General features: G+C 40.1%; 3 protein-coding genes and 1 non-coding gene across 4 annotated transcripts; 3 read left to right on the top strand and 1 right to left on the bottom strand.

Moving 5' to 3' along the window:
• The first annotated feature begins 112 nt into the window (after positions 1-112).
• LOC139317963 (plasma membrane calcium-transporting ATPase 1-like) lies at positions 113-3,418 on the top strand. Its single transcript, XM_070945166.1, has one exon. The coding sequence runs from the start codon at positions 113-115 to the stop codon at positions 3,416-3,418; it is 3,306 nt and encodes a 1,101-aa protein (XP_070801267.1).
• Positions 3,419-17,337: 13,919 nt separating this feature from the next.
• On the top strand, positions 17,338-17,419 carry TRNAS-UGA (transfer RNA serine (anticodon UGA)). Its single transcript has one exon. It is a non-coding gene; the product is annotated as a tRNA-Ser (tRNA).
• Positions 17,420-28,728: 11,309 nt separating this feature from the next.
• DNAJC12 (DnaJ heat shock protein family (Hsp40) member C12) lies at positions 28,729-43,353 on the bottom strand. Its single transcript, XM_070945715.1, has 5 exons — positions 43,198-43,353; positions 40,285-40,363; positions 35,302-35,441; positions 32,049-32,247; positions 28,729-31,894 (listed from the first exon to the last, which is right to left on the bottom strand). Exons 1-5 carry the CDS (start codon positions 43,273-43,275, stop codon positions 31,809-31,811), a joined length of 582 nt encoding a protein of 193 aa, XP_070801816.1. The 5' UTR covers positions 43,276-43,353; the 3' UTR covers positions 28,729-31,808.
• Positions 43,354-49,627: 6,274 nt separating this feature from the next.
• Positions 49,628-70,871, top strand: SIRT1 (sirtuin 1). Its single transcript, XM_070945561.1, has 9 exons — positions 49,628-50,150; positions 52,274-52,390; positions 55,235-55,476; positions 56,655-56,807; positions 58,184-58,331; positions 61,102-61,181; positions 64,620-64,806; positions 65,041-65,616; positions 68,818-70,871. The coding sequence occupies exons 1-9, from the start codon at positions 49,628-49,630 to the stop codon at positions 69,162-69,164; spliced, it is 2,373 nt and encodes a 790-aa protein (XP_070801662.1). The 3' UTR covers positions 69,165-70,871.
• The last annotated feature ends 1,218 nt before the right edge of the window (positions 70,872-72,089 follow it).

Here is a 72,089-nt window from a genome sequence, read left to right as displayed (position 1 = left end):
AAATACTGGTAGTGCTTTTACATAAATGCAAGGAATGTGTTTCTAAGCTTCAATTTATAAATGCTATTAACTTTCTCTGGGTTATCCTTGTAAATTTCAGGAAGGCACAGTGATGGTGACTCCAGCCCACAATACGTCAGTTGACTTCTATATCACCACCTCGGAGCTGAAAAATCTGATGCAATTTCGAAAGAAAGAAGCAGTGAACAAAATAAGAGAATTATACGGCGACATCTTTGAAATCTGTAATCGTCTGAAAACATCTCCTACAAATGGAATATCTTCATCAGAAGTAGAGCTTAGGAAATCTGTGTTTGGACAGAACTTTATACCCCCGAAAAAGCCCCTAACATTCCTTGAACTGATATGGGAAGCACTGCAGGATATGACATTATGTATCTTGGAAGTTGCAGCCCTGATATCATTAGGACTATCGTTTTATCATCCTTCAGGGATAAATCTTGCAGTATGTCGTTTGGAAGAATTTGAAGGAGAAGAAGAAGAAAGCAACACCGAATGGATTGAAGGTGCTGCTATTCTTCTATCGGTTATTTGTGTGGTGCTGGTAACGGCTTTCAATGACTGGAGCAAGGAAAAACAGTTCAGGGGGCTGCAGCGTCGCATTGAAAAGGAACAAAAAGTTACTGTTGTCAGGAATGGGGATGTAACGCAGGTCCCAGTAGTTGAATTAGTGGTTGGGGATGTCATGCAGATCAAATACGGGGATCTTCTACCAGCTGATGGCCTGCTTCTCCAAGGCTATGATTTGAAACTAGATGAAAGCTCCCTCACCGGGGAATCTGATCAAGTCAAGAAAACTTTAAGACAGGATCCTATGTTGCTGTCAGGTACCCACGTAATGGAGGGCTCTGGAAAAATGGTTGTTACAGCTGTTGGTATTAACTCACAAACTGGCATTATCCTCACTTTACTTGGAGTTGGAGAGCATGAGAAACCAAATGAGGCCAACAAGAATGGTTCCCCTAAGAAGAAAGAAGAGAAAATAGTTGAAGACCAGGAAACACAGGCATCTGAGGAAAGCCCAAAAGCTACTGGGCACAAAAAAGAAAAATCTGTCCTCCAGGGGAAACTTACCAGATTAGCCGTGCAAATTGGCAAAGCTGGGCTGGCAATGTCTGTAATCACCGTCACTGTTCTTATAGCCTCTTTTTTCATTCGAACATTTGTGATAGAGAAGCGTGTTTGGGCTGTTGAGTGTACGCCTGTGTATGTACAATATATAGTGAAATTCTTTATCATTGGCGTGACAATTTTGGTTGTAGCCGTGCCTGAGGGCCTCCCACTTGCAGTAACCATCTCCCTTGCCTATTCTGTGAAGCAAATGATGAGAGATAATAATTTGGTCCGGCATCTGGATGCCTGCGAAACTATGGGCAACGCAACAGCCATTTGCTCAGATAAAACCGGGACCTTAACAATGAATAGAATGACAGTGGTTCAGATTTTTATTGGGGGTAAACATTATAAAATTGTTCCTGCCCCTGTTTTAATTCATCCAGCCTTGTTGGCTTATCTGCTGAAGGGTGTTTCTGTTAACTGTGCCTATACATCCAAGATCCTGGCTCCTGAAGTAGAAGGAGGCTTGCCCCGTCATATTGGCAATAAAACTGAATGTGCTTTACTGGGCTTACTTATAGAATTAAGTCTGAATTATGAGGCCATGAGGACTAAAATCCCAGAAGAAACATTGTATAAAGTGTATACCTTCAATTCTGACAGGAAATCTATGAGCACAGTTTTGAAAAATGCTGGTGGTGGTTATCAGCTCTTCAGCAAAGGTGCTTCTGAAATACTTCTTCAAAAATGCACCAAAATATTGAACTCTGCTGCAGAGCGTGAACCTTTTTCCAGAAAGGATAGGGAAAATGTGATTAAAAATGTGATTGCCCCGATGGCTTCCGAAGGACTCCGAACCATCTGTATTGCTTTCAAAGATTTTCCAGGTGGCCCTGATTCAAGCGAACCAGTATGGGACGACGAGGACACTATTATTAAGGATTTAACCTGCATTGCAATTGTGGGCATTGAAGATCCAGTCAGACCCGAAGTTCCAGACGCAATCAGGAAGTGTCAGAACGCTGGCATCGTTGTCCGTATGGTCACTGGGGACAATATTAACACAGCACGGGCAATCGCAGCCAAATGTGGGATTCTGCGGCCCGGGGAGACCTTTCTGTGTTTAGAGGGGAATGAGTTTAATAGATTAATTCGTAATCAGAATGGGGAGATCAAACAAGAATTGATAGACAGGATCTGGCCTACCCTAGCCGTGCTTGCAAGATCCTCCCCAGCCGATAAGTATAACTTGGTGGAAGGGATCATCAACAGCAACATCACAGAGCAAAGACAAGTGGTAGCAGTCACTGGGGATGGTACTAATGACGGGCCGGCATTAAAAAAGGCTGATGTTGGCTTTGCCATGGGAATTGCTGGAACAGATGTAGCTAAGGAAGCTTCTGATATTATTCTTACCGATGACAATTTTTCGAGTATTGTCAAAGCAGTGATGTGGGGTAGAAACGTGTATGATAGCATTTCCAAATTTCTTCAGTTTCAACTTACGGTCAATGTAGTAGCTGTGATAGTTGCTTTTACGGGTGCTTGCATCACCCAGAATTCCCCTCTGAAGGCAGTTCAGATGTTGTGGGTTAATCTCATTATGGATACCTTTGCTTCCCTTGCTTTAGCCACAGAAAAGCCAACCGAAGCGTTGCTGAAACGGAAGCCTTACGGTAGAAATAAGCCACTCATCTCCCGTATAATGATGAAAAATATTTTCTTACATGCCATTTATCAGCTTGTGGTGGTCTTTTCACTACTGTTTGTAGGAGATCAATTATTTGATATTGAAAATGGGCGAGCCTCAACACTGCAGTCCCCACCCACCCAACATTACACTCTTATATTTAACATATTTGTAATGATGCAAATTTTTAATGAAATCAATGCCCGAAAGATTCACGGAGAACGGAATGTTTTTTCAGGAATATTCAAAAATAGCATTTTTTGCGGTGTCACTCTTGGAACCTTGATTGTACAAGTTATAATCGTTCAGTTTGGAGGGAAGCCCTTTAGTTGCACATCACTTACCGTAGAGCAATGGATGTGGTCCATCTTTTTTGGCCTGGGGTCTTTGATATGGGGACAATTCATCATTTGTATCCCTACCAGATATATGTGGTTCCTGAAAGAAGTTGGAGAGCAGCCACTCAAAGAGGAGATAACAGGACAAGAAGTAACTGAAGTGATTGACTTTGGCGAACAGGAATTGCGTCACAGCCAAATTTTGTGGTGCAGGGGCTTAAGCAGAATACAGGCTCAATGCAGAGTAGTGAATGCCTTTCGCTATCCTGCATATAAAAGTCCACACTCGGCAATGAGCAGTAAAACTATCTGACCAGACACTAAAACAGATTCTGAAATGGTGGTTTTATTCTTGGTGAATGTTGATATTCAAAGAGAATGTGCACGTTAGCTCCATTAAGAAATGGGTGGGGAAATGGGGCTTCACAGCAGTCGGTGAAGGAGACACATTTTTGAAGCTATCTAGCAAAATAGAAGTTTCTGGTCTGAACTTAATTCCAAGTAAATGGGAGAAAGCATAAGAAATCAGTACAGCAATACAATTAACACTTTCTTTATGTAGGGGTCTAATCATTATGTTAGCAGACTTGTCCTGGATTTTGAGACATTAATTTCTTTTTGCAGAAAAGATGCCTTCAGAGAAAAGAGGAGTGATGAAGCCAAAAATCCATGTCTTTAATTTTTTTATATTTATATATTTATTAATTGAAAGATGATATGCTTATAAATGATAGATGTTAAACAGTGCATATAACAGCATTTATCTTTGCTCCTGTTTATGCCTATAATTTGTGTCAATTGACTGAGTCGCCCAGGCCCTTCATCTGGGCCACCTTCCCAAGCACTTTCCTTCTTTCCTAAGGCCGCAGGCTGTGAATCTAAGGAAGCAGGATAGATGCGGCTACAAGCAGGCTGAATGTACTTTTATTTTGTTGTTGGCAGTTCCTTATGAGCAAAAAGTATATGAACAATAATAAAAAAAAAATGCTTCAAACTATTTTTGCTTTGGTTGGTTAATTAACAATCAGAAAAACCAAAATAGTTATTTTTTACAAAAAGAGGAGAGAGTCCTATAAACTAGTAATGTAATCATCTTTGCCAACCTATGTATTATGGATAATTTTTCCTCTAAGAATATCTTCCAGAAATATATAGATGGTCAAAGGTGATTAATGTGATAACTTCCTAGTAGGGGTGTCTGGGGATGGAGAGGGTGACAAGATATTAGACTTGTTTCCCTCTTGTAATTGGGGCATAAAATATACAAAAGTTCAACTATCAGCTATGCCCATGATGGCAAACCTATGGCACGCACATTTCCGGCCCGCACATGCGCACCAGCCAGCTGGTTTTTGCAGGCACTGGAGTGTCTGAAAACAGCTTGAAAACGGCCCCCCAAATGGCCAAAAAAACAGGCCATTTGTTGGGCCATTTTCAGAGCTGTTTCCTGGCCTTTTTTGGGTTGTTTTTGGGCCATTCTTGGGCCATTTTCTGGATTGTTTTTAGGCTGTTTTTGGGCTGTTTTCAGGCCATTTTTCAGGCTATTTTCAGGCAGTTTTTTGGGTTAAAATGGCCAAAAAATGGCCAGAAAACCACCTGAAAACCGCCTGAAAAACAGCCAAAAAATGGCCAAAAAGAGGCATGTGCATGCCAACCAGCTGGTCTTTGGGTTTCCGGTGCTCCAGTGTGCGCACCTGCACACACCTGCACACGTGTTCTGGTTTGGGCACAGGGTGTCAAAAAGGTTCGCCATCATGCATTTTAGAAGGTCTGAGGTAACTTAGAAAGTTGAGGATATATAATGTTTCCGGGACTGGGTGGTACTTCAACGTTCAAAAGAGAAAAGACACTTTGGAGAGCACGGGGAATGAATGTTGCAACTGGCTACAACTTCAAATGTGTCATATACCCTACACACAGAATAACAGAGTTGGAAGGGATCTTCGAGATCTTCTAGTCCAACCCCTTTCTCAAGCAAGAGGCTCTATGCCAGGGGTGTCAAACTCAGGATCCAGCCTGCGGGGTGCTTAGATCTGGTCTGCAGGGCTGCCCTGAAAACAGTGAAGGACCGGCCCGCAGTGTCTCTGCCAGCAAAAACGAAGCTTGGGAAGGATGCGTGCAGTCTTCCCGGGCTCCATTTTTGCTGGCAGAGGGTTGCAGGAGGCCGTCGCAGCTGAAAATGGAGATTTAGAGTCTGTTTTCGCTGGCAGAGCATTTGGGCCACCACAGGTGCCCCCGACACGAGTCCAATAGTTTTAACTCCCACCCACCCACCCCCAAAATTTCTGGTTTGGTCATTCAAAAGTTATTTGACTAGCCTGAAGGAAAGTGTGATCTGCAAATGACCTATTCAAATCTGCGAAAAACAAAACAGAAGTTGAGACGTTCTATCGTTTTTCCACTATTCTAATCTATCTAAACAACAGAGCATTTTGCTTTATTAGCCCAGTTTGGATAGACATGTTTTGTATGTGAAGCTTAGCTGTCCATGAGCTTTACGTTCAATCAGGCTTGCATGCCAGAATTCCTGGCTAAAAAATGTCCTGTCCCATATAAAGGAGCCACCAATTTGATTTTTAAAAAATTCCTGTTCTCTAGCTTGTCCAGAAAGGTTCTCTCTCTTCTCAAATACCAATGCTGTACCATCTTAGGACTATAGAGAGAAAACCATTATGACCCAGTATTGCACAAGACATTATTATAGAGCAGGAGTGGGCAACTATGATCCCTTTACGGCCTGTGTGGACTTCAACTCCCAGAATTCCTGAGCCAGCCATGCATGGCTCAGGGATTCTGGAAGCTAAAATCCACAGATTGTAAAGTTACCATAGTTACGCACCCCTGTGATAGGACAACATTAATTTAAAAAACTCACACTGGGCAAATTTTTTTTAGAAAAATTACTTTTCACCAAGCCAGAAAGAGAAGGATACAAACTCACAATGAACTCCTTTCTTCATCCATAACTGAAATCAATGAAGAGGAAGGGCAGCCAGCTGTAAGCTCTCGCTCTCTCCCCCGTGATTTTGGTTATTCCAAGGAGCCCTTTAGAATAGAATAACAGAGTTGGAAGTGACCTTGGAGGTCTTCTAGTCCAACCCCCTGCCCAGGCAGGAAACCCTACACAACTTCAGACAAATGCTTATCCAACATCTTCTTAAAAATTTCCAGTGTTGGAGCATTCACAACTTCTGGAGGCAAGTTGTTCCACTGATTAATTGTTCTCACTGTCAGGAAATTTCTCCTTAGTTCTAGGTTGCTTCTCTCCTTGATTAGTTTCCACCTGTTGCTTCTTGTCCTGCCCTCAGGTGCTTTGGAACATAAGTTAACCCCCTCTTCTTTGTGGCAGCCCCTGAGATATTGGAACACTGCTATCATGTCTCCCCTAGTCTTTCTTTTCATTAAACTAGACATATCCAGTTCCTGCAACAGGTCTTTGTATGTTTTATCCTCGAGTCCCCTAATCATCTTTGTTGCTCTTCTTTGCACTCTTTCTGGAGTCTCCACATCTTTTTTACATCGTGGCGACCAAAACTGAATGCAGTATTCCAAGTGTGGCCTTACCAATGCCTTATAAAGTGGTATTAACCTTCACATTTAGAGGTATCAGAGATCAAATCTCCTTAATGTATCAGATTTCAGCCAAGCCAGGGTGACCAGAAAGCAGATAGAGGCCTTCCAGGAGCTGAGGTTATCCCCTCAATAGATTGCCTCCTCAGATATCGGAAAGAAAAGTCTACCTTCCTCTTTCTCACCCAACTATTTTCAATGGCATCCATTGGAAGCTATGACATCACATGTATCAAAACATCTTCTTGTAGATGATACAATTAGCATCGGTCATATCATGACACAAATGACAAACAGCACCTATTTTGCACAGTGACATCTTGATGCTTATGATGGCATTCTTGTCCCCATAGACCGCCATGCTTGTTCATTCTGGCTTCTTCTCTAAAAATTGCCATGCAGAGTGTTGCACACCAATGAACAAACCCAAGGGCAATTCACTGCTTTCTCTCAATACTGCTTAAATGCTATTTCCTAAATTTACTTATTATTTATTATTTATTTATTTATTTTTATATGCCGCCCTTCTTTGGAGACTCAGGGCGGCTTACAATGCGTTAAGCAATAGCCTTCATACTTTTGTATATTTTATACAAAGTCAGCTTATTGCCCCCACAAACCGGGTCCTCATTTTACCCACCTTAGAAAGGATGGAAGGCTGAGTCGACCTTGAGCCTGGTGAGAATTGAACTCGCAGTAATTGCAGGCAGCTGGATGTTAAATGTTGCCTTAGAAAGAGACATTAGCCTCCTACGCCACTCAGGCTCTTAAATCATGTCCTAAATCATGTGAAAAATGAAGAAGAACTAAAGAGCCTCTTGATGCAGGGGAAGAAGGAGAGTGCAAAAGTTGGCTTGAAACTCAATATTAAGAAAACTAAGTTCATGGCATCTGGCCCTCTCAATTCCTGGCAAATAGATGGGGAAGAAATGGAGGTAGTGACAGATTTTATTTTCCTGGGCTCCAAGATCACCGCAGATGGGGACTGCAGCCAAGAAATTAAACGACGCTTGCTCCTGGGGAGGAAAGCTATGGCAAATCTGGACAGCATACTAAAAAGCAGAGACATCACTCTGCCAACAAAAGTGCGTATAGTCAAGGCTATGGTTTTCCCAATTGCAATGTATGGCTGTGAAAGTTGGACCATAAGGAAGGCTGCGCGCCAAAGAATTGAGGCCTTTGAACTATGGTGCTAGAGAAGACTTCTGCAAGTCCCTTGGACCAGAGGTGCGTTTCAGCTGGTTCTGACCAGTTCTGGAGAACCGGTAGCGGAAATTTTGAGTAGTTCAGAGAACTGGTTCTGACTGGCCCCACCCCCATTCTATTCTCTGCCTCCCAAATCCCAGCTGATCAGGAGGAAATGGGGATTTTGCAGTAACCTTCCCCTGGATTGGGGATGGAATGGAGATTTTACAGTATCCTTCCCCTGCCATGCCCACCAAGCCACGCCCACCAAGCCACACCCACAGAACCGGTAGTAAAAAAATTTGAAACCCACCACTGCCTTGGATTGCAAGGCGAGCAAATCGGCCAGTCCTAGAGGAGATCAACTCTGACTGCTCTTTAGAAGGCCAGATCCTGAAGATGAAACTCAAATACTTTGGCCACCTAATGAGAAGGAAGGACTCACTGGAGAAGAGCCTAATGCTGGGAACGATGGAGGGCAAAAGAAGAAGGGGACGGCAGAGAATGAGGTGGCTGGATGGAGTCACTGAAGCAGTCGGCATGAGCTTAAATGGACTCCAGAGGATGGTAGAGGACAGGAAGGCCTGGAGGAACGTTGTCCATGGGGTCGCGATGGGTCGGACACGACTTTGCAACTAACAACAACAACAAAATCATGTCCTATTTTTAACTACCCTATTAGGCCACCTGTCTCTGTAACCCACATTTTGTCTACAGTAAATCAAGAAAGCAGTTATAAAAATTGGCACAGTTTCCAGTCTAAAGGAAAAGAGAAGTGTGACTAATTAACTCAGAAAAAATTCAATTAAGGCATCTTGGGATGTAGGAGGGAGGGAAGGAGAGAGATGCTTTAAAGATGCTTTTCAAACTTGGCAACAGTCAGAATATGGCTTCAAGAAGCCAAGAGTATTTATTTATCTCCCTCATAGAATGACATATGGTTAAAAACATCTAGATGGTAGTCATGATGCATTTTTATGTGTTTTAAGAACTGGCTGGGGAATTCTGGGAGTTGAAGTCCACACATCTTAAAGTTGGCAACTTTGAAAACTCCACTTTAATACAGACCTCAGCATCATTTTTATTTCCAAGTATAAAACTTAGGCGTTTGCTTTGATGTGGGTACATCCATTCCAAAAAGGAATCAAGAAAAGCTGGAATTTAGTGAGGATCATTCCCATCAATCAGAACAAAGTAAAGTTGTGTGATCAGTCAGGCATTTTATAGTAGTAATTTTGTATATATAGATATATATATAGAGATATAATTTTAATTAAACTTTATCAAAATATAAAACACAAGTGAAAATAAAGATAGTGAGAAAGTAGAGGAGGGGGAAAGGGGGGAAGAGAGAAATGTAGGGGACAGGGGGAAAAGAAAAAAAGCATTAGTTTCCAACTCTTTTCAGTATAGTGAAATAAAGGTAATAACAGCAGAGCCTCAATTTTTTAATTTTGCGTAACATATACGAGCCATGTCTACAACAACTTATCTAATCAACAAATCCCAAAATCAGAAATTCATTTTTTTTAATGTTTCAAGTACAAAATCTGGAAATGGTTTGCAAGAAGAAACTAAATTTGATGTTTCTTTGATTAAAGCCATCAATTTGGCCATCTCTGCTATTTCTCTCCACATTCTTCCAATGTGGGAATTAGTATAGAGCAGAGGTCTGCAACCTTAAACACTCAAAGAGCCATTTGGACCTGTTTCCCACAGAAAAGAAAACACCGGGAGCCACAAAACCCTTCCCGTGCCTGACTATTTATTGAGTGGCCACAAAACTAGCATATGTAGTTGAATTAAGCGTTCTGTTTTCTTCTGAAACTTTTCTTTTCTTGGATTTATCCATGGTTGGCCTACCAGGGGTTGAAAAGCTCAATAAATCGTGTATCGGTGGGTGTCACATTGGTGGTTGTGATGCATATTTTGAGTGACAGGAAGCTGCAGCAGAGGGGTGAAAGAGCCACATGCGGCTCCAGAGCCGCAAGTTGCTGATCCCTGGTGTAGAGCAATGATTTTGGGAATGGACAGAAGCCATCCCATTTCCCTTAGTCAGCCACTTCAAAGAATGACCGTTCCCCAAAATGGGAACCACCAGGAAAATATCATATTTTTTCCTCCAGGTAGTCCTCGACTTACGACCACAACTGAGCCCAAAATTTCTGTTGCTAAGCAAGACAGTTGAGTCTTGCCCCATTTTATCACCTTTCTTATCACAGTTGCTAAGTGAATCACTACAGTTAGCAAGTTAGTATCATGGTTGTTTTATGATTTATATTGTGCTCTTTTTTTCCTAGTATGATTTGATTGCTTATTAGTGTCCTATCACTATCATTAAGTGTTGTATCTTATGATTCTTAATGAATGTATCTTTTATTTTTATGTACACTTAGAGTGTATGCACCAAAGACAAATTCCTTGTGTGGCCAATCACACTTGGCCAATAAAGAATTCTATTCTATTCTATTCTATTCTACTCAACTATACTATACTATACTCTATGCTATTCTATTCTAGTCTACTCTACTCTACTCTACGCTACGCTACGCTATGCTATGCTACTCTACTCTATTCTATTCTTTTCTATTCTATTCTATTCTATTCTATTCTATTCTATTCTATTCTATTCTACTCTACGCTACACTACTCTATTCTACTCTACTCTACTCGACGCTATTCTACTCTACTCTACTCTATGCTATGCTATTCTACTCTATTCTATTCTACTCTACTCTACTCTGCTCTACTCTACCCTACCCTACCCTACCCTACCCTACCCTACCCTACCCTACCCTACCCTACCCTATCCTATCCTATCCTATCCTATCCTATTCTAATCTGGCTTCCCCATTGACTTTTCTTGTCAAAAGGTCACAAAAGGGAATCACATAATCGGAGACACTACAACTGTCATAAGTATGAGCCGGTTGCCAAGCATCAGAATTTTGATCACATGACCATGGGGATGCTGCAGTGGTCGTAAGTGTGAAAAACAGTCCTAGATAACATTTTCCAGTGCTGTTGTAACTTTGAACAGTTACTAACTAAGTGGTTGTAAGTCGAGATGACCTGTACAGGTATTTCTCAATGTACAACCACAAGTGAGCCCAAAATTTATGTTGCTAAGTGAGAAATTTGTAATGTTGAGTCTTCGCCCCATTTTGGGACTTTTCTTGGCACATTTGTTAAGTGAATTACTGCAGTTGTTAAATTAGTAACATGATTGTTAAGTAAAGCTGGTTTCCCATTGACTTCGCTTGTCAGAAGGCCGCAAAAGACGGACGCTGCAACCGTCATAAATGTGAATCAGTTGTCAGCATCCAAATATAAATCATGTGACCATGGGAATGCTGCAACATTCATAAAGTGTGAAAAATGGTCACAAGTCCATTTTTTTCAGTGCTGTTGTAACTCCCAACAGTCACTAAATTGTTGTAAGTCAAGGACTACCGTACCTATATAGCTAAATTTCCAGCAATGCAGCTTTCGAGAAATTTTCCTGCAATTTTGACAAAGACCTCTTGATGGCACTGTGACACTGAATAATAATGGGGGTTTTAAAATCCAACTCATTTCTGTCATACAATATCACTGGAAGAACATGTAAAATGATCTTATCATATTTTATCAAGTCCTTATACATCTCTAAACGGAATACAATCTTTAAAATCAATAGAATTATGTGTTGGTAAGCGTTCTACTAGAAAGAAATAATAAAAAACCTACAGGGAATTTTTTAATTGTCTCCAAGCACAGCAGGGAGTTTAGTTTTTAATATGTAAACTTCGTATGTTGTATAATGGTCACAAAATGTATTTTAGAACTTGTATTTGGCTGATGTTGTCCAAATTTGGAAGCTCAGCAAGATCAGACCTGGTTACCTCTAACATTCTAAATCAGGAGTGGGTAACTATGGCAACTTTACCACCTCTGGACTTCAACTCCCAGAATTCCTCAGCCACCATGGCTCAAGAATCCTGGGAGTTGAAGTCCACTGGTTGTAAAGTTGCTCAGAGTTGCCCCCCCCCTCCTCCGGTTCTAAATGGTGCAGTTGGGTCTTCATGTAATGTGCCCAAAGTAGGATAGTTTGAGCTGGTCATTTGTGCTTCAAGTAACAACTCTGGGTTGATTTGTTTGATGATCCATAGGTTTGTTTTCTTGGCTGTCCATGGTATTTTTAGGAGTCTTCTCCAACATCAACGTTCAAAAATATCAGTATTCTTTCTATCTTCAAAATCCAACTTTTATTTCATAGATGTCACAGGTAAATACCATGGTTTACAAGATTCTCATCTTTGTAGCTGTAGACACGTCATGCCATCTGAATATTTTTCCAAAGTTTTCATGGTTACGGTAGCAAATGCCTGACTAGGTGGCTCAAGTGGCTAAAACACTGAGCTTGTCCATTAGAAAGGTTGGCAGTTTGGTGGTTTGAATCCCTAGTACAGGTCTCCTGTGTGAGCAGGGGGTTGGACTAGATGACCTCCAAGGTCCCTTCCAGCTCTTGTTACTGTTAAATGTTAATATTGAGACATTACATTGAGATAATATTGAGAGCCATTTTGAGCTAGTGTTTAAGACAGCAGGCTAGATGCCAGGAGACTGTGAGTGTGTCTTGTCTTAGCCAAGAAAATCAGCTGAGGGATCTTGAGTTGTTTATAAAAAAAAAAAATAAAGGCAGTAAAGAAATAAATGCTCCTTTATTGACAATAGTTGAACTTAAAAAGATACTTCAGTATCTTCATTGTCTGCTCCTATACCTGTTGTCATTCGTTATACCTGTTTATATTGAATCTTAACTTTTATTACTTGCAGATCCTTCACATTTTGGCTATCAGAGTATTCATCAGCACAGTGCAGATTATCGATGTTTCTTCATCCAGTTTTAAAACCATGGTCATCTACTTCCAAACCAGCTTTCTTTCATATATATTCAGCATACGGGTTCCATAAATAAGGGGAGAGTGTATATAGCTTTCTCACATTCCTTTGCCAGCCTGGAGTAGGACAACAATGAAATTTTCTGGGATTCCCATTTTTCTAAGCACTGCTCAAGAAGATTAACACAATCAAAGGACTTTCTGCAATCGATGTGGGATATTCTTTGACTTTTTCAATTATCCAGCATACATCAGCAATAATGTCTTGTGTTCATCAAAGATCAAGTTTGGCAGTTTCACCAAACATCTGTATTTACTTTTCTGTTTCTAATGGACTGTAAATCTATCAGCTTTTTGCCTCAGTAATTTCAGCTATCCATTCTTGTTTCTTTGAGAAATACAGTTATCTGTATTAGGCCACCCAACATTTTTGGAGAGTTACTACCTAAATGCTTGGGATTATTCAACCGTTATATGCAAAATAAAGGTACTGCCTCTGTAGATTGTTTCATTTGCATGGCCAATGCAGCTGTTATTCATAATTTGAGTTAACCCTTCTTATAATACTCTTAACAGTGTCTAAAGCATGACTTAACTTGAACTGACTTGAGAAAAATCCAACTGTGTCTTCAAATATAATACTAAATCAGGATTTTAAGCCATGGTTTGTTGAATAAATCATGTTAGCTAGACTTCATGGACCACATTTGCAAACCAAGTCTGGAGTCCCTACTGCAATATAGCTGGACAGATTTGAGCTGAGATAACAACAAATGAGAGTTATGATCTAGATATCTGGCATCTCCAAGTCTTAGCCTAGCTAGCAGCCATCTGTTGTGGCTCCGTTGCCTGAGCCTGGGCTATCGACAGATGCAGACTCTGAGAGTGAGGGAGAGGAGTTGGCAAGGCCGCCCTCTCCAGGACCCTCCTCTCTGGCAATGCCTCCGGAGGACACCGAAGGCCAAACGATAGGCTCAGAACCAAGCACGTCCCCGCAGCCACAGGTGGACAGCGACGAAGGAGATAAGTGCTGGCTGGACCCGCGACAGAGGCACAGGGAGAAGCGTGCACAGCAGAGGGGAAGGCGTGCCAGAGATTAGCTGAGTCACTGGACCACACCCCACAAGGTATAAATGTGGGTGTGGTGGCCGGTTCAGTTTGTGACGAGCAAAAACTGGAAATACTTCATGATCTCTGCGTTACTGGACTTTGCCTGCTTTATCGGACTGCATTTGGATTAATCCTTGTATTGTTGACACTCTGCCTGTTTTATCGGAATGCTTGCAGTCTAATCTTTGTTTTGTGTGAGTAAAGTCTGAATTGGCAGCTAGCCACTGGGTTGCTGCCAGCTTTATCTTCAAAGAGTTTTGTTGTGTGGCTTATAACTCCAGGCCGTCTGTGGGGGTGCATGTGTGGTACGGGGACAGAACACCATCCAGCAGACTAGTACTGATAAAGGTAGTCATACACAAAGATGCAAACTATGCAGTAGGTAAACCATGTGATTCATACTGTCCTCAGTTTTCTGTGGGTAAATAAGCTTGTTCTGAATTGACAAAATACATCCATATTAATATGCTACTTTAAAATCCAGTCTGAGCATCTGTCCACCAAGTAAATGTGCTATGAGCTTCTATTGCAATCAAAGTGACTTCTGGATCAGTCACTCATTGGTCAGTTTGTGCACTGGTCCATAACTCATAATGGGTTAGCGCCAGGAGTGGGTTCTACTTACCTTTACTACAGATTCGCAACGGGATCATGCGTGCGCGCTCATTTTGCTTGTGCATGCGCCTTGTTTCACATGCGCAGAAGCTCCTGCACATGCACAGATCACTTCTGATGATGAAAGGGTCAGTGGGCAGAGCCTCCCGCCGGTTTTACTACTGGTTCTATAGAACCGGTCCAAACCGGGGGCAACCCACCACTGGTTAGCACTTTTGTCAATATATAGCATGTACTGATCTCATAAACTATCAAACATGCTTTTTCTTCTATTTCAATAGTTTTTAAAGCCTTACTACACTCTTCTACAATCAACAACTATTACCTTTTCTCCAGATTTTTTTCTATAATCACCTGTTTGGGTGCTTTTCCCCTAAACTGTCAAAAAGAGAAATTAGGATTGAATGCATAGTTGGTCTCAGACACTGAAAGCTTGCATTAATGTTTCTAGTTAGTAAATTAAAATCTGGCAAGGAATAACAGGATAGTTGCAAAATAAATATGCCGTTAGAATAGAAAAATGCCTTTCCATCCCTAAAACATTAGAAATCCTTTAAGTGGTAAAGGAGTTATATAAATGCGTCAATATTTTCCCACAAGATGATTACCATGCTAGGAAATGGGCTTTATTTCCAGAAACTGAAAATGATGAGTCAAGCATGCATATAATTTTCTAATATGTCCTTTGAAACATGGGCATTTTAACAGGAATAATTCCTTGTTTCCTCAGATTGTAAACAACATTGTCCTCATTTTTTCCAAGTAACTACATTTAATTTTAATTTTTTTCAGGCATTTGACCACTTAAGTTTCAAAGCATTTGACCATTTAAATTATTCCCATGATTAGTATGTGATCTAATAGATTTTATGTTTCCCATCAGGAGTCCTACCACATACTCTTTGTGAAGCTTCACTTTCTAAATCTAAATGATGTAATTGTGACTATAAGTATACATACCTGCCTAGGAGTGATGTAAACATGGAGAAATAATTTAATATTATCTCTGGGTTGAGAGAGATGATTGATACACATGGAGACCATTTATTTGTGAAGAGAATTTAAGATGTTTAAAGAATGTGAAATAATTTTAACAAATAAAAAAGAGCTTGACTATGGCATCAGATTCAAAAAAGTCATTTCCCCAGTCTGAGGGGGAAATAGTCTATCACTTAAGTGAGGAAAAATGATACAAACTCAGATTACCAACATAAGAGGCCTCTAGTTTATGAGTTTATTCATACAAGAAGTTTAACTAAAAATTAACTGTTTTTTAAAATCTGCATAATATAAACTAGATGCATTTCCATGGGATGCTAAAAACTAGATCAAGTTTAGCATAATAGTGCGTGTAATAGCATCAGGTCTGCAACTGATCTGGGAAAGTGTGTTACAGAGCAGGGATTTCCAACCTTGGCAACTTGAAGCTTGGCGGACTTCAGCTCCCAGAATTCCCCTAGCCAGCTCCAGGCTTAAAGTTGCCAAGGTTGGAGACCCTTGTGGTGGGGGTGGGGGTGAGGGGCTACCTGATCCCTAATTTGAGCCTACGAACAAGTTTGAGGATGATGATGATGGGCAGAGACTGACCTGGGCACTTAGATGTGCCCCTTGGAAGCCATGCTTTGCATTGGGCTTTGCAGCAACATGCTAATGCATCATGTCCAAGGCCTCCCAACACAAAAGTGACTCCCCCCAAAAAACCCTTTCATAGCAGCTCTGCAACCTAGGATTGCTTTGGGGTAGCGCACTTTAGGGCAGGGGTCTCCAACCTTGGCAACTTTAAGCCTGGAGGACTTCAACACCCAGAATTCCCCAGCCTCCTTTGCTGGAGGACTTCAACTCCCAGAATTCCCCAGCCTCCTTTGCTGGAGGACTTCAACTCCTTTGCTGGAAGACTTCAACTCCCAGAATTCTCCAGCCAGCTTTGCTGGAGGACTTCAACCCCCAGAATTCCCCAGCCAGTTTTGCTGGAGGACTTCAACTCCCAGAATTCCCCAGCCAGCTTTGCTGGAGGACTTCAACTCCTTTGCGGGAGGACTTCAACTCTCAGAATTCCCAAGGCAGCTTTGCTGGAGGACTTCAACTCCTTTGCTGGAGGACTTCAACTCCCAGAATCCCCCAGCCAGCTTTGCTGGAGGACTTCAACTCCCAGAATCCCCCAGCCAGCTTTGCTGGAGGATTTCAACTCCCAGAATTCCCCAGGCAGCTTTGCTGGAGGACTTCAACTCCTTTGTTGGAGGACTTCAACTCCCAGAATTCCCCAGCCTCCTTTGCTGGAGGACTTCAACTCCCAAAATTCCCCAGCTTCCTTTGCTGGAGGACTTCAACTCCTTTGCTGGAGGACTTCAACTCCCAAAATTCCCCAGCCTCCTTTGCTGGAGGACTTCAACTCCTTTGTTGGAGGATTTCAACTCCCAGAATTCTGGGAGTTGAAGTCCTCCAGGCTTAAAGTTGCCAAGGTTGGAGACTTCCGCTTTAGGGTAAGTTCTTCAGCCACTAGAGGGGGCTGCATTCACAGGCACGGAAGCCGAGAGCCCGGACTTGCTTGAGAATCAATGCATTTTGGAGGACTCTTAACTGCAACGGAGGAAACTACGGACTCCCTGCAATAGCGGGGGTTACAGAATAAACAACAACTCCTCAAAGGCCAGCCCGCCCCGACGCAACAAGTCGAGCGGACTCCGGGGAGCCCTTTACACACAAAAGCAGAGTTCCCCCCCCCGTTAGGTTGCTTCGGATTTCGATTGGACAGGCGGAGACAGCCTGCGTTTTGATTGGTCGGTTCCGGTATGACTGGCAGGTAGAAAAGAACGTTTGGTATCGTTTCCGGTCTCGCTAAATGCTTTTGCTAGGAAGCTGCTCCCGTGCAGCAGCGATGGCCGAGTGGTTAAGGCGTTGGACTTGAAATCCAATGGGGTCTCCCCGCGCAGGTTCGAACCCTGCTCGCTGCGGTATGCGGGTTTCTATTTTTTTCTAAGCGTAAACTCAACACACATTTAGGCACAGACGTTTCGCTCGGCTCAGGCTCCTTTCGTTCCCTTGTGCGCCCTCACTTAAAGGTTAAAATAAAAAAAAAGAAGCAAAGAGCGGTGCTCGCACCTACGCGGTTTCCCTATAAACCTGCCTTTGCAGCCATCGCCTTTTTTTTTTTTTTTTGCAGCATCGCCCTATCTTTGATGGACGAGCCCGCCTTTTGGAGGGCAGGTTTCTGTGAGGTGGGCATTACCCGAAGGCAGCAATAGAACAGAACAAACAGAACAGAACAGATTAACAGAGTTGGAAGGGACCTTGTAGGTCATCTAGTCTAACCCCCAGCCCAAGCAGGAGACCCTACAGCATTTCTGTCAGATGGGAGCCCAGTCTCTTCTTGAAAGCTTCCAGTGATGAAGCTCCCACAACTTCTGAAGGCAACTTCTGTTCCATGGGTTGATTGCTCTCACTGACAGAAACTTTATCCTTATTTCTGGGTTGAATCTCTCCTTGTTCAGTTTCCACCCATTATTCCTTGTCTTCAGGTGCTTTGGAAAAATAGCTTGACCCCCTTCCTCTCTGTGGCAGCCCCTCAAACATTGGAAGACTGCTATCATGTCTCCCCTGGTCCTTCTCTTCACTAGACTAGCCATGCCTAGTTCCTGTAACTGTTCTTCCTATGTTTTAGTCTCCTGTCCCCTAATCCTCCTTGTTGCTCTTCTCTGCACTTTTTCAGGAGTCTCAACATCTTTTTTTATAGTGTGGTGACCAAAACTGGATGCAGTACTCTAGGTGTGGTCTTACTAAGGCTTTATAAAGTGGTATTAGTACCTCACTCGAGATGGGGGCATTCTTAAATATTCACTTATCTTGAGAAAAGGTTGCCAGGTGTCCACTATTTGAGCGGACAGTCCGCTTTTTTCACATTATGTTCACTATTTTTTTTTCACAAAATAGTGGACATTTTTTTTATTCAAAAGCTTTATGATTGTATATTTTTTAATATTTCTCAGCGTTGTACTGAAATTAAAGAATCATTCCTTAAACACAAAGAATTGATCAAAGCTGCGCAGTCAATAAAAAATACACACGACAGCAAAGTAAAATGTAATTTAATATTTTACATATTATTATAATATATTTGATGTTTTGAATTTTAAGTAAAGTTTTGAAGTGATTATTTTAATACGTGTTAAAATGTTTGTAAGAAAATATATAATTTAATTGTAAAAATTTTTTTTATTTTTTTACTACTTAACCCCCCCCTCCCCCCCGCTTGTCCGCTATTTTTTGGAAGCAGACCTGGCAACCCTAAAAAGGAACCACCGCCTTTGGCACTCAGAATTCTTCCTCCGGAAAAACAGGCATATATCTCCAGGTCTATAAAGGCCCCCAAAATGCATCCGCTCCTGGGATGATGCTTTATTATTATTTTTTTGCACTTCGCTTCTTTCCCAACACCCCACCCCATCCCCCTACCACCCCCCTGCTGCCCCAAGCGGGCCAGATCTTAGCTTTGGTATAGGGCAGTGATGGCTAAACTTTTTGCCATCGCGTGCCAAAAGCTGGGGGAGTGCGAGGTAGTCACGCATGTGCGTGCCCTGCCCCCCCATGCATGCGCACGCGATCCCTTGCTCCACCCCCCACACTTTTGGCATGTGACAGCATGGTGGGCACGGTAGGCCCGTTTTTTGCCCTCCCCAGGCTCCAGAGGCTTTCTAGGAGCCTGGGGAGGACGAAAACAGCCTTCCCCCACCTCACCAGAGGCCGGAAACAGCCCGTTTGCCAACTTCCAGTGGGCCCAGAAGGCCCAAAAATCAGCTGGCCAGCGCGCACGTACATGCTGGAGCTGAGCATGGGCAACGCTCGTGTGCCCAACAATATGGCTCCGCGTGCCACCTGTGGCACGCGTGCCATAGGTTCGCCATCACGGATATAGGGTATAGACAGTGGTGGGATTCAAATAATTTAACAACCGGTTCTCTGCCCTAATGATTTCTTCCAACAACCAGTTCACCAAACTGCTCAGAAAGTTAACAACTGGTTCTCCCAAAGTGGTGCGAACTGAATCCCACCACTGGGTATAAGTTCTCCTTCTTGAGCAGGGGGCTGGACTAGAAGACCTCCAATGTCCCTTCCAGCTCTGTTAGTCTGTTAAAGAGTATGTTTTCTTCTCAGTTGTACTTCTAATCATTTTCTGCAGAAGAATGATGGAAAAGCTGTACCAGAAGAGTCCAGGCGAAGTGCTTTCCAGCTGTAGTCCCCAATTCTGCTTCATGACAATTACATGAGTTACATCGACACATCTGGAAGACATTTCATTGCCTAAGATTGGTTTGTTTAGTCCAAGATTTGTTCCCAAGATGACCAACCAGCTGCCTGTAATATCTGTCATCTATAAATGCAGAAGTTCCCTTCCATTTGCTTTCTTTTTCTGTTAATTTACTACAACGCATGGTGTTTCATTTGTTTGTTTGTTTGAATTAATTGAATTGGTATCCTTTCTGCTTCCTCAGTTATCAAGGCAACGTTCAGCAATAAAAGAAAATAATATATAAATTAAAACAACAATAACTGAAATTAAACATTGGAGTTAATAATACTTGATGTAAAAGATGTGGTTTTATAGTACCATTTTCCTAAACTTTGAGAGAGATATAAATCTCCAAGGAAGCACATTCCATAGCCTGGAAGCAGGGGTGAAATCCAGCAGGTACTGACAGGTTCTGGAGAACCGGTAGCGGAAATTTTGAGTAGTTCAGAGAACCGGCAAATACCACCTCTGGCTGGCCCCAGAGTGGGGTGGGAATGGAGATTTTGCAGTATCCTTCCCTTGCCACGCCCACCAAGCCATGCCCACAGAACTGGTAGTAAAAAAATTTGAATTCCACCACTGCCCCTGATCCTTCTTTTCCATAGACAAGACTGACCTAGTTCCCTCAATTGATTTAACCTCCTGACAGGGAAGGATACTGCAAAATCTTCATTCCCACCCCACTCCAGGGGAAGTATACTGCAAAATCCCCATTCCCTCCCCACTCCTGGGGGAAGGGTATTGCTAAAAATCCATTCCCAACCCACTCTGGGGCCAGCCAGAGGTGGTATTTGCTGGTTCTCTGAACTACTCAAAATTTCCGCTACCGGTTCTCCAGAACCTGTCCGAACCTGTTGAATAAGCACCCCTGATCAGGCCCACTCACGATTTCCGCTACTGGTTCAAGAGAACCCATCTGAACCGGCTGAATATCACCTCTGGATTGTATGAAATCTGCCTTGAGAAGGGGTTGGACGGGAAGACCTCTGAGATACTTCCAGTCCTATGATTCTATGTTCTACTTCTATCTATCCAGCGGGTTGTTTGTAGTCAGTGCAAATCAAGACACAGGAGCCCTTCGTTTTGTGCCAGTCACCAGCCTACCTGCCACTTTTTTGCCCAGATTGCACTTTTTGGAGGCTTCTCAAGAGAAGCCCCTCCACAATGCCATTGTAGAAAGCAAGGTTAACTGCAACAAAGGCATAATTAACTGTTGCTAAACTTGGGTAGTTGAGGAAATGCCTGTGTTGGTCCACTATCCATAATTGAGGAAAGACATTCATTGTCATTGCCATCACTGCAGATCCTGTGATAACTGATCATTATAAAAAGGTATCCCAAATGATGAGTGTACTTCACAACCCCATCCAAAATAACACTCATCTCATCTCCTGCTTATTTGGAATTAATTGCAGTGTATATTACTTCATCCAGCGTATTACGCAGATTAAAACAGCCCTGAGGTTCTGCAAAGTGGCTTGCTTTCTTAAGAAACATTAAACTTATTTCTGCCAAAAGTTTTTGATCAGTTGAAGTGCAGTTGTCATCATCTGCATTGCTCTGGCAAGCACCCTGACACACATTTATTTATTTATTTATTTGTTGGTTCGATTTATATGCCGCCCTTCTCCGGAGACTCAGGGTGGCTTACAATGCGTTAAGCAATAGCCTTCATACTTTTGTATATACCTGTTTAGTAGGGCTTTCGGCCCCCCCTATGTTGTGGCTCCGTTATCTGAGCCTGTGTCATCAGCAGGAGAGGACTCCGAGAGTGAAGGAGAGGAATTGGCAAGGCCTCCCTCTTCAGGACCCTCCTCTCTGGCAATGCCTTCGGTGTCCGCCAGTGGTGGCCAGTCAAACCTTGTGACGAACAAAGCTGAAAGCTTCCACACCATTCTGCATTGCCAGACTTTTGGCTATAAGACTTTACTGGATTATCTCTGGACTTGATTTGACTCTGTAATTATTGAGCTGTTTCTTTTGATGTATCAGAAGTGGGGAGAAGTTATCTCTCCTCTTTGTAAATAATAAACTCTTGGCAGGCAGGTTGTTGCCAAGTTCCGTTATCATAAGGAAAAGGATTTTGCTGGCTGGTTTGGTCTTTAACTCTTGAACGACTGTTGGTGTGTGTGCATGTGGTTGGGGACAGAACACCCTAAGCAGTGTTCTTTTTTATACAAAGTCAGCTTATTGCCCCCACAATCCAGGTCCTCATTTTACCTACCTCGGAAGGATGGAAGGCTGAGTCAACCTTGAGCCTGGTGAGATTTGAACTTGCAGTAATTGCAGGCAGCTGGCAGCTAAGTGCTACTTAAACAGCACTAAGTCCACTTCGCCACCAAGGCTCCATATACATGTACATATACATCAAGTATATGAAGCTTTAATACATTTTCTTGTCTTGGTACATATACAAGGCAGTTCTTTTATTTAAGCGATCCTTAAATTTAGACCAATTGCTCCCTTTTGACAGCAATAAAAAAATTGCATAACTTTGGTGACATGGGTTCATTAAATGCTTACGTGCAGTACAGACCTATTTGTAAAAATTAAGCAATATTTATGGACTTTGTGGCATCATGATTTAATTAAAAAGGCTTCCACATCATCAAAGCATGTGCTATTAATTTTAATGTTCCGAAACTGACATTTATTAAAGCAAGTACAACAGGTCATTATATCTTAATAAAAAACACAATATTCCATAGTTTTGATGCATTCAGTTCATTTTGGAATTTTTACCAGCATTTAATATTTATGCCAGGAAATAATACCCCATTTTTTTTTCATTGTTTAAACTTTGGATAGTCCAGTAAAAACTTTACAACACGCAATGTCTTTATAGCAATTGCACAGCATATTCAATTGCATTATTCCTACAATATCACCCTATTTTTCATCTTCATATACAGGATTCCTTTGCTTTATGCAAGGATTATATTCCCCTCAAAACCCCACATAAAGTGAATTTAAATAAAGTGAGACAATGAATCAGTAAAAAAAAATGTATGGATTACAAAATTTGACAGCATGGCGAACATTGTGTCAAATTTTTTAACTCAGTAAATTTTAGAGGCTTATTCTTAAGTATGACACTATTCAAACATGTTTTATCCTAGCCTTGTGTACTCGCCATCTTTATATAGCTAGATTGCTAATGTGTGCGGTTATTGTGACAGAGAGGTAGACTGCCTTGCTGTATTTCAAAAGTTAGTAGCAGTCTTTGTGATGCTCCACACAGTAGATACAGCCAAGTTAAAAGCTCTTCCTCAGATACATTCAACTTTGTTAGACAGCTAGTTTGGTGTAGTACTGGGGTGTCAAACTCAAGGCCCACAGGCCAGATCCAGCCCACAGGGTTGCCCTGGAAACAGTGAAGGACTGACCCACGGTGCCTCCGCCAGCGAAAATGGAGCACAGGCCCTCCCAAGCTCCGTTTTCACTGGCAGAAGGTTACAGGAGGCCATCCCGGCCGGAAACGGAGCTCATCAGCCTTGTTGTGACTCCGACCCCGAGCCTGTCTTAACAGAGGGAGAGGACTCAGAAGGTGAAGGAGAGGATTTGGCAAGGCCTCCCTCTCCAGGACCCTCCTCTCTGGCAATGCCTCAGGTTTCCTCCAAAGGCCAAGAGATATGCCAGGAGCAAGGCACTTCGGAGCAGCCGCAGATAGAGAGCGAGGGGGATGAGTTTTGGCTGGATCCCAGACATCATTGGAAGGATAAGCACGTGCAGCAGAGAAAGAGGTGTGGGCAGGCCAGAGATTGAGCTGAGTCACTGGACCACACCCCACAAGGGATAAAAGGGGATGTGTCGGCTATTCAGGCCTTGTGACGGACAAATTGAAAAGCTCGGAAGTCATATTGTGTTTCTAGAACCCTGTTAGAATCTCTTTTTGGATTTCTTCGGACTGGACTTTGACAATTCTTTGCTTTGTGGAATTAATTTGGTATATCGGACTGAGGAGAAAAAACCTCCCTTAGTGAGTAAAATCTCTTGGCAGGCAGTTCATGGTTCGCTGCCAAGTCTGTTATCTTAAAGAAATTCCTGACTGTTTGATTCATTAACTCCTAGCTGTCTGTGTGTGTGTGTGCGTGCGTGCGACAGGGACAGAACAAGCCTGTTTGTGGTGGCAGAGTACTCCAGCCACCACAGGCGCCCCCAACATGAGTGATGCCAAGCTGGCCACGCCTACCCTGGCCATGCCAACTCCCCCGAGGTCAAACACAACCCTGATGCATCCCTCAATGAAATTGAGTTTGACACCCCTGGTGTAGTAGCTAAATCACCAGGCTAGGAAACAGAAGACTATGAATTCTACCCCTGCCTTAGGCACTAAATCAACTTGGGTGACCTTGGGCCAGTCCCTCTCTCTCAGCCCTAGAAAGAAAGCAGTGACAAACCACTTCTGAAATTTTGCCAAAAAAACCTGTGGGGACTTGTCCAAACATTCACCAGGAGTCAGCAATCATTCAAAGCCACAACAACAACAACATGTCCCACTTTGTTTCTAGGGTTGGGTAAAGGCTTAATACATTGGTGGCCATTTTGAATCCTTGGTAGCAGTACTGTCAGCGTTCCAGAAAACGCTGGCGCTATTGCAAGCGTGGAAGTGAGTGAGAGACCAGAAGCACAAATGGAACAATCACACAACACAATGGTAAATGAGTGAAGTAAATAAAGTCTAAATAAATAAATTACTATTATTATTAAATGAAAAGTAAATTAAAAATAAGTAAAATAAATAAAAAGGTAAATAAAGTAAATGAATAAATAAAGTAAATGAGTGAGGGGCAAGAAGAAGACAATACACTGTTGACTAAGCACTTTTGTATAATAATGGAAAAAATGTACAAATTAAAAAAAAAAATTAAAAGGAAGTGGTTTGTACCTGATGGCCTAAAAGGCAGTGTTTCTCAACCTTAGCAACTTTAAGATGAGTAGACGTCAACTCCTGAAATGGGAGGGATTGGGAAGTTAGTCCACTCCACTTAAAATTGTTACAGCTAAGAAGCAAGCCTGGAGGCTAAGGATAGAAACACAAACGTGCTCTTGGAGCATTGAGCAGCAATCCAGTTTTGCAGCAAAAGAACGGTTCAACTCTGTTTACGGCGGCAGGAAGAAAAGAAGGCATGAGAAGGCATGCTGCTTTTTATCGTCAGGCCTTCTCTTTCCTGGACCACTACATTTTTTTGGAGTTCAGTCGCAAATAATATGCACAACTAGTCTTGAATTCCATAGATCAGCCTGTCTCTGTCTGTTGTGGGCCGTTCGCGGCCTGTGCAGCTGGTGGCTGATTCGGGCAGCGAGGAGGTGGGTGTGGTGCTGTGCCAGCAGCCTATGCAGCTGGTACTCGAGTCAGACAATGAGGCTGGAGAAGATGTGGTGCCAGAGGCAGGGTTTCAGCCAGGGCCTTCAAAACATCCAGAAGCTCCTTTAAGTGAAGAAGACGAAGAAGAGGAGCTTCTTCTTCTTCACGGGCGCGCAAAACTGCCAAAAGGCAGGAGTGACTCCTCAGGAGGAGGTCTCCTCGAGAGTAAGGCTTGGGGCTAATTGGCCACTCCCTTAGCCTATTTAAGGAGGAACGCCGACTGAAGCAATTTGTAAGGAACAACTTCATTCATTCTCCTTCGTGCCTTGATCTTAGTTCTCTGCAAATTGCTTCTGGGCTTTCTGCCAACCATAGTAAGATTAAGATTATTTATTCTTTGGATTCTTGTAGGCTGTTAAGAAAGTTAATTAACAGCCTTTGTTTGAAAAAAAAATGATTTAATTTAGTAAACTAAGGTTTGTACAGACTTTGTGTGTGCTGCGTTCTTTGGGGTTCGTAGCTGGGGCAGAACACTGCCTCTCTACAAGCTCTCTTCCCTCACCCAGGAATAACACCTTTTAAATCTAGCCCTTGGAGCATGACAAATAGACAGCCAACTGCTGAGGTAGCTGGAAGTGAAGGAAATTGAAGAAGAGTACAAAGTGACTACCAAAACATCAATAGCTCCCCCCGCCCCAATGTGCAGCCTCAGCAGCGTGTCTGATAGCAATTAATCAAACAGATGCCAAGAAACTAATAACGGCAGCTGATGGATATCACAGGATCCGAATCTGAAAATATAAAATGCCTGCTCTCGTGAAGACAGATTTATCGCTTGCTTTGCAATTATATCCGTTTATTACATTGCTTTCACTGGCGAGCACATCGGATCACACAGTGCAGCCGCTCATTTCTTATGAATTTAGCCAAGGATGAAGACTGCCTCAGGAAATTAAAAAAAGGAAAAAAAAAAAGAAAGAAACCAATAACGTTATTCATCAACTTGCCGAACGCAGATCCTATTGTCCTGGGTCTGGGGATAAAAGACAGCGATACTGTTTAGTCATAAGAGCAAGGTAAGCATTTTGAATGACAGCTTGATTGCCCTGCAAAAAGTATTTCCACATAGGACAGATGGATTATCATTGGGATATGGGATACCATATTGGGTTGCCAAAAATCTGGAAGGCTGCAAATCCTTGAGAGTTAGCCAGATAGGGCCTCAGCCTGGTCGGTTTTAATTTGGAATGTGAAATTACAATCTCTTCTTCAACTCGGATGAATTATAAATTCACCTAGAGAAAGAACCAATCAGAAAATGGCTTTCCAGAATTCCAGTGACATGGTCCAATGCAGTAGTGGGTTTCTACCGGTTCGCCCTGGTTTAGGTGAACCGGTAGCGGCGGCGGCGGGAGGCTCCGCCCACTTGCCCGAACGTCATTACGGATGCTCTGCACATACGCAAAAGGTTTTAAGCATGTGCAGAAGTGCCATGCACGAGAAAAGCGAGCACGCACACATGCACGCTCACAGTTCCGAACCAGTAGCGAAGGTAAGTGAATGGCTGATTAGTTCTGTTACATCCACAAGAACTTGTTTGGTTCCAGCTCAGTTCCACAGGAACTGCCAGGAGGTGAGCTACAGTATGAAGCAGATCGTTTGCACCCCTGAAGATTCTGGCAAAATATCAGGATGCCAGATAATTAGACCATGGCACAATAGCCTGGAAGATCACCACCATTTAATATAATCCTATGGTAACATCCATAGAATTGCAGACTTGATACAGATTCAAAACCTGTTAAGGATCAGAGCACGGAATAGAATAATTAACATCTGAAAACATAAGGTTGTGCATGATGTCAGGTCAGAGAACTGGTGTTGCCACGGCTCCCAAAAGATGGATGCAAATGCATTTTCTGATCCACTACCTGATTGTTTGAAAGAGTGGTATCCATTAAATCTGGGACCTGCTATTTGTAGTTGACTGCAGAACTGTGCTAGAATTTTATAGGGCCTGAACTAACAATGATGATGCGGTATGTGTCTGCTCTCTACAAGATCCCATGTATATATGGACCTGGTGAACAAAATTGCAGAATTAGGAACTTCATCCACAGGAATTGGATGGGAGAGACTTGATTTGCCATAACTCAAGGCAAATTATCCCCATCAAGTGTCTCGGGAGATGGTGGGTATCACAAAAGTTAAGATGGCAGACCATCTTGACTTTTTTGACTGACCTCCTGCTTCTAGGTGCTTTGAATTTTAGACACTTTTGCAACTCCAGTTTCTTTTTACATTGCAAAGTAGATTATCATGCCTACAAGAATTGTCTTCCCTGAGTTTCTTATTTCAATTGGTGCTATGTATGAACTCTAAATGTTTTGCCACTGAGTTATTCGTTAGACCTATTTTTGATGAATGCCTGCCCACTGAATAGGATTTACATCTATTGCAATCAGAGATGTGCTAGCTAAGAGCTAGGGAAAGGTAGACTCCCTGCTCTCCTCCCCAAAAATCAAGATGGAATGGACCTTGGAGATCTTCTAGTCCAAGCTCTTCATTAAAGTTTGTTCCAAAATTCTCAATTACATAGAAAATGATTTTATTTCATCCACCAATTATTTTTCTTTGACTGCAAGAATGCCCTTCATGAACTCTGGCTGGGATTTTTTATGAACATGCATGTTTCTTGGAAGCAATACAAACGTCAACAGCCAGTCTTCTTCCATATTTTTTTTTATAATATTCCAAGTGAAGGTATTTAATTTCCCATTCAAATACTAACCCTATCCAACCCAGCTTAGTTTCTGAGATGGGCGAGGTAGATGCGGCCACCTGCTAGGAAGAAATAGACTCAAAGTCTCCCAGAGAGCAACACAGAGTTGCAGTTTGTCAGCAGAAGAAAAAAAAAAAAAAAGAGGCCCAGAAACTTGTGAATGAGATTTCACAGAACCTAGGGCTGTAGAACAACTAAGTTTACGTAGGTAAAACCTGTCTAGAAAGAATATGCATATATATATATATATATATATATATATATATATATATATATATATATATACACACATATATACATATCAATTTTCTTACTTCTTCGTAGGGTTTATGTGTGTTTTTCTTCTAGCCAGGTTTTCCCTACGTAGCCAAGGTTTTTTTGTAGCTCCAGCTCAGTAGAATCTCATCTACTCGGTTCTGGGCTTTTTTCTTTTCTAACACCTAGCAAGCTCTCACTGCTAGATGGGAGACCTAAATAGATCCATTTCTAGCTCGTTAGCTGTCATCAGTAGGCCACACCCATCTCCTCCCTGTAAAGGCACAGTATCAATTTTCTTACTTCTTCGTAGGGTTTATGTGTGTTTTTCTTCTAGCCAGGTTTTCCCTACGTAGCCAAGGTTTTTTTGTAGCTCCAGCTCAGTAGAATCTCATCTACTCGGTTCTGGGCTTTTTTCTTTTCTAACACCTAGCAAGCTCTCACTGCTAGGTGGGAGACCTAAATAGATCCATTTCTAGCTCGTTAGCTGTCATTATATATAAAAGGATCTTATTTTGATAAATGATGCTAAGAAATACAGGCAGGCTTAAAGATGAAACGAGCTCCCAGTGTCAGAGTTCCAAGTAACACCCCCAACAAAAGAAAACTCCGAGGCTTGGATTTCCTCAGTTACTTTTTATTAGAGATGTCATATTGGCACATCTGGGAAAAGCCGAATCTAAAAGTTTCCAGGTTTTCCCCACCCAAGTGAAAGTTCAAGTCCCTGCCCAGCACCCATATGTCCATCACATGGTCCAATCATCCACAATCCAAACTGGAGACACCTCCCGATCATCCGACTCCAGGTGCCAGGGCAATGCGTCCTTTACTCTGAGCAAGGAATGTTATTTTGACTACAGACTACATATCACCCATACTCTACACAATCCCCCCTCCCATTTTCCCACAGAAGATGATGTGGCTGGCCTGAAGGCCCAAATGTAAAAGATGGCTTCCAGGTCTGACACCCAGTTCCTATTCAGCTGCAAATTATAGAAGTGTATTCCATTTTTCATCAGATCATAGATTCGTATTTAAACAGAGGTCTACCCCATTTGAGAACTTGTAGCTCCACCCAGCCCTACAGTGATGTATTCTCAGTGATTGTCTGTGATTGCAAGAATCATGAAGCTGATTGCAGTTCCTCAGCAAGTAATGATATTCTTTCCCCCCTCTTAAAAGAGGATTTTCTGTTACCCCTTCAAAACCCTGACATTTGCATTTCACAAAAAAATGGGTAGCTTCTTCTTTCCTCATGTCATGATTCTAAACTGATAAGATGTCCACCTTACTGCCTGAATAATTTCAACAACCAGTTTATTGAATTCTGAACAATATACAACATGAATATCAATGGAAGAATAAAGAATAAAATACATTTAACTGAAACATAAACTTCACCTTAAGAGTTGATACTGTACAAGATTAGTAATTCTTCAGTTTCTGAAGTGGGATGTACTTTTGTTTCTATGATATTAGTGACATCCAAATACATAATATTTACAAGGTATCATTTAAAAAAAAAAGGCATGTCACATTCATATATTATTTACCAAATGCTGGCAGTGAGAGAACCAAGGGACAGAAGAAAAGAAAATATCACATTACACAAAAATGTGTTTAACAGCAAAGCTGTCAGCATAATTATCTTTTTATTAAAATCACCATGAGGTGCAGGAGATTCAGGCCATTTTCATTCCATTCCATTCGTTTTAATTTCCATTTTCATAAGTTGTGGGTGTCCATCACTGGAAGTTTTTAAGAAGAGATTAAACAGCCATTTGTCTGAAATGGTATAGGAGAGCTCCTGTTTGAGCAGGGAGTGGATTAGAAGTCCTCCAAAGTCCTTTCCAACTTTATTATTCTGTATATAGTATTCCGTGTGGCAAAAGTCCTGATTAGCACTGGAGAACCTCAAGCTTGTAGCTATTTTTACGTGCAGTAAAAATACATGTAACTCTAACATGGTGTGTATGTTGACCCTGGATATTAAGAACAGCAAGATAAGTATACGATTTTGCTGGGGTGAAGGATGTAAAGAATTAGATGAAATGTTTCTTAGAAAAGGTGGACTTTGAAGAGGGATATGGAGATAGTATTACCAATATCATTTGGAAGGTTTCGCAAGCAACAGGATATAGCAAGAAAAATAAAAGGAGACATAACAGGAATGGGAATGACAGACCTGAAGGGCTAAAATCTGTGAATTCATTTCTATAGGATGGAATATAGCTGGACATAGAAATTAGAAATAAAGAATGTTAAGGTGACAGCAGATAATTTTCTTAATGGTTCTACAATTATAGGAAACAAATTTTGTTAAGGATACAGTTTTGAAAACAGGACTAAATGCACCGACATATTATCCATGCAATGAATGAATCTAGTTCAGAAACTACAATGTTTTACATTATAATTTATGTAAGAATAATATTACTGTACAAAATTTAAAATACTATACATAACTGCACAAGTTATACATGTTTCTGAAGCCACACACATTTCAAAAATTGTTCAGAAGCGGTGCTTCAAACTTTGCATAAACCCAGCACCTCTCTGCTATTCATTACAGCAGCCTGCTTTTTTTCCCCCCTTCAGGCATATATCCGAGCTTGAAAAATGCTGCTGCTACTTTAAGAACCCAATTCTACGTGCAAGTTTTAAAAGAGCTACATATTTTCTCTAGTTCAGAGGTCACCAACTGGTGGTCCATGGATCACTGGTGGTCCACAAGAAAATTTTGATGGTCCGCAGAAAAATTATTTGCATTTTTTATATTGCACTAAATCAGGGGTTCTCAAACTATAGCCCCTGAGACAGATATGTGCAATGAATGTTTGTGTTGCTGCAGAGAGTCTCCCCCTCTGGGGTCTTTTTGTGCAGGTCAGAGGTGGGGAGAAATTCTGACTTGGGGTGTGCTTCAGCCTCCTGGTGCGGGGCTTTGGGCGAAGGCTGGAGGGAAGTGCCGCTGGTGGCAAAGAGAAGAGGGCCTTGTTCCAGTGGGACTGCATCATGGCCTGGAACTGGCTGACCATCTCAGCCCGCTGAGCCTCCAGGTACCGGTACCTGGCCTTGCACTCCCACAGGTCTTCCCTCTGCTTGGAAAGTCTATGCTCAAAGTCCTCAGTGAGGTGCTTCTGCTGAGCCTCCTTCTCGATCAGATCCAATTTGAACTGAGCTGTTTTGCCAACTCTTTCTCATGGTGGCTGCTTAGCTCCAACAACTGCTTCCTGTTGGGGCCCTAAGGAGCCCAGGTGGGCAGGCGAGGAGTGGCTGGGAGGGGAGGGGCAAGTAGAGGCTGGCGAGGCAGCCCTTGACACGAGTGACATCTAGTTGGCCACGCCCACCCAGTCACATGACCACCTAGCCACACCCACACAGCTGGTCAGTAGGCAGATCATATTAGTGATCCGCAGGATTTAAAATTATGAATTTAGTGGTCCCTGAAGTCCGAAAGGTTGGTGACCCCTGCTCTAGTTCACCTGAAAAAAGATGGACAGCTGCATGGTTTCCTTGCATATGTTGCACACACGTTCTGAAGCAGCTCTTTTGAAACATTTGCAGAGTAGGTACCACCCTAACATAAAGTATATATGAAGGGACATAAATACATATAAGCAGCCACTCTATAATAAACATATACAAAAATATTGAAACAGTGAAAACCACATTCAACACGTTTCATCCTTCATACATATTTGATGTTCTGCTTCATATTTCATAATTTCTAAACTTCCGCAGAAGTTCAGATGGAGTGTCACCCGACCAACGGAAGCGCAAGTGCCAGCAATTTGGATCTGAAAAATCATGTAAGGAAAAGAAAATGAATTATTCATAAGACTAGAAATAATGTGGCAGTTAAGAGGATTTGTGCATACAACTACATTTTGTAAGTGGGTTTGCGACGGTGGTGGTATTTCACATTGTAGAACGTGCTATAATCAGATTTACCTGGCGAATCTGGGCTTTTTGGTGACAACGGTTTCCCATCAAAGATTTGAAAATCCTCCATTTCCTTTCTATCATTGAATAAATCATCCCCGTTGATTTCTGTCTTCAGTGAAAAATTATCATCCATCTTGTCGTTACGATTTGAATCGGGAGCATCCAACATTGGCTCTTTTTTATCTCTGACAGCCCAATGCATTGACTAGAACAAGAAAACAACTTTTTAAATATAATTTAATTGCCAAAATAAGGATCTAGTACAAAACAAGCATATTCACACACAGTAAATGAGCAGAAAAGTTTCAAGATGATATTGTAGATTAAGGGCCTGGTGGCTCAGCAGACTGATAGCATTGTGATTAACACCAGCTGTCTGCAATTACTGTAAGTTCAAATCTCACCAAGGCTCAAAGTTGACTCAGCCTTCCATCCTTTCTAAGGTAGGTAAATTGAGGACCCAGTTTGTGGGGGCAATAAGCTGACTTTGTATAAATATACAAAAGTATGAAGGCTATTGCTTAACACATTGTAAGCCGCCCTGAGTCTCCGGAGAAGGGCGGCATATAAATCAAATTTTTTAAAAAACAAAACTTAATGGTATTGTACGTGTTTATATCTCTGCCAACCCCTTAAATTTTAGTTATTCTTATAGCACTGTATTTAGATTTGACAACTGACACATTGGGATGGCTTTAATTTTGTTAGTCAATGACTAAAATAAATGATGATGATGATGATATTGGTAATTTCCAGTGGTACTTTGAGGAATGAATGTTGTATGTGTGTATTTGTGCATGTTTGTAGATAAAGAACTCAAGGGAATCCTTAATAAATTGTTTTGTTTACTTGACAAAATCAATTGATTGTGGTAGAGATAGTCGTAGTGATAATGGTAGTGATAGTGGTTGTAGCAATTTTCAAGCAGAGCTTAATTAAGAAAAAGTTATTCTTAGTTTTCACATAGAGGGAAGGAGTATTTTTACTATCACAGGCCAGTTTTGCCTCATAGGTTTGTCGCAAAGTCAACGACCCCTTTTGCACACAGGTTTGTTCTTCTGTTGGAAAGAACAGTCATCTATTCATGGTGGAATCTAGAGCCGAGGTGGTATGGTGGTTAGATTGCAGTACTGAAGGCAACTTCAGTTGACTGCTAGCTGCAATTCAGCAGATCGAATCTCACCAGCTCAAGGTTGACTCAGCCTTCCATCCTTCTGAGATGGGTAAAATGAGGACCCAGATTGTTGGAGGCAATACGCTTAGAGCTTAGAGAGGGCTGAATGTCTTCTTGCAAGCAGAAGGTTCCATCCATCTGGCCCCACAGGAAGGCTGAAAAGGGCACCACATAAGGTCTTGAAGAATTCCTGCCATCTGATTTTTTCAATTACGGTTCCCTTAAGTCTCAGACATCATGGTCAATAGATTATTAAAGTTGTTGTGCAAAATGACTGTGAGGGTCCTTGGGTGCTCCCTGAGCACGTTATTTTCTTGCAGATGTTTAATTACCAAACTAGACAACATCATCAGTGCATTGATGTTACCTAGTTTGCTAATGAAACATCTGCAAGAAAACCACCAAGCTCAGAGAACACCAAGGACCCCACAGTTCAATCCAGAGCTACAGATATTCTCTTCTGTCAAAATGCTGGTTTATTGTATAGGAAATACTGAGGAACATAAATAAAAATCTGATTTGGCATAAGGTGATGCATAATACCCCTCTGCTGGAAATTCATGTTCCTTTTAAATTAGATGAGTTGTCTTTCTGTCCTCAGCATGTTTTGCATCCCTGTCATCAGAATTTGTATATTTATCATCATCATTTATATATTTATTTGAAACATTTACCGTATTTTTCGGACGATAAGATGCACTTTCCCCTCCCCCCCCAAAAAAAGTGGGTGGAAATGTCTGTGCGTCTTATAGGGCGAATGTTGCCGAAGCCCTGTCCACCTACCAGACCCCACCCTTCGGCCTCTGCCACCTATCGCCATTTACCACCTATCCCCGCCACCTGGAACGGGCTGAAAACGGGACGAGCGGAGGCCAAAAATGGGGCATGTGGAGGCCGAAAATGGGGCGCACGGAGGCGGTGATAGGTGGCAGTGGCGATGGGCAGCAACAGCACCAATGGGCAATGGCAATCCCCGCAGCCTGGAACAGCTGATAGACGGTACTCCGGGAGGCAGATCCAACCACCAATCAGCTGCTCATGCTAAATCAGGCTGTGCTTGAAGCTGGCCAGGCTGTTTGCTGTTTGCTGCAAGGAGGCAAATTGCTGGGAGGCAGAAGCAGAGGCAGATTTTTTTTCTTCTTCTTGTTTTCCTCCTCAAAAGCTAGATGCATCTTATAGTCCTGAGTGTCTTATAGTACGAAAAATATGGGTATATGGCTGCCCAATTCAAACTAATGTGATTCTGGGTAACATACAAAAAAGAAAAAGAAAAAAATCAAGCCAATCAATACAGAAACAATACACATTATTAAAAAATAAAATAAAATGGGGACCAGAGTGAGATACATTATAACTCCTCATATTGGGAATTTATCCTGACCCAAAGGCCTTTAGAAAAAGACAGGTCTATACCGCCTTTCTAAACATCTGCAGGATCAGGGCCAACTGTATGTCAGAGATAAGATCCAAAAGGCAGGGGCCACCACCAAGAAGGCAGGACATTATTTTGAGGAGGGGAAACAGAGCATGCTCTCCTTGTTGGGGCGTATGGGATAGGCAGATACCAGTGGTGGGATTCAAAATTATTTACGACCGGTTCTGTGGGCGTGGCTTGGTGGGCATGGCATGGCATGGCATGGTGGGCGTGGCTTGGTGGGCATGGCAGGGGAAGGATACTGTAAAATCTCCATTCCCTCCCCACTCCAGGAGAAGGTTACTGCAAAATCACCATTTCCTCCTGATCAGCTGGGACTTGGGAGGCAGAGAATAGATGGGGCGGGGCCAGTAAGAAGTGGAATTTACTGGTTCTCCGAACTACTCAAAATTTCCGCTACCGGTTCTCCAGAACTGGTCAGAACCTGCTGAATACCATCTCTGGCAGATACCCTTGGAAGCAAGTGGTTCCACAAATAACCTGATCCTATCCCAGGTAAGATATTAGAAGTGATAATCAGCTTCTTGAGTTGTACCAGGAGTAGTGGAGAACCAAAAATACCCATAACTCTGCCACCCAGCTTTCCCACCCACAAATGGGTATAACGGTTCATTTCTCAGAAATATGTGGCTGCATAAGACAAAACTAACTGTTTTCATTGAGTTGCTCAGGGCTTCCCACTGCTGGAATGGGATAGCAATTTTGCTCCTTCGCCAGTAGTCATAACGGGCTCGGCTGTCTTCATTAGAAAGAATCTCTTTTGCATGTTGTAACTTCTGAAAATTCTCCACTATAAAACAGAAATGGAAGGGCATTTTATAAAGGAAAGCATAACTTTTTCTAGCATGTGATTAGATTCATTTTTTTTGTAGGAGTCTACAAAAGGAGTCTACAAAAGGTAGTGTGGGGTAGGTAGTGTAGGACCAGGGGTGTCCAACCTTGGCAATTTAAAGACTTGTGGACTTCAATTCCAAGAATACCTCAGTCAGCATGGGAATTCTGGGAATTGAAGTCCACAAGTCTTAAAGGTTGCCAAAATTGGACATCCCTGATCTGAACAGTGACACACTGCTTTTGACTTACTACATTATGTACACCTACATGTCAGGGATGGGTTCTACTTACCTTTACTACTGGTTCGCAACAGGGCCGCACACACGCGCTCGCTTCGCTTGCGCATGTGCGCACTCTTCTGCATATGCGCAGAAGCATTTTGATGATGTCGGGGTCGGTGGGCGGGGCCTCCCGCTGGTTTTACTACCGGTTCTGTAGAACCGGTGCGAACCGGGGGCAACCCACCACTGCTACATGTACATAACAACAACTGATACGAAACCAGCTGGGTGTCTTTGGACCAGTCACTTTCTCTCAGCCCAACCTACCTCACAGGGTCATTCTTGTGGGGAAAATAGGAGGAGGAAGTGTATATTCACCGCCTTGAGTTATTTATAAAAATAATAAATGTGGGATACAAATAAATAAATATAAATAGATAAGATGGAATTTGCTTGCTCAGTCTTCAATGCCTCTGCAACAGACAGAGTCAGGCGGGGTACAAGTTTAATAAATTATTATTATTATTTTCAAAAGACAACAGATACTCAGTCCTGACTGAAGTGCTAAGAATTCGTGCTTTTAAAGCTATCGCCGATGACATATTTGCAATTTAAGACACAATTACTTTTCCTTCTGCATATGATTTAGAAGAGCGAGAATATTTGGAAGGTGCATTAATGGTTACTTCTATTGTACTGAGGGGCATTATCAAGTGGACCTTCAGCTCCATGCAAAACTCACTCAACCCAGAAGTATAGGGTGCTCCATCACTGGATGTTTTCAAGAAGAGATTGGAATGGTACAGGCAGTGGTGGGTTACTGCCGGTTTGCCCCAATTTGGGCAAACTGGTAGCGGCGGCGGGAGGCTCCGCCCACTCGCCCGGACGCTTCTGCGCATGCGCAGAAGTGTCACGCACATGCATGCACATGAGCAAAGCACTAGCAAACTAAATTGAAACCCACTACTGGGTACAGGGTCTTCTGCTTGAGCAGGGGATTGGACTAAATGACCTCCAAGGTCCCTTCCAGCTCTGTTATTCTGTTATTCAGGCTAAGTCCTAATGTCATGCCTACCGATTAGCGTAGAACAGACCTGGCTCCTGGGGCCACATCTAGCCCTTTGGGTTGTCCCTGTTTGGGCCTCATAGATTGCTTTTACTTTGAAGGTGACTGCTTTTTTTTTTCAATTTACATATGTGTGTGCATGTCTGCATGCCTACACATCTTCACAACTGTATTGATTCAGCCCTCCACAACAGTCCCAGCTTCTCATGTGGCTCACTGAGAAAATTAATTGCCCGCCCCAGTCTAAAATGTTGCTGGGTATTCTTTTGCTACCATCAGAGAAGATAAATCATTCTCTTTTGGTTTCATGACATTTAGGAGTTTCAGTCTGGTATGTGGCGGTTCAGGTGAACAAGCTGGTGACTATGAATTCTAGGCCTCTCTTAGGCCCCAAAATCAGGCTGGGTAACTTTGGGCCAGTCACTATCTCTCAGGCCAGCTTCCTCACAGGGTTGTGTTCTTGTAGAGAAAATAGGCAGAGGGAGTATTATGTACATTGCCTTGAGTTGTGCAAAAGAAAAGTGGGATATAAATGCAATGCAAAATAAACTGTAGGAGAAGCCAAACTGTTATCTAAAATGCCCAGAAACACCAGGGTCGTCTTAACAGCATTATGAGCCCTGGGCAAAGCAGTGTACTGGGGTCCCTACAGCAACTATTCACAGGAACAAAAATGTAAATGGTCGATAAAATTAGACATATATTTATTTTATTGGCACTTCTAACAAAATCGGTGTTGAAACATTAAAAACATGCTGTGCAGCAACAACTAATCAACATGATAATAAACGTTTGAACAATACACGAGGCTTAAAAAAACTCAACATGCACGTAATCAACATATTGCACATCAAATCCCTCAATGCTTTTATTATTTAGGAAAACAAGGCCTGGACTTTGCTGTAGTCCAAGCCACAAAAATTCAATGGGGTGGAGCTGAATTTCAAGATTTCAAATGGCTAAAAAAAAAAAAAACTCCCAAAAAGAAAAATCTCAATGTTCATGTCAGATTACAGAAAATAAAAAGTTAATTCCCAGAGAAGTACTGGAACAGCTAAAGGATGATCACATGATTCAACAGTAATCTCCAACACTGGCTGGAGAACCTGTGGCCTGCCTAACCCACCTGGAGATGACCCAGATGTCCTCCTCTAGTCCTTTAATGACATCTACTATACCGGTGTTTCTCAACCTTGACCTCTTGAAGATGGGTGGATTTTATTTCCCAGAATTCCCCATCCAGCTTTGAAGTCCACCCATCTTCAAGAGGCCAAGGTCGATTACCAATCTGGTGGGTTGCATTATGGTGGTGAGCTCTTTGTATTTTCTCCCTAGGGGATTTAAATCTTTCTAGTCCTCCTCCTGGTAACAGAAATAGCATCTCTAAAGATTATGAAAATATGTGTTTTAGCTATGAGTCACCTTTCTGTTCGGAAAGGTGAGTCACCTTTCTGTTCGGAAAGGTGAGTCACCTTTCTGTTCGGAAAGGTGAGTCACCTTTCTGGTCGGAAAGGTGACTCAACAATGATTCTTCATTTATGCAGGTTTACTAAAACGGATATTTGTTTGGAAATACATGAAATTCAAATGCTAACAAGGGCTGACAAATACAAACATTGTAGAGATTGCTTTTCCGATTAAATTGCTTCTTACCATTTTGCAGGCTGAAAGTGCTTGTACAGGGAGCAATGCAGACAAAAGGAAGGTGGTAGCTTTTCTTTTTAGTGACGCAAATTTTGCAACACACACAGGAATCATGAATTATTTAATTGGGGGAGGTTTGAGGAAGCACGTACACCATTCATTTTAATTAATGTGCAGTATTTTCCCTAGCTCTTATTTATCCACACATCCATGCTTCAGTTGCCTTTTGAAGAAAAAAAGCCCCTTTGAAACTGAGACAGTCTTGTGCATCTGCATCGATTTGTGTTAATGGAGAAAGAATTGTTGTTTTTTTTAAAAAAGAGGAATAGCTTTGAAAGAAATTGAGATTAATGCGCAGGATAGGCTTTTTATAATGTTGCATTGGGCTTCCCCTGGGAGCTCAAGATGTGTGATTCACTTGGGATCAATTGACAGCAGGCATGTAATAGTTTCAGTGGCTTTTCACTTTCAAATAGCCCCCTTCCCAAGCTTTTATGCAATAAACAAGCAGGAAGAGGAACTCCTTTGCACAAATCACCATTTAGGCATTAGGTGATGACAACAAAATCACACCAGTGTATATAAAGGGCTCTCTAGCCAGCCTTGAGTCATCTGAAAACTATACTAACAGGAAATGTGCTTTCTCCATTGCTGATCTTGCCTCTGTTGGCTCTGTTTGTAACCATGGTAGTCCCCTAATTTCCCTCCCATGAAATGGGTGCATATGGCTGGGACTGGACAAAGTTGCTTTATATAATTAAGGAGGGCTTAAGCCCCTCACAGGCACAGCCTGAGGATTAGATGAAAGCCACAAAACTAAGCTGCATTTGTGCTGTGGTTAAGTACAAGCGGGGAAGGGCCCCTTCACCTAATATTGGTTGTTGTTAGTTGTGAAGTCATGTCCGACCCATCGCAAACCCATGGACAACTTTCCTTCCAAGCCTTCCTGTCCTCTACCATCCCCTGGAGACCATTTAAGCTGACGCCTACTGCTTCAGTGACTCCATCCAGCCACCTCCTTCTCTGCCGTCCCCTTCTTCTTTTGCCCTCAATTGTTCCCAGGTGGCCAAAATTAGGTGGCCAAAGCATTTGAGTTTCATCTTCAGGATCTGGCCTTCTAAAGAGCAGTCAGGGTTGATCTCCTCTAGGACTGACCGATCGGATCGCCTTGCAGTCCAAGGGACTCGCAGGAGTCTTCTCCAGCACCATAGTTCAAAGGCCTCAATTCTTTGACGCTCAGCTTTCCTTATGGTCCAACTTTCACAGCTATACTTTGCAACTGGGAAAGCCATAGCTTTGACTATACGCACTTTTGTCGGCAGGGTGATGTCTCTGCTTTTTAATAAGCTATCTAGGTTTGCCATAGCTTTCCTCCCCAGGAGTAAGCGTCTTTTAATTTCTTGGCTGTAGTCCCCATGTGCAGTGATCTTGGAGCCCAGGAAAGTAAAATCTGTCACTACCTCCATTTCTTCCCCATCTATTTGCCAGGAATTGAGAGGGCCAGGAGCCATGGTCTTAGTTCTAATATTGGTAACCCAGCATTAATCCAGATCCAAACAGAGTCATGTCCCTAGTCATCATGATTAGATATCTATCCAGAGCCTCACGGAAGGGGATCAGATCAATAAATAGACTAGGTCACAGCCTAGCAGGATCTAAGATTTGAACACTTGCAATTAAACAGCTGACCAACAAGATGACTAACTTTATTTTAGACAGGATACCCAAATCTGCATGACGAGGGAATTACCCGTTTGAATATCATTCCTTTTTTCTGGTTCGCTGGGTGCTACTGAGGATGCTTGCTTTGCTTAAGAGCATCCACTTCCACCCCATGATGGTTTACAGAAAGAAAAAGAAAGACATACCAGCCTGAGGGTTTCCGGGATGCTTGTCCGGATGACATTCAAGTGCTCTAACTTTAAACTCTGCAACAATTTGTTCAACCTATGCAAAAACAGCCAAAACAATTCATGAAAGTTGAGTCTTTTTTAATGTTTTTCTTTTTCTGAGCATCTTTTAAGAATTGCTCACATCCTCACTGCATGCAAGGGAAGGGCGAGAAAGTAAAATATTAGCATACCATTATATATGTGAAAATTATGGATTTCTATGACTACAGAAATCTATCTATTTAAGAGTATGATTTACAGGTAGTCCTCAATTTACAACCAATCGTTTAATGACCGTTTGAAGTTACAATGACACTGAAAAAAGTAATTTAGGATTGGTCCTCATACTTACGACAGCCGCAGCATCCCCACAGTCCCCTGATCAAAATTCAGGTTATCACAATTCAAACCTTCCCAGCCAGCTTCCAACAAGTAAAGTCATGGCCATCTGATTCACTTAACAACCATGTATCAAATGTACAGGTCTCAAAACCTCCACTCCCAACAGACTAAAGAGCATCAAGGTGAGGACTAAAAGAGTTATTTCTATGCTAAAAACTGGAGCTACCAGTTTTTAGCATCCTCACTACCTAGTAAAGTACGGAATTTAGCTTAGAGTTGACATACTCTTCATTTTACAGCAGTGGCCAAAATTGTGGAAACCCTTTGGGAAAAGTGTATTTTCTAAAACTAGCTTATAACACCACTTTTTTGGGGGGAGAGTAGTACCATAAAATTATATATGAATGGAAAGATAATTTAATCAAGAATATAATGCAATAACTTCTATGAAGGATTTGCTGTTAGAATAGCAGTTACAGTATAAAGAAGAAAAGTGAAAGACATAGAAAAACAAGATGTACAAAAATTATCACCATGTCAGTTAATACTTAGTTGGGTAACCTTTAGCATGAATTATGTCCTTACAATGTTTTCCCATGAAGTGAACCAAGTCTTTTAGTTCTGCAGCTGTTATAATGTGAAACCAAGATGGAATGATGGCTTCTATTAACTGGGTTTTATTGCTGGGTCGCTTCTGACTAACAAATTTCTTTAGTCGGCTCCATAGATTTTCAATTGGATTATGGTCTGGGCTATTCCCAGGCCATTCCAGCAGTGGAATAGGATTATCTTGAAACTCCCCCCCAAAAAGTGGTGCTATTAGTTATCAAACCTCAAAAATACACTTTTCCCAAAAGGTTTCCTCAATTTTGGCTACTACTGTAACTCAAAGATTTGAGTGAAGATCAGAATTCCCAGTAAAAAATGTGCTGCCTAAAATAGGTATGTAGTAGCAGATCACCATTTAAATGTAATATTAAAAATGTGAATCCAAACGTTACATGTCTCGATTATACTTAGTTTTAATTAGTTTAATATGAATTTTAAATCGTCATACTGAAAATAACAAAAGTACATTGTATTATTCTGTTTTCAGAAAATATCCACATTTTAGCTTATAAAATCTGATTATACTCTTGTGTGCAAATTAATCTAATTAAAATTAAATCTTTGATTAGCATCTGGGATCTTATATACCAGTACTTGTATTTGTGGAAAGTAAGGTAGTTCAAGTAGTTTCAGTTTAACATTCTTTGTGGCCAAATCAACTATTATTTATTTCCTTTAAAAAATAAATAAATTTAGCAAATATTTGAAATACTTTTCTATACTTATAAAAAACCCAAATTGATACCTCATCAATTATTGACTCGGTGCAAATTAAAAAAAAAAAAACAGGTGAAAGCCAATAAAAGAGGCAACTTTTTGGCTACTCCATTATCATAGCAGGAAATCTAGAAACCTTAATTCAGAATCCACAGTTGAGATCACACATTTTTAAGAATCAAAATGTTTAACCTGGTTGCTGTTTAAGTCAACTGAAAAATATTTTTACTAGAGTAGCTAAAATTACATTCTTCTTAACCGTTTCCATCAACGATATTGACTAAAGCTTCAGTGTTTACAGGATTATAAAATGAATAGTGGACAAAGTACAAGCAACAGAAAATGTTACAACATAAGCTTTACTACGTACTACTCCACTCCAAAAATCACATACTTTCAAAATGTTCCCTTTTATGATGCAACTCTAGAGCTTACACCATTCATTCAAGTAAACAGGTATTTCCACCTCCGGTAAGTGGTGATAACCTCAAAAAAGGATCATTGCTCAGTAGTAGAACTGCTGATAAATATTTTTGGTTCAATTTTTGGCATCTGCAGTCTGAAATTCAGTCATGGCTAGTCACTGAGAGGAGCAATGGTATAAAGAAGTGCTCTAGAGTTGCATCATAAAAGGGAACATTTTTAAAAAACATTCTAAGGGCCCTGATCATTACTATTTCATTGGAAAAACCAGTCTTATTAGCTCATAACTGAAGAGTGTTTATCACATATAATGAACTGTGAACATTTTGTAATGTATCCAAGATTTTAGACATTCTTAAAAGTCTAAAAGATTTGTCAATATTCCACAATTCACTTCCTATGAAAGATTCACCATAGCAGATAATTACTCTGTTGCCCCCTTACTCAACAAGCATCGTAGGAGTTATTTTCTAAACATCCCTTTACCTTGTGTTGCGTTATGAATAGCTTTCTAGAAATCCACAAGTTTTCTTTGCAGACTACTTCACATTTACATGACACAATGGTTCAACTATATATATAAACAATGCAGAATTCAAGAGAAACTTTTCCAGCAGTATTACAGAAGATGGCGAAAGAAAAAGATTAAACAGATTAATGACTATAATAGGTACAGGTTTGAGAACATTATAGAAAACCGAGAAACAGTCAACACTCTTCTTATACACACAGTTCAAATTCAACCAATTGACAAAGGTGGAAAGAGAATACGGTATATAAATTTAAAAGTTATCTTACTGTAGATAATTCATCACATCCCAGCAAGCTATAATAATCTTCCATATCCTCCAGCCTGCAGCTGAATATTGCATCCATTTTTTTTTTAACACACTCTGCTTTCTCAGAATCAGGGAGTCGAAACAGCCAAGGTTTATTTAAAATATTTACACGAGAATCCACAGATGTAACAGTGATGCTAAAGCTCAACTACAGTTGGCTTTATACACAGAACAAATGTCATCTGAGACTCTAAAGTTACACCCCTGAATAAGCTTGCTTTTATTGGTGAAAACAAAGGACAAACTGCAGCTGCAAAGCTTCATGGGAGAGGTAGTTTTCCATGTCATATTAAAGTAATCCAGCTATTTCCAAGGACTTTCAATGAGTGGAGGTGGGATTCTTCAGAGTTGGTTTTTATGTATATATGAATGATTATGTATTTTATGTGACATATTTGTAACTGAATAAAGTACTCTCTTCAATGATGCATTGCAACTAAAGTTATTAAAAATAAATATACAAGACTTTTACTATTAGCAATAAGAAATTGAATTTGTCCTTGATTTTCTTCAGTAATTCTAGCTTCACACTTGGTTGCAAAAGCTTCCGTAATTTAATATTTCTTATTTTCCAGGTAGGCTCTCTCCACTTTGACGTGTTTATGACTGCGCTATTAAATTGAATATACAAGAATTGTTCCAAAAGATAATGACTTGGTTCACACAGAGCACCAAAGCAGAGGTTTGTGAACTGTAGCCTATCATTTAAGACACTGCGTGTGGCATGCACCAAACCTGTGGTGATTTATTCAATAAACTACAAATAAAGAAACCATAACTCAGTATGAACTCCATTACTTGCTTCCCATTTATGTAGCCTTTATAATAAATTCACCTAACATACAAGTGAGAGCCTTGAGGCAGTCCGATTTAATCACTGTTAAGTCAATGAATAAATGGAATTAACTAATTGTCTAGGAGTTAAATGGGTACAAATAATTCAGATAATGAGAGGAGGAAGCTAAGTCAATGAGAAAAAAGACTCACTATAAGTTGGGCAACCAATACATTTGATTATAAACCAGCCAGAGTGCATAAACTTCGTACAAATATTTTGTTACAAATGCTCATATGGAACCAAAGTGATCCATTAACACAATAATTGCTTGACATGCATAACGTTCAATTATCTGATTCATGTAGTTGCATTATTGTGACATTTTTTTATCCCCTATGGTCACATAAATATTTACAATTAATGCATTTTTATAAATACCATATTATGTATATGTATATACCGTACATATTTATATAGCATTTATATTTATGTGCATGCATGGATATGTGTGTGTGTGTGTATACCAAATTTGTATTTTGCTGATAAAGAAATAATATTTCTATATTTCAGCAAAATATAAATTTGGTATAAAAATGGTTTGTCATGAATACGACTGCTTGAGGGCTCCTGGATTGGTGCTGAAAGGCGAAAGGGAAGCAGAATGCTCCCTCCCACATGTTGGAGTAGACCAGCTGCCTTGATAGAAAACCACTTTATATATATATAGCAGAGGGAGGGGCTACTACCATAAAGGTGTGCTTCCAGGTACACGAGAGGCCACCTGATGAAGATGAGCTTGAGTTGTAGAAAGTGGCATTCCTCCAAAAGCTATGGTCACAGGTACTTTGTAAAATCTCCTCTTTAAACAAAAGTGCTTGACCAGTTCATATCAGCACTTTCTACTGAGGGAACTCAAGAGATGATCATATAATTCTAGTCCCTAATCTTGTTGTGGTATCTTGTGGATTGAGGTAATCTAATCGAGAAGTTATCAGACTACTATAGCAATGCTATCTCTCTAAGATGGGCCATAGCTATCACAGATGTGAAAAGCATTTAATGCACCAAGGACATATAAGAGAGTTAATTTGTTCTTATGGTTAAGGCATCAGTCTAGAAACAACATGATTTCAAGTTCCACCTTAGACATGAAAGCTAGCTAGGTGACTTTGGGCCAGTCACTCTCTCTCAGCCCAACCCACCTCAAAAGGTTGTTGTGGGGAAATTAGGAGGAGGAAGATGTGTTGAATATGTTCACTGCCTTGAGTTATTTTTTGTATTAATAATAATAAAGACAGGATACAAATTCAATAAATGTCTTCATAACTCAAAGAAAGAGCTTAATCTCATCATCTGATGCTGATGACATTTTATTCTACTATCTGAATGATCTCACTCAGTGTTCATTTGTAGGGGAAATACAGATAGTCCCCAATTTAGGACCACAATTGAGCCCAGAATTCCCATTGCTAAGCAATACAGTCGTTAAGTGAGTTTTGCTTCATTTTACAAACTTTTTTTGCCATAGTTAAGTGAATCACGTCATTAAGTGAATCCAGCTTCCCCCATTGACTTTGTTTGTTGGAAGCCAGCTAGAAAGGTAATGACAAATGATAATTGCATGGCCCTGAGACAGTGCATTTGTTATAAATACATGCCAGCTGCCAAGCACTCGAATTTTGATCATGTGCCATGGGAATGCTGCAACGATTGTAAATGTAATAAAACAGTCATAAGTTACTTTTTTCAGTGCTATTGTAACTGAATAAATGGTTGTTATTTGAGGACTACCTGTAAAAAGAGGCCATGCAGAACCTAACCACATAAACATGATAAAATTGAGCAGAAATCCTTCTTGCTCAAGAGATGACCATTACAAAAGTGTGCCATCCCTCATCTAATTATTTTAAAACAATTTTTATTCAAAGTTTTGCAATGAACATAAAAAACTAACAAACTAATAACAAGAAAAAGCAGAAGCAAGAAAAGAAAAAGACAAAAGGCAGAAGTGCAGGGAAAAAGAAGGAAAAGAAATAAAAGCTGATTTTCTTTGCAGCAAATGTAAGTACAATTATAAAGTTATCTCTTACTCTATGATTACAAAATAAAATTTGCTCTTTTCTATTCAGGTTTTAACAACAAATCGTAAGTGCATTTTTTCCATTTTACAGTATGTAAGAAGTCTATAAGGGGGTCCCAGCCAATCATGGAGCCTTGGTGGCGCAGCAGACTAAAGTGCTGTTAAGTAGCACTTAGCTGCCAGCTGCCTGCAATTATTGCAAGTTCAAATCTCACCAGGCTCAAGGTTGACTCAGCCTTCCATCCTTCCGAGGTAGGTAAAATGAGGGCCCGGATTGTGGGGGCAATAAGCTGACTTTGCATAAAAAGAACACCGCTTAGGGGAGGCCGAAAGCACTACTAAGCAGGTATATACAAAAGTATGAAGGCTATCGCTTAACGCATTGTAAGCCGCCCTGAGTCTCTGGAGAAGGGCGGCATATAAAAATCGAACCAATAAATCATAAATATAGATATTGTTTTTTTCTCTAAGCCAAAAATAATAATTTAGTCATCTTCGCAAATTCCATCATGTTCACCAATCATTCCTCCATTGTGGGTATTGCTGAACCTTTCTGCTTTTCAGATTATAGTAGCATCACTGAAACTATCTTTTATAAAAAGAAAGTTCCTTGATTTTTGTCTAGCCAAAAATCTCTGGTTTCAATTATATTTTAATCTTTAAAATCTTTTGAATTAATGTATGTGTATGTATGATGACAGAATCTTAATTTCCCTCCCACTAAACTGAAAAAAAACCCACCAAGTTTATTCTGTTGCTGGTTTCAGATTCTAAACCAAGCTATGCGTAAGTAAACAGTGTTTCTTGCAACATTATATAAAATTCTGATGTTACCCTTGAGTGTGAAACATTATTACTGTTTATATAATGGATTTCACTGTAACAGAAGCATAGGAAAACACCAATGAGTATTTATCCTATCGATTGTTCACATAGTTACAAATAATTACTTAGAATTCTGTTTACCCAGCGGTTTTTACAACTTTAGGGTACTAGTATTACGTGAGTGATGATGAAATCTAGTATTTGCAGTTCCACTTAGACATGGACAACATGTTTTGCACCATGTTTGTTACAAAAAAAGAGATCACCTGTGTTTAAAATTTATGCTCACAGGGCAGTATTTGCAAACTAAGTAATACCAAGCAGACTAATTTAATAGAAGTCAGAATGGACATATCTGGTTAGTATCTGTAAACAATCTTTTCTTATTCTTAAATTAGAATAAGAAACTAAAGCTTTGATGGGTGTAACAGAATGCAATTTACTTCTGTCCCATTTCAGCTGTCTCGCTGAGGTAGTGCAGTGTGTAACCACAGTAGCTGTGTAGTTGTATACTGATGGAAGCAGAGTGGAATTGTAAATATTTGCACTGAAAACTGGAGAGCCAGTTTGGTTTAGTGGTTAAAGTTCTGGCCTAGAAATCAGGAGACATTATATAAAGTTATATAGTTCATTATATAAAGTTATATAGTTATATAATATAGTTCATTATATAAAGTTATATAGTTCTTGTCTTGTTAGACAGGAAAACTGGATGGGTGACTTTGGAGCAGTCACTCTCTCTCAGCTGAATCCACCTTACAGGGTTGTTGTGGGGAAAATAGGAGGAGGAAGGAGCATTAGATATGTTTGCTGCATTGAGTTACTTATAAAATAATAAAGACGGGATAAAAATCTAATAAATTAAAATAAAAAATAAATAAGACAGGACACAGAAACCCCCCTTGTTGCTGTGTTTTAATTAAAGAGTTACTCAACACCATTCAAGGGACGTGGTGGCTCAGTGGCTAAGACTCTGAGCTTGTTTGTAATTGTAATTCTAATTTCTAATTTCTTCAAACATTTCTATAATAACAAAGTTGATCTAGTCAACTAAAACTTAAAATGGAAATTTAACCTACCCACCCCCATTTTGAGCCTAAATCTACAAGCAGTTTCCAGGTGAAAACAAAAGTAGATAGATTTTGTCTTTAATTAAAACAGTCAATTTTGCCATCTCCACTACCTTCACCATCCATTCTTTATTCCATTGTGGGAATTGACGTGTGTCTTCCCACCTTCCAGCCAGTTCTTTCATTGACTTTTAGTCTTTAAGGCATGGGTGGGCGACTGTGACCCCTTTTACTACGTGTGGATTTCAACTCCCAGAATTCCTGAGCCAGCATGACTTGTAGTTATGGGTACTCCTCTTTCAGCAACCACAACTGGGATGGCACCCTCAGTCCTTTAATGAAGTGGTCACTAAGTGAAACCTCAACTCTGTTTACTGTCTTATTCAGCTTTCCTCCCCAGAATCACAAAGGGGGCAAACATGCAGAATTGGTTGCAAAGTTACGTTTTCATCATCTGGGTCGCTGCTGTCCAAAGGAAGTTTATAAAAGTCAGACTATTAAGTTCCTATATAATGATATGTATAATAATATATATAATACCTTATTAGTAACTTTTTATTGTATCTTTTTTATTCTCGATAAATGTATTTCATTCTCCTTATGTACACTGGGAGCATATACACTGAAGACAAATTCCTTGTGTGTACAATCACACTTGGCCAATAAAGAAGTCTATTCTATTCTATTCTATTCTATTCTATTCTATTCTATTCTATTCTATTCTATTCTATTCTATTCTATTCTATTCTATTCTACTCTATAGCGATGTGTTGTGCCTCTGTGGCAGAGGTATCCAACCTTGGCCACTTTAAGACTTGTGGACTTCAATTCCCAGAATTCCTCAACCAGCAAAGCTGGCTGAGGAATTCTGGGAGTTGAAGTCCACAAGTCTTAAAGTGGCCGAGGTTGGAGACCCTTGCTCTATGGTATTTCAGATTCCCTCAGCCCTAAAATCTCCCAACGCAACGAATCATCATGTGGGGCTGACTCCCAAGGGCGTGTAAAATGTACTCTTTTTTTTTTTTTTACACAATGCTTGGTTTACCTCACGTCCTTCTCCCCCCCTCCCCCCACGCTCGCTCTTGAACAGCCCCGTTGGGTGGACCCGAACCAGGAAAAGGCCCACCTAGGAAGGCTTTCAAGGAGCAAAAAAAAAAAAAAAAAAGTATGACGGGATTCAGTTTACAAACGCGGGGCGGGGGTGGGTGGGCAGGGGGAAACCAAGCACGAGGCAACCCCCAGCGCAGCCACGCACAAAAAAAAGGGGGCGCCTCGGCCAACGCTCAGAGCTCGGGAGGAGGCGTCACGTGACCGACGCCTCCGCAGCGAAGGCCTCTCCTTTCCCCCTCCGCTTGCCTTTTTTTTTTTTTTTTTTAATATATCTATATATCTCATTTCAAACCTCGCTTCGTCATGTGACCCGTTTGTTGTTGTTGCGGTGCTACGCAGGGCTTCTGCCCGCGTGGGCGTCGGCCGAGGTCACGTGCTGCGTTTAAATCTCTCTCTCTCTCTCTCTCTCTCTGAGGTGGGGGTGGGGGCCGCTTCTATCTGCGGCGCCACTATGAGCGGCTGACGGAGAGGGGAGGGGGGGGAAACAGGAGGAGGGGGGGGAGGGAGCAGTTGCTCCTGCTCCAAGATGGCCGACGAGGAGATGCCACTCCTCCATTCCCGGAGCGGCGGCGGCGGCCGCCGCGGCAACAACAACAACAACAACGGCGCCGTGGCGGCCGCTGACGCCGAGAGCCCCGAGCCCGCTCTCAAGCGTCAACGCCAGGCTACGGTTGAGCAGAGCTGCGCGGCCGCGGCGGGAGCCGGCGGAGAGGCGGACGCGGCGCCTCTGCCGGGAAGGGCTGTCGAAGAGGCCCTGAAGGGGGACAGGGCGGTCCCGGACGCCTGTGTCAGCGGCGAGCCGGGCGAAGGGGCCGCGCCGGCGGGGGCAGGAGAAAGCTGGAGCTGCGCGGAAAGCGGGGCCCGGTGGTGGGGCCTGGTCCGTGAGGAGCCGCCGTCGCCGCCGCACCAACGGCAGCTGCCGCGGGGGCAGAGCCAAAGGGAGGGCGCGGAGGCGGTGCCCGCCGGAGAACCAGCGGAGACGGCCATTGGCTGCGGGCCGGCGCAGTCTTCGAACGGCGCGGCTGAGGCGGAGAGGGCGCCGCAAACCGGTGAGAAGCCTCCGGGGACTGAGGGGAGGGAGAGGCGGCCCGTCAGCCTTGACAGCGAGACCGCTTGGCGCCCGATAGGAGCTGCCTGCCCCCTCTTTAAAACTGGGGCCCGGCCGCTTCTCTTAAGGGGAGTCTGTCTCCCTCCCTCCCGGCCCTTGACAGCTTTACTTTACTTTTTTTTTTTTTTTTTTTAAATTTGATTTATATGCCGCCCTTCTCCGGAGACTCAGGGCGGCTTACAATGTGCTCAGCAATAGCCTTCATCCTTTTGTACATTTATACAAAGTCAGCTTATTGCCCCCACAAACTGGGTCCTTGTCATTGCACATGGTACATCGAAATTAAATGCCATCTTCAGTGTACATTATAACTATAAAAATAAAAACACGAACGTACATCCTTTACATTCTATATAATTGAAATATTGCACTATGTATAGAATTCAATATGGTTATTGCCCTGGGATAGAAGCTGTTTTTCAGCCGATTTGTCCTTGTTTTTATTATTCTGTACAGTCTGCCGGATGGTAATAGTTCAAAAAAAAAAAAAAAAGGGTGACCGGGATGAGATGGATCTTTAAGAATATTTTGAACTTTCTTAAGGCAGCAAACTCTTCCAAAGAGGAGAAAGGGCAACCATAGATTCTCTGGGGCAATGATGTTGATTGACCCTCTGGAGCGCTGTCCTATCTGCCACTGTGTAATTGGCAAACCACACACAGGTGCAGTAAGTTAAAATATTCTCTATGGTGCAGGGGTAGAAGGCCACCAGCAGTTTTACTCAAAAGTAGTTCGGTGCTCCCCAAATCGGTGCCTCTCCTGCTTGTCTAGGCTTTCCTGTCGCTATCTGTAGAGCCACCTGCAATCCTGGGCTCTTTGGTCTTTTAACTCTTGATTTTCTTGTTTATGGTACATGTGGTTGAACAAGGAGTTTGTTCTCATTCTTGCAATTCAACAATTTTTTTATTTGCATCCTTATGGCGATGCAATAATAATTTTCACTAGATTCATTAAAATCCTAATGACGGATAGGACTTGAAGATTGCAAAGGAAAATGTTAGCTCTTTTTAGTGAGGCGGGAAGAAAATAACTAATCATTATAAAACTATTAGTGCCGAATGTGTGAAGTTCTGTAGGGCAAGTGTTTTTTTATTAAAATTGGCTTAACTCTAAGATACTTAACTTATACTAGACAGATTGATCATTTTTCTCACTAACAAAATGGACATGCATAGACAGTAATTGTTTAATTTTGGACTGCAGTGCTGTATGGATTTGTCAGAATATTAAATCAGTTCAGTGTCACTTCTCTGTGTGTGTATATGTATGCACACGCTTGCGCACATGCACAAACACACAAGCATATAGGATATAGAACAATTGCTTCAGTATCCTGTCCTATAAATGTTTGCTTGAAAGCCATTGTATTACATAATTGGAATATATTTTTAAGCAAATACAAGATTGCAACTTTAGTGAGTTTAAACCTATGAGTACATCTGAATAGGGATGAAGTTGGAAGCAACTGATAAAGCTGTTTTTGAAATGAAAGAGAACATGTTTATTTCTGAAAGCAAGAATTGTTGGGGTAGTTTAAAAGATTAAAAATATATTGACACCTTAAGATCGTTTTTGACAACACATGCTATAGAAATTATACACAGTTGTATAAAGCAGAAAAAACAATGTTCTAAATGAGTCTCAGGACTTATTTTTAACACTTGCAGTTTATATTGCAGATATTAATAATTACATAAGTATATATATTGGAAAGTTGTTTCTCCTTGTGTCCTTGTACGTCTAATTGTAGAAATGTAAGCTGCACTTACATTCTAAAGCTGTAGAAGATTTTAAGAGGGGTCATAAAAATATTTTTTAAAAACATGTTTTTTTCAACCACACATTTTCCATTAATTGAAAATGCCAAAATTAAAACTAAAGTTATCATAGATTTGTTTCTATACAGAATAAAACTTATGTTTACTGATTTTTAACTACCCAATACTATTACTTAAACCATACCTCAAGAATATTTTTGCTTCCATATAGGTGTGCAAAACAATGTAGTGTATTACAAATATGATGGCACTACTTTTGTGCAATAACTTTATCATTGTTTTACAGATAGTATATTTTTTAGTGATGAAATTATTGCAAATGGCTTCCATTCTTGTGACAGTGATGAAGATGATAGAACCTCTCATGCAAGTTCCAGTGATTGGACTCCAAGGCCACGGATAGGTAAAATTTAGTTGTTAATCTAAGGCAGTAGTTCTCAATTGTGACAGCTTTAAGATGTGTGTAGTTCAATTCTCAAAATTCCCCAGCCAGCCTCTTCTGGACTAAAATCACCTCAGTTCTTCCTTTATTTTCCTATCAACATTGAGGGCATTGCGGCATTTTATTTGTTTTATATAGTCTGCCACTTGCTGCTTCTGAAATGTCTGTAATTTTCATTCCCCTGAGTTTAATAGCATTTAATCTTCACAGAAGTATGGAACTATAGTGTCCTCAGTGATTCTTTCTATGGGACTTTAAATCCATGATTAAAAGTTGTGGACAGAAATGTATAATGTACTTCGATCTTCAATTCTTTTTATAAATGAAGAAGGTTCTCAAATTGTTTCCCTCATCTGCTTTTTTACATACTTATTTTCATGTATACGTATGAAAAGATGTCATACAGGTAGTCCTCAACTTATGACTGGTCACTTAGCAACCATTCAGTGTTATGACCTACCTGAGGCAAGCAAGTTGACCTGGTTCTGAAGTTCTGACAGTCTTCTCCCCTCAGGCAGTCACATTTTGGGTGCTCAGCAACACAGCTGCATATGGTCACATGATGCCTTTTACAGCAGTTTGGCAAAAGAAATTGTAATTTATTGTTGGTTATTGGCAAGAATAGTCATAGCAAACAATGCTTTGCATGGTAACTGTGGTACTCAATGACTACTGCATAAAAAAGATTGTAAAATAGTGTCAATCACATGACCAACCTGATTTATGATTGTCACAGGATAACAACTATAATAGGCAGGCTCCATTATGGTTATATGTCAAGGACTACCTGTAAATGGTCCCATCTACTTCTTTAAAAAGTGTAAAACTTGGTACTTTATTATGGCAATTTTATGATATTTTATTAGGGCAAAAACTTTTTGATCTTGTGGAAGTAATGAAGGGGTGTTATAGTTAAATTTGAGGAGATATACACACACAAACACACACAATATCAAAAGGACAACTGAGTGGGAGAAAATTGAAATCTTTCCATAGCAAGAATGATAGCACTTTGAATAAGATGATTCTGGGTGTTGCATGTTCCTGACTATACTGATAAGGTATTACCGTGTTTCCCAGAAAATAAGACCCTGTCTTATATTTTTTTGAACCCTGAAATAAGCGCTTGGCCTTATTGCCATGTGCTCAAAAGCCCGATTGGGCTTATTATCGGGGGATGTCTTATTTTGTGGGAAACAAGGTAGTAGGTGAAGAAGCTTTAGGGTTGCCAAAATGGCAGTTACTCATAATATCGCTGCCTCTGTTTTTTATGACATGAGGTGCAATGTGTTTTCCTATTCAAAATACAGCAGAAGAAATTGTCTGCACAATTTTCTCATTTGTTTATTCTGTCAGAAACATCACAATTAAAAAAAGTCATACTATATGACATAAAATTTTAAATATAAAATACAAGATTAAAATATGTAGAAGTTAAAAGCTTCCCCGAAAAATGTGTGCTGTTAACACATTTGGGCGTCCCCTGGGCAAGCACCCAAAGTGTAGTGAGGTGCTCATATTCTGATTTTATTTTATTTTATTTTATTTTATTTTATTTTATTTTATTTTATTATTTTATTTTATTTTATTTTATTTTATTTTATTTTATTTTTTTATTTTATTTTATTTTATTTTTTTATTTATTTATTTTTTAATTAATTAATTAATTAATTAATTTATTTATTTATTATGTAATTTATATGCCGCCCTTCTCCCGAAGGACTCAGGGCAGCTTACAAGAAGGAGACAAAAAAATTACATAAACATCAAAGTCAATTTAAAATTAATTAAAATTAATTAAAAATTTAATTAAAATTATTAAAAATCACCCCTACGGATTCAGCCCATTTGGTGAAAAAGCCACGTCTTCAATTCGCGGTGGAAGGAGAAGAGGTCAGGGGCTGTCCTGAGGCCGGTGGGCAGCCAATTCCACAGGGTCGGCACTCCCACAGAAAACGCTCTCCCCCTGGGGGCCGCCAGCCGACATTGTCAGGCTGACGGCACCCTGAGGAGGCCCGCTCTGTGTGAGCGCACCGAACGATGGGAGGATGGCAGGAGATGATTCTGCAGGTACCCCGGGCCTAAGCCATGTAGGGCTTTATAGGTGAGCACCAGCACCTTGAAATGAACCCGAAGAACCACCAGTAGCCAGTAGCTCGCGCAGGAGAGGTGTCACACGGGAGTACCGAGAAGCCCCCGTAACAACCTGCGCGGCCGCATTCTGGACTAACTGTAGCCTTCGGGTGCATCCCAAGGGCAGCCCCATATAGAGGGTGTTACAGTAGTCCAACCAAGATGTAACAAGGGCATGAGTCACCGTGGCAAAGGCATCCGATCTAGGTAAGGGCGCAACTGGTGCAGCAGGTGTACCTGTGCGAAGGCCCCCCTGGTCACAGCCGTCAAATGATCTAAAGATAGCCGTGAATCCAGGAGGACCCCCAGATTGTGGACCCTTTCTGAGGGAGTAAGGACCTCCCCTCCCATCGCAAGTGACGGGGCCACTAGATCACGAGATGCTGGTATCCACAGCCACTCAGTCTTGGATGGGTTGAGTCTGAGTCTGTTTCTTCCCATCCAGGCCCGTACAGCTTCCAGGCAGCGGGACATCACAGAAAGGGCATCCCCAGAGTGATCCGGGGTGGAGATATAAAGCTGAGTGTCATCAGCATATTGGTGGTACCTCACCCCAAAACCACGAATGATCTCACCCAGCGGCTTCATATAGATGTTAAAGGGCAGATTTAATCTGTCTATACTCATAATTATTTTGTATTCATAATTATTTTATTTTATTTTCTGTAATAGGTCCATACACTTTTGTCCAACAACATCTCATGATAGGCACAGATCCACGTGCAATTCTGAAAGACCTATTACCAGAAACAATTCCTCCTCCTGAATTGGATAATATGACATTATGGCAAATTGTTGTTAATATTCTATCAGAACCACCTAAAAGAAAAAAGAGAAAAGATATTAATACTATAGAGGATGCAGTGAAACTCCTGCAAGAATGCAAAAAAATAATTGTATTGACTGGAGCTGGGGTATGTATTCACAAATAGAATGTATCATAGTTTGATGTTTTAATATGCTCATTGAATTTAAATGTTTTATATTCAATTGCAATTGAATGCAGTTATGTGAATAATTGCTCTGTGCCATGTAATTCTTACCCCTGAGCAAATAGTTGTGATTGCACATATGAAACACTGCAGCTTATGGTGCAATTCTCATGTTATCATTTTGATAAAACAGTTAAACCCTGCAAATACTTAAGTTGCATATTTTACTTGCACGTACAATTTTATAAATTAAGTATTTTCCCCTCTTCTGAAAGCAATAATGGCGAAGCCAAAGCTATAATCATTTTTAGACAGGAAGAGGCAACTTTGGGCCCTTCAGATTTTTTTATTTCTTGCTGTTGGTTATGCTAATTGGGGCCAACTTCTGAAAAGCACCAAATTGGTAATAGTTTCTATAACTTTTTGAAATAGCAGCAACCCTTAGTGTTGTAGTTCAAATTATTTGTTGGTGACTTGCAAATAAGAAAAAGTGTACCACTATGATCTGAAAATAGTACTGTATATATTCTCATATAAGACCATCTATGGATATGCTTACCCTTAAATTTTTAATGAAAATACCATGAAAAATGTGTCATTTGTGGATGTCAACCCACATTTTTCATGGTTATTTTGGATAAAAGAAATTGATGGTCATATTATCATCAGATGGGCTTATTTACAAGTATATTGAGAAATACGGTACTTTAAAAAGTCTGTACAAATAAGCCCATGGACAGTTTGGGGGTGTATGTTGGCACCTGATATTCTCTGCTTATATATCTACGCTAGTTTTATTAGTCTGAGTTTCAGGAAACATGGCAGAGCATCATGCTTCTACTGCTAATAGAGTCAGGCTGCCTGTTTTCATTTTTGTGGAATGGTAATGACAGCAATAAAATAAAGCAAGTCTTAACATGCTTGATTCTCTTAGGTGCTCTGGCTACAGTTATATTAGCATTTCCTCACAAGGTAATTTTTTTCATGTAGATGTAAAGAAATACACTATTTCTTTTGCAGTTAGACTTTCCTCACATGTAGGGTTTTTTAAGTGTATGAGTGAGTATTTCACAGGTCATTCTTGATAAAAGAATCTTTGTTAATTGCAATAATATTAGCAACTATCAGCTATATATTCTATATTTTGCCATCCATTTCAGGTATCAGTTTCTTGTGGCATTCCTGACTTCCGATCAAGAGATGGTATATATGCCCGCCTAGCAGTTGATTTCCCAGATCTTCCTGATCCTCAAGCAATGTTTGACATAGAATACTTCAGAAAAGATCCAAGGCCATTTTTCAAATTTGCCAAGGTGCTAATTGTCTCTTTGATTTTTTTAATCTTTGGAAGATAATCATTTAAAAACTTCCAACAGACTTTGTACATCTAAATCTTTTTATTTGAACACCCCATTTAGGTCACATTGGGAAAGATCCAGTGAAGTTGTCCTGGTGAAATACTGTAGATCCACCAGCAAAATCGATTTTTCCCCTCATATATCTGCTTACATCATAAATCTGCCCTGGATGAGGAGGGGATTTGGAACAAACTTGAGACATAGAGAGGAGACAAAGGAGAGATGTACTAATTTGATACTGCACCTATTTATGGAGTGTATCTTACTATTTTCACAAACCAACGTATACCCAATCAACCTCAACTTGAGGTTCAGTTTGAATAAGGACAGTGATAGACTAAATTACTTAGATTTGGGAAACAGTGTAGGTTTTCTCCCCAGCATAATGCATGACTTAGAGGTCATCATTGAAGTTAGGTGATAGACGATTTAGGATATAATTGTGGTAGCAAGCTATTTACTTCATTAAATTTATTATTGCCACCTCCTCAGGCAGACCCTAGACTGCTTACAAAATATACTTTTAAAAAGACACAAAACAAATGGCCAGACTAAAAACAGTCATTAAAACAAAGCATGACAGCCCCCATCTTCAACATAATATTCCCTGGCTTGGTAACAAAGCTAGATTTTAAGGACTTTTTGAAACCCTAGATGAGAGGCTGCAGTCTGTACCTGCAGAGATGCTGTAATGGGAGGGGGTGCTATGACATTAAAGACATATTTTCTAGATTGAATATGTCATTTTGCTGCAGAAATATTATTATATTAACATATATTAACATATTTAGTGCTAATATAGATTGTGCTCTGGATTATTTTGCCTTTAGCAAAGTAGATACAGCAGTTTTCTGTCCTTCCCAACCAACATTTATGCAATTTGCAATGTTAAGGGCATGATGTTCTACAATTAAGTTGTATTGTTTAGTATATTCACAGGTCAGTAATATTTGTGGGGAGAATTCTGTTGTCTTTCAGTAATATTTCAAATTTGTGAAATTACTTAAATATTAATTGAAATTCTGAGATTTGGATTATATATGTGGTATCTTATTATATCTACTCCGAAGTGAGCTCTATTAAATGTGCAAGATTGCTCTTTTAGTATTCTGTTCCCAATAACTATGGGAAGCTGCAGCAAGACATGATTTCCAAACTATGCTCCCCAACAATTCATTTCCCTTACCAAATAGTAGATATGTAACAGCAAGCAAAATTGCATTTGCTGCATTTTTCAATAGTAGTCTTTATTGTATGTTGAAATTGTATATGTGGTGCTGTGTAACAATTGCAGAGATTATTGACAAAATCTTGTTTGCATTCTTTTGCAGGAAATATATCCTGGACAGTTTCAGCCATCTCTTTGTCATAAATTTATTGCTTTAATGGATAAAGAAAGAAAACTCCTTCGTAATTATACACAGAACATAGATACACTGGAACAAGTTGCTGGAATTCAAAGGATAATCCAGTGCCATGGTAAGTGAAATATACATTCTTTTCTATCCTAGATACAGAGTTACAATAAAGATGAGGAGAAAATGGTCACAACTAATCAAAGCCTCACAGTCTAAAAATCCTTCCCTGTTCTGGCATTCTATAACAAATAGTTCACATAACAACTTTACACAATTCCATTATTGCATCTCCTCAAGTACTGGGTACCCTACTTCCAAGCCTTTTGTGATCGACATATTAACACCTTTAGCCTGTGTGATGGATATACCATTATCCTCACCATCACAGTGGCCCCCAGTCACATGCAAGGAAGTCAGAACTTCCATTAACTAGCATAAGTGTGATAAAGTCCATGGCAGTGACTGTATTTTCTCCCACCCCAGCTAATTAAATCAAATCAGATTCATATTGGCAGATTCCCGTATTAGCCTCTTAATTTTCCTACATTAATCATACAATCAAGATCCCAGAGAACTGGAAAGAAGCCATAATTGTCCCCTTAAATTGCACTTTTAATTGTTAAATTATGAGATTTGGATTTAACTTTTGGATTTTTAACTTTTTCATTAGATGTTTTTTACTGTTGTGAGCCACCCTGAGTCCGGCTGGAGATAGGGCGGCATATAAATCTCAATAGTAGTAGTAGTAGTAGTAGTAGTAGTAGTAGTAGTAATAATAATAATAATAATAATAATAATAATAATAATAATAATAATAATATAAAAAGGTGATGACCTATTGCATCGCAACAGGTAGTTCTCAACTTACAATGGGTTACTTAGTGACTGTTCGAAGTTCATATTGACCTCCTCCCCCAAAAAGGTTTACTTCTGTTTCTGGCAAAAAACTACCCATTGTGAACAATGAATTCACTTAATAACCCAGCAATCGCTTAATAACCATAGCTTTGCTTAATGCCATAGTGATGTGCTTAGCAAAATGTCATAAAATTGGGTATGCTATGTTAATGAAGCACTTAATGACCAGCATAATTCACATCCATAACTTCAGGCGCAATTACAGTCCTAGGTTGAGTACTATAGTAAACTAAAGCCAAGTACCTGTTTAGCAAACTCCAAATTTGGGTAATAGAAAAGGGAATAATTGACTGAACAAGTAGAGCTTCAACTGGGACAATCTACTATGGACTAGCAGTGCTTCAACATCTGTCAGACAATATACCAACCATTCTTGACTTGAATCTATATGTAGCCCTTTATTGATTTTAAGGCAGTTTTTGATAATATCTCAAGGGTAAGATTTTGAGACATTCTGAGCAGATCCTCTATAAACAAAAAAAATCCTGCTTTGTCAGGCACAGTTATTTCCAAACATGTTCCTAATCAATAAACTACAATAAAATCCAGCCTTGCATATAATCAGAGAGCTTTCCAACTTTATTCAAACTGACAAGAGGGTGAGACAGGGATGTATTCTGGCATAATTTTTAAAACACATATATCAACTCTCTAATTAAAACTTTTCAGATGTGCTCTCTTTCTAATCATCTTGGAGGGAAGTAAGCAATGGGATACCACAAGGTTCCGTCTTAGGCCCAGTACTCTTCAATATCTTCATAAATGACTTAGATGAGGATATAGAAGGGGAACTTATCAAATTTGCAGATGATAGTAAACTGGCAGGAATAGCCAACACCCTAGATCAGGGGTGTCAAACTCACAGCGTCACGTTGCCACTTGACGTATTGTGACTTTTTCCCCCTTCGCTAAACGGGGGGGGGGGGCAGCGCATGAGACATCCGGTCCGTAAGCCGCGAGTTTGACACCCCTGCCCTAGATGAGATTCAGATGGATCTTGACAGACTTGAACACTGGGCCCTATCTAAATGAAATTCAATGTAGAGAAAAGTAAAGTCTTATATTTTGGCAAGAAAAACCAAAAGTACACATATAGACTGGGTGAAACCAGGCTTAATAGCAGTAACTGTGAGAGGGATCTTGGAGTCTTAGTGGACAACAAATTAAATATGAGCCAGCAGTGTGTGGCAGCAGCCAAGAAAGCCAATGCAATTCTAGGTTGCATTAACGGGGGGATACAATCAAGATCAAGTGATGTACTAATACCACTCTATAAAGCCTTAGTATGACCACACCTAGAGTATTGCATCCAATTTTGATCACCGCACTATAAAAAAAGATGTGGAGACACTAGAAAAAGTGCAGAGAAGAGCACTGGAGGGGGACTGGAGGCTAAAACACACGAACAGTTGTAAGAACTGGGCATGGCTAGTGATGAGAAGAGAAGGGCCAGGGGAGACATGATAGCAGTGTTCCAATATTTGAGGGTCTGCCACAGAGAGGAGGGGGTCAAGCTATTTTCCAAAGCACCTGAAGACCAGACAAGGAATAATGGATGGAAACTGATCAAGGAGCGATTCAATCTAGAAATAAAAGAGAAATTTTCTGACAGTGAGAGCAATTTACCCATGGAACAGCTTGCCTTCAGAAGTTGTGGGAGCTTCATCACTGGAAGCTTTCAAGAAGAGACTGGACTGCCATCTGTCAGAAATGCTTGGGCAGGGGGTTGGACTAGATGACCTACAAGGTCTCTTCCAACTCTGTTAATCTGTTAAATCTCTTCAAATTTGAGGGTCATATTCCTCTGTCAAAGGCAGCACTCCAACCACTACGCCATCCAGCCACTTGCTCGATTTCATATACTGCATACAATGAATATATTGAAAGTACATGTATTACTGATAAAATCTCTGAGGGGGGGGGAAATCTTGACAACTGGTATGTTCTTTTATTTGCTGGTATATGTATTTCAGGTTCCTTTGCAACGGCTTCTTGCCTCATCTGTAAATACAAGGTTGATTGTGAAGTTGTACGAGGAGATATTTTTAATCAGGTAATTATTATTTTAGAATTGACTGGTGAAAAAGAACTATATATTAGAAATATTATTAAATACATTGAAAATATAACTAAGCATGCAAAATCTTTTTGGTAAAACTGATCCCATACAACTTAAAATATAGTATTCTCTGAATCTAAATATGTGAATCGTAGCTATATATACAGTAATTATTGTGATTACTTTTCCTTACAAAGAACCAGTTGTAGGCTCCATAGTTGATTATATATAATTATTTATTTAATTATATTTGCATCTTATCAGTTCTCCATTTGAAAAGGAAAATGGGAGTTAAATGCAAAGAATAGTTCACTGCTTAATAGCGATACCAAGTAATGCCATGTAGTACAAAGTACTGCATTTTTAAAAAGGATCAATGGAAGAAGTTTTGCAATTATCCCTTAAAGTTCATGTTCAGGTCAAACATACATTTAAGAAGGATTGAAGAAAGTGTGTATGCTTGACCAGGACATGATAGCAGGGGTGGGTTCTAAAATTTTTTACTACCGGTTCTGTGGGCATGGCTTATTTTGTGGGCGTGGCTTGGAGGTCATGTGACTGGGTGGGCATGGCTAGCTGGTCATGTAACCGGGTAGCCATGGCTATGTGTATAGGAACTACTCAGAGGGCTGAAAAAAGTCATTTCTGACAGGTCCTCGCACTTTTGACTGGTCCTCACACTTATGACCATCCTCACATTTATGCCCGTGCAGCATTCTTAACAACCATGTCACTCATTTCACAACTGCTTCTCTTCACCATGGTGATAAGATAGGGCAAAAAACGTAAAATGTGAGGATAGTCGTAAGTTCGAGGACTGGTCAAAAGTGCGAGGACCAGTCAAAAATAACTTTTTCAGCCCTCTGAATAGTCCATATGCATAAAAGGATACAGCAATAGAGAGGGATGAAGGAAGGGAAGGGAAATTAGAGTAGGAGTGAGGGTAAGAGAGGGAGGAAGAGAGGAGGAGAAGGAGAAAGGAAGAGGAAGTAGGGAGGAGAAAAGGAGGGTGGGGGGAAGAGAAAGGAAGAAGGAAAGAAAAGAGAGAGGTGGTAGGTTTGAGGAGAAAGATTGCTGTAAGATGAAAGGGAAGAAAGCCAACCCCAAACAAATATAAAGATATTAAGATAAAGAATGAATTGTTAAACTTTAAAGAATAAAAGAGAACAAATATGAATAAATAGCAATACTTAGAAACACACATACAAACATACAATGTATTTTCTTTGGCCGGTTCACAAATTTAAACAGTGTTTAGTCATTTCAATTAAATTTACAATTTCTATATTTCCTTTTTGCCATATTTATTCCTCATCTATTTTTTTAAAAAACTAATATTACCCTTCATCCTCATCTCTAATCTTAATCAAATTCAATTTTCCCCTTCTATTCTATATTATACCCCTTCCCATTGTCATCTATTTTTATATCCATCCTCACATTGGTTAATTATGTAATTATGTAATACAGTTGTTTAATACAAATTCAACATTTTAATATAAATCAATTAGTTATATAACTATCTTTTTTGTATATTAATCAATATGAACATGAATATTCCAATTATTTCCATGCAATCCAATTTCTTACAAATCAATTAATTATATTTACCAATAATAATAAACCAAATAATTTCCCCCATATATTCCTCCAAACCACAACTTAACCTTTTCTCCTTTCAACACAATATACAATTAATAGTATCTCAATTATTACAATTCCCTAGTTAAATAGAGCTTTTTTTCTTTTGTGTTTTAAAATCTTGAACTCTCCTCTTTTGCCCTAAATTTCCCATTGTTTGCAGTTTTTCACCTACCTTTTTTGGTGAGGAAAAAGAAAAAGAAATCTCTCTCTGCCTCATTTTGTCACGTTGCAGCAAAGACCCTGCTTTACTTTCAGTTTCGTTTTTTCAGCATAGCTAGGGGGGAAAAAATCTGCTCCAGCACTCTGCAGCTAGCAACAGCAGAGCCCTACGCAAAACAGCTGAGAGCAAATGAGATGAGAGTCGGGAGGCCGATCTAATCAACTTGTGCTAATTAACCTATGCTGAAGCTGTAAGGGGCTGTTTTTTCTATTTTTGCAGGCACCGTCTACTCATTTGTTTTCTTTTAACACTGATCAGCTGTAGGGCGGCCCTTTGAAGCCCCACGGCAAGAGTTTAAACAGTTTTTTTCCCTCTAGCCATCAGCTGGGACTCAGGAGGCAGCAATAGATTGGGAGTGGGCGGGGTAAGTGAACGGCGACCGGGCCGGGAACCGGTTTGGGGGCATGGCCAGCCAATCTTATTACCGGTTCTCCGAACTATTAAAAATTTTTATTACCGGTTTTTGCGATCCGGTGCGAACCGGGAGCAACCCACCACTGCATGATAGCATACTTTAAAAACCTAAAGCATTGTCACCAATCCCTTAAATGACAGAGGAGTACACTTAGGTTGAACATTAATTTTTAATAAAGTCAATGAAAGCTGAAGGCAACCTCTCCTTTAATAAAGGTTTTCAAGTAAGACTGCTAGCAGTTTGATGGTGGTTCTGTTACTCTTGATCTTCATGGATCAGATAGGGTTGGACTAGATGGCCTAGGATACAATTGCAAATTGCATATTATTACAAAATTTACTACATCACAAATGTAAAATTTGCCGAGGGTCAGAATTTCGTATGCAAATTTCAGTTTTGGCTTTACACCACTGAATTTCACATGGCTTCTAGTAAACTACCTTTCTCCACCCAATACTATTAAGGATTGTTCTTACTTAGAGGGTCAAGCTGAGGCAGGTCTGACACCGAATTTATAATAGCTTTGGTAATTATTAGAGTAGCTGTGCTGGAGTTCATTTTGATTTTCAGTTCTTTTCCTAGGGAAATCTTCACTTAGGCTAGAATAAAAATTCACAACCTCTCTCTGTGGTTGTAGTGATAGACGAATTGAACAAAGCACTGGAGCACTCATGATTCTTTGGTAATAAAACGTCTGCAAGCAAAAAACCAAGTTCAAGGAGCACCAAAGACAATAGCAACCTTTTACAAGGACATAATATGGGGGAGGGGGGGTTGTTGGTATGTGATAATGTGACAAAATGAAGTGAACTCACATATAGTAGCCAAGCAAATAACAAAGTTAGAATAAGAGAGAAGAATCTTGCAAAAGAAAGTTTAGAAAGTTGAAGACAATAAGTTGGCTGGTTGCCCGGACATAATTGCTGTAATTTTAAAGGTTTTATAGGCAATTTCAGATCTGGCAGATTCTTATGATATGATTTCATTAGCCAGTTCCTTAGCTGCAAACATACAGCTTTTCTCTTTATAGTCCTTGGCAGAAATTCACACCAATATGCAACCTAGGTTGTGCTTCATTTTTTTATTAAAAGTTTGTCAGTTATGAGTGCTACTTTTATAAAATGAACACTGCTAATGCAAATTCCTTAATCAGGTTGTTCCTAGATGTCCCAGATGTTCACCTGATGAACCCCTTGCTATCATGAAGCCAGAAATAGTATTCTTTGGTGAAAATCTACCGGAGCAGTTTCACAGGGCCATGAAATATGACAAAGATGAAGTTGATCTTCTAATTGTTATTGGGTCTTCACTTAAAGTAAGACCAGTAGCATTGATTCCAAGTGAGTATTGATTATGTATGTATTGAGAACAACAGAGTCCTTGTTTCAGTTTAAATTTAGTGATCATGATGAATGGTGCCAGAAAGCATAGACCTTAGAGAAGGTTTCATAATGTGGGAGCATGTTAGGAAAAAAGAAATATATATATGGATTCAGACATTTACATAGTTACATATATTCCCTAAAATTATCCAGTTGTTAATAGTTGACTTTATTTTTTTCTTAAATATGTAGGTTCCATCCCACATGAAGTGCCTCAGATTCTAATTAATAGGGAACCATTGCCTCATCTACACTTTGATGTCGAGCTTCTTGGTGACTGTGATGTTATTATCAATGAATTATGTCATAGATTGGGTGGAGAATATTCAAAACTTTGTAATAGTTCCATTCAGCTTTCAGAAATAACAGAGAAACCTCCACGGCCTCACAGAGAGTTTGAAAAACATTTAACAGAGTTACCACCCACTCCTTTAAACATTTCTGAATCTTCTAGTTCATCTGACAGAATTCCATCACAAGATTCTCAAGTGATACATTCAGAGCATTCTGATCAATATAAAGCAGGAAATTCTGATGTTGCTTTGGTATCTAAAGAAAACTCTATAGAAGAAAAACCACTAGAAGTCCATAACTCTTTAGAAAATTCAGAAAGTACTCATGATCAGTTAGAAACTACAGAACATGTGAAGGAACTTGGATCCAATCAAGAAGAAAACAAAGAAAGAAGTGAAAAAATCTCTGTTGAAACAGTGAGAAAATGTTGCTTGAACAGATGTGCAAAAGAGCAAATTAGCAAGCGGCTTGATGGTAAGTTCTAAGTCTATTGTAAGAGCTTTGAATATTTTCATATTATGCTTTAGAATAATTTTGGAGTATTCAAATATAATTCTGCCTTGAATGCTTCAGTGTAACATCATAACATTCAGTCAAACATTCAATTAGAAATGTTCATTTTTAAAGTATTGTTAGATAATATTAAAAACTGGGAATGAATTAACTTTATATTGTATATAAAGTATTCTGGACAGTATTCCAAATTAATGGATTTTATTTTTAAATCAGTGTTGGTTTAGAGAAGCAGGAACCCCTGTAGTCATTTATCTGAGATAAGAGGCTGTCTTTGGTTCTGAATAGATAAGTATGGCTGAAGTGATCAGGTTTCAGGTTTGCAAGGTTTACTTCACCTCATTCATATTCACCAACAGGTGCAGTAATATTCTTTATGATAATGGAATATTAGAATTAAGGCCCAAAATTGCTCTAAAAGCATCTTGAGAAATCCAGAAAATCTACTCCTTCAAACTTTCTTCTATCCTTGTAGCCCAATTTAGAAAGTGGAGAGGAGCAATAAATATTTTGCAAAATATTGAGAGATAAACATGCTGCTTGGTTTTCACTAATGGTGAACCTATGGCATGTGGCACGCAGAGCCCGCTCTGTGGGTACACACGCCGTCGCCAGCTGCTTTTCTGGTTTTGGGAGCTCAAATGCACGCCGACCAATGGTCTTCGCAGGTGCTGGAGCCCCATAAAACGGCCTGAAAATAGCCCACAAAACGGCCAAAACCAGCCAAAAAACAGGCCATTTTGCAGGCTGTTTTCCGGGCTTTTTCCAGGCCGTTTTCCAGCCGTTTTCCAGGCTGTTTTGGCTCAAAAAATGGCCTGAAAAATGGCCAAAAAACAGGTATGCATGCGCCAGCCATCTGGTCTTCGGGTTTCCAGCACTCCGGTGCACACACATTCCAGTTTGGGCACTCGGTGCCAAAAAGATTTGCCATCACTGACCTAGTTCAAGAGATCCCATTCTGTTTTCTGACGGCACAATCCCTATGACACTTGTAGAAAGCTAGAAATAGAATTGTCACTACTATGTTTGGGCTGATAAATGAACATTTCATTGCAACATCTCCCCAAAGAAAAAAAACCATTTCCTCGCTTTTATAGAAGGATTTGAAATTAAGGCAATGAAAGTTTTAGCTCATGTTGCCCTAATTTATTTACTTAAAACCTTGCTATAGTGTATTTATCAAAGTTATTTGCTGCCCGTCTCTAGGATCAAGGTGACTCTCAGTGGCTTACAACATAAAACCCAAAAATTCAACAGTAATAAATATAAAAACTGATTAAAGTTACAAAATAAAAACAAACTAAAAAACAAGGGTTAGGAGGAGGGAAGAGGTGGGGGTGCCTTATTTTTTAGTGCATCAAGCACCTCCAGGTTTTAAGACTTTCCCTGAAAGTTAAAAGAGAGGGGGCGGATCTTATTTCCTGTAGCAAGATGTTCCAATGGGCAGGAGCTGTGTCAGAAACCTCAAATTTAAAAAAAAGAATCTCAGACCAATATGCATTTAATAAATGTAGCCCTGCCTACAGGCTTACAATCTAAATGAATGAAAAACGTTACCATCTTTAGAACAACTCTTGTAAGATAAATAGAAAAAGAATTTGGAAGTAATCTTTTCTTTACGTTTTAAATTTAAGTGTATATTCGCTTATATGAAAAAGTGAATTGTATAGTTTTTCTTCAAACTTTTTCTACAGCATTAGGTAGAAGCTGGTATGGTATTTGTACTTAGTGAGCTGCTATTGCTGCAGGCATACTATTCACAAGCTTTTGTTTTTGCCTACAAGATGTAATGTGGGAATGTGTTTTGTATTCCTTACATTACCTATTTGGTTAATATTTTTGTTTGCTTTGCTGTTTTTTTCTTCCATTTCAGAATGTCAGTTATACTAAAGATAAAATACTGTTTTTTTTTTAAAAAAATGTTTTTTTATCATACCCTTTGCTTAGTTTGTGAGAGAATATTTGTAGCACAAACCCTTTGTGGTAATCTTAGTCCTCTTGTACAGTCTGTGATGCTGGTTTTTAATAGATTTTTTTAATGGTGAAATCTGAAGCTTAGGGCCATATTTATTTATGTCTTTAGACTGGATTGACATAATTCCTGATTTAGGTGAGTCTTTTAGAGAAGAAGCTGATTTTAAGAAATAAAAAATAATTGGACTTTAATCTGGACCTAAAGCACATCTTGGCAATTAGATAATTGCATTCTTATTACATGTTACATAAGTATGCAGTCACATAATTACATATGATCTGCTTCCAAGTGCAGTTCAAGAAGTTACTTATGACCTTTAAAGCCATTAATAGCATAGGTCCAGGCTATCTGATGAACCTCTTTGTACCACTAGGCTAGGACAAGGCTGCCCTTTTCATGCTGGTAGAAAGGGCCTACTTCAGATCCTATTGGTCAAAGAATTACAACTGTCGGGATCCAGGAGAAGAGCCCTTCTCTGCTGCAGCACCCGCCCTTTGGAACATCTTACCCTCTACAGTAAGATCCGCCCCCAACCTCATATCCTTCCACAAGAAGACCTGGTTCTAGCGATTGGCCTGGGGACCAGATGGGGGAGTTCTATGCTGGGGTTGGCTGCTAGATTGATGGCAGACTCCACTTCCCCTCCTCCATGCCCTTTCCTCTTGACCCATCCATCTTTTTGGTTATCATATTGATGTATGATACATCAGTGTACAGAGATGGGCAGCAAATAAATTTAACAAATAAATAACTATGTTTGCCTTGCATTAAAAGCCATAGAAACTGGTCTCCCATAAATAGAATACGTCAGAGCCATTTTAAAGGGACGTAATGTACATGTTAATGTATAGTGAAAAGTTTGAACTGTTCTAATTAAAGTTAATTCAGAAAGGCTATGAGTCATTAAAATGGAACGGTGTGTTTCTGAAGCATTTGAAACTAAATTGCAATAAACATCAACATACTGTTAAATAGTTATAAAACGCAAGAGGGAAAGCAGAGAGTGAGAGAAAAGCAAGTTAATTTAGTGCTGCGTTGTAATAGTTTTCCCTCAGTCCTGTCAAAAATAAATGTTTCCTTATAAAACATATAAGATAGGAAGAGCTCAGAACCATTTATGTATGATTGTATTTTTAATGATGATGCCTTCTTTTTTTTCCCTTTGTTGTTGATTAAACCTGTTTCAGGTACTCAATATTTGTTTTCACCACCAAATCGCTATATTTTCCATGGTGCTGAAGTTTATTCAGACTCTGAAGATGATGTCATCTCCTCCAGCTCTTGTGGAAGTAGCAGCGGTAGTGGATCATGTCGGAGCCCAAGCTTAGATGTAGAAGAGGAGAGTGAACTGGAAGACTATTACAATGGCATCGAAGAAGAGGAGGAGGAGGAAGAGGAGGAGGAGGCAGACACTCCTGACAGAGAAGAGGAGAATGGATTTGAGGAAGATGGAACTGACCTTCCAGAATCTGTTGACGAATCAATTTCTATAAATCAGACAGTAGAATTTGACAGTTCATCAGACAAATTGTAAGATAATTACTGATTTATTTCAGGAACTTTTCCACCAGCATTAGCAATTTGGGCATGTTGGAATGAATGTGTACTGAATTCAGAACAAGGCAAACAACGATGTTTATAAACATTAGAGTAGATTTTCATGCATAGTTTTCTAACTTTTCCAATTGAATTCTATAAAGACACACTCAACACTAATCATTTTGAATTTTGTGGAAGGTACTAAGTATCTTTTACTGTCACTACATTCATTTTTATTAATGTGTGTTATATGTGTGTGTGTATTCGCACATATACAATATTTTTGGCTTTATAAATTTCACCCTGTGTTATTTCTGAACCATTTAAAAAGCCATCATAATATTAATATAATATAAAGGGAACAGCTAAACTAGACCAAAGAATGGTATTGCTCATACCTCTCTTGCTTTGCAACATTTCAGTTTATTTATGTCTCTCCTTAGTCTGCTGCTGCAAAAATACGTTGTTAAATATGAAGATTTCCCCCAAATACCTTTGGCAGCTATGTTTTCTGAACTCTTCTTGTTGGGTATATTTGCATGCAATCATATTAGAAGTTAATTAGACATCAGTGACCATCTGAAAATTCCTTAAATTACCAGAAAATAGCATTTTAAAAACCTATTTAAATAAATGAAAAATGCTATTTTTAAAATAAAGGCTAAAATAAAGCAACTTTCTGTAGATACTTAATAATGCTTATTGGCTTACAAAATTACAGGAAGAAAGTATTAGATAAGAAATCATTAACCCTGTTAACATGAGTATTTAGTGCAGGAAGTTGGTATATAAAACAATGTATAAAATCTTTGTGTACACTGCCAAGATGTGAATATTTAAGTGTTGCAAGGTGTATATATAATGTTCAGGATATAGATGGAATTTTTGCCCAAGAACAAAAGTGTTTCTATACTTTTCAGTACTTTTATACAAACATTTAATGAGAGCTACTCACGCATCCAGTAAAACACAAAATTCAGTTTCACCTTAACTTTAAAGTATGCTGCTTAAAGGCTTCAGAGAACCTCATACTACTCCTTGGTAGATTGATGTAGAAAAAGCAGCTACCGAAATGAGTTCCAATGCTGCTTCTAAACTGCCTCTTGAAATAGAAGTGTCAAATGTTACAGCTGTAGATTGTCTCAATCCTTCCTGCTTTGTTTGATCGTAGGTTTTTAATTTCTTCTTGAAACCACTTTTCAGCTGGGCCCGTAGTTAAAACCAGTTGCCAATAATTCTTTTGCATTTCTTTAATATTCCATTTTGAAATATGTATAGAGCTGTTCTTTTCAGTCAGTACATCCAATTTGTAACACAGCATAATGAAGTGTTAAAAATGGCATTTTGTGTTCATTTGAAATGTTGGCATGTTTTCTTGTTGTCCAAGTTATAAATAGAACTTGAACAACTACACTTAAAGAATGCAATATGTTTAGCTTGGCATGCATGTCAAACTGTATTTGTGTTATAGGAGATATTTTAAATGGAAATATTTTGTTTTAAATTATTTTTACAGTGTGGATTATTTTCTGCTTTTATATTGTATATAGTGTCTTTTATGTAACCAACTGGCAGATGTTTTGTAGAAGATTGTTTAAATTGACCTAGCTCTCTTCCTGCAACTTTTGAAATACAAAACCAGTGTTTTATACTCAGTCTGATTTAAATCTATTAAATTGTTAACTTTTGGATGCTGTTACAATGTGTGCACAACGTCTTGCATGCAATGTTATTAAGTATGGAAAGTAATACAGTTGGTGAGAAGTAATATGCTGCGTCTCCCATATTGCTCCAGTCACTTTTTAAACTTTTTAAAACAATCTTTCTAAAACCATCTATTTTGATGCAATAAAGGCTGGGCCAAAAGCTTTGACCCCCCCCCTCAGGGTGGGGAGACATCTGGCAAACAATTTCTGTCGAGGCTGGCAAGTCTATCTAGCCAAATGACCATAGCAACTTGGAGGGAATTTGTAGTTATTTGTAGATTTGAGCTTTTTAAAAAAATGTATACATTGAATACTTCTCTGTGGACTTTTATGCCAATTTTTTAAAATCATTATTAGGAATTTAATACTGCTATGCTACTTTCCTCACTGAATGGTCAGACTCTGACTCTGGTTCTAAGACACTTGAGCCTGCAGTGTATTGTGCGCGTGCTGTTTACCAGTGGTGGAGATGGGCTTTCTGTTCCTCCAGTGGTTTGCTCCCAACTGATAACATCATGCACTTACCTTCAATGTGTATAGACAGCCTTGACACTAGCAAAACAGGAAGGAAGTACTAGGAACGATGAGAGCAGCAGACTTCCAAATTCTGGGTCCTATTGAAGTGAGCTACTTCACTCACTGATGGTTTAGGGGGTGGGGGTAAGGCTATGGTGGTATCTTATAGTGGGGGACAAGACAGATTGGATACTGTATACTTGAGATGAACTATAGTCTGCCACTGATTTGCAAGCTGCAGATTCTCTTCATCTTAGCTGGTTTACAATGCCATTACCTCCCTTTTTCTACTTCCCTATAGTTACTACCTCTTAGACCTTTTCCAAATGCCTTCTACACCCCCAGAAAAACCCTCAGAATACATATGCTTTGATCTGAACACAGATGAAACTACTATACGGACATAAAAGATCATTCATGGACTGTTTTGCACATTCCTAACCAAGTCAGACAAAATAGTTGTTAGTCCTTGTGGTATCCTGTAAAGCAGGGGTCCCCAAACCCCCAGTCTGCGGATCAGTACAGGCTTGTTAGAAATTGGGCCATTCAAGTGAGTGAAGCTTCATTTGTGATGCATGGGCTTTAGGCAGCATATAAAACCACATCATCCCCCCAAGAGATCTCTGGAATTTTTTTTTTTCACACGGAACTGGTCCATGGTGCCCAAAAGATTGGGGACCGCTGCTCTGAAGTCAGAA

Source organism: Pituophis catenifer, unplaced genomic scaffold (genome assembly GCF_029215685.1).
Source record: "Pituophis catenifer annectens isolate HBS135680 unplaced genomic scaffold, rPitCat1.0.hap2 SCAF_6, whole genome shotgun sequence".
NCBI classification, from domain to species: domain Eukaryota; kingdom Metazoa; phylum Chordata; class Lepidosauria; order Squamata; family Colubridae; genus Pituophis; species Pituophis catenifer.
This window is presented reverse-complemented; position numbering and strand designations above follow the sequence as displayed.

Excerpts from the sequence above, each read along its gene's own strand:
- LOC139317963 (XM_070945166.1), top strand. The coding sequence starts at position 113 with ATGGTGACTCCAGCCCACAATACGTCAGTTGACTTCTATATCACCACC.
- DNAJC12 (XM_070945715.1), bottom strand. The coding sequence starts at position 43,275 with ATGGATGCAATATTCAGCTGCAGGCTGGAGGATATGGAAGATTATTAT. Across the intron at positions 40,364-43,197 it reads GATGTGATGAATTATCTACA|GTTGAACAAATTGTTGCAGA; the intron begins GTAAGATAACTT and ends GTTTTTGCATAG. Across the intron at positions 31,895-32,048 it reads AAAAAGCCCAGATTCGCCAG|ATCCAAATTGCTGGCACTTG; the intron begins GTAAATCTGATT and ends ATGATTTTTCAG.
- SIRT1 (XM_070945561.1), top strand. The coding sequence starts at position 49,628 with ATGGCCGACGAGGAGATGCCACTCCTCCATTCCCGGAGCGGCGGCGGC. Across the intron at positions 56,808-58,183 it reads CATTTTTCAAATTTGCCAAG|GAAATATATCCTGGACAGTT; the intron begins GTGCTAATTGTC and ends ATTCTTTTGCAG. Across the intron at positions 65,617-68,817 it reads AATTAGCAAGCGGCTTGATG|GTACTCAATATTTGTTTTCA; the intron begins GTAAGTTCTAAG and ends AACCTGTTTCAG.